Source organism: Solanum pennellii, chromosome 10 (assembly GCF_001406875.1).
Source record: "Solanum pennellii chromosome 10, SPENNV200".
Lineage (NCBI taxonomy): Eukaryota > Viridiplantae > Streptophyta > Magnoliopsida > Solanales > Solanaceae > Solanum > Solanum pennellii.
The window spans coordinates 78,157,409-78,217,823 of NC_028646.1; the positions used below are offsets into that span (position 1 = coordinate 78,157,409).

Genomic DNA, 60,415 nt, shown 5'->3' on the forward strand with positions numbered 1-60,415 from the left:
TCACCAACACAAGTACCATATAACTTTGTGGTAGTCTGAATTTTTTTACTTCTTTTTTGATAATTACAGTGTCCCTTCAATTTGCGCAAACCTCAACTAATTTCATACGATACGTATCACCTCCCACCAGCAACGAATATCAGGTATGTTGTGATTTAGAAATATTTGTTTTTGAAGATTTATGAGCCCATTATGAACCTTTGTTTTTATACCAATGGAATACCCCTTACCCCACCCCCCACTCTCACCATAACAAGTACCACATATAACTTTGTGGTAGTCTGCATTTTTTAACTTGATTTTGATAATTATAGTGTTTGGACAACTTGCGCACATCTCAACTAATTTCACATGATATGTGTCACCTCTCACCAGCAACAAATATCAGATAATCTATGTTTTAATTTAGAAATATTGGTTTTTGAAAATATCTAAGCCCATTATTAACCTTTGCTTTAATACCAATAAAGTACCTCGTACCACACATCCACACTACCCACCCCCACTCTCATCAACACAAGTACCATATAACTTTGTGGTTGTCTGAATTTTTAGCTTCTTTTTTTATAATCATAGTGTCCCGCCAACCTGCGTACATCTCAACTAATTTCACACGATATGTATCACCTCCCACAAACAATAAATACCAGTTAATCTATGTTTTAGTTTTAGAAATATTTATTTTTGAAGATTCGTAAGCCCATTATTAATCTTTGCTTTGATACCAATAGAGTACCCCCTACCTCCACCCCCACTCTCACCAGCACAAGTACCATATAACTTTGTGGTAGTCTGCATTTTTTAACTTCATTTTTTATAATCATAGTGTCGCCAACTTGTGCACACCTTAACTTATTCACACGATATGTGTCACCTTCCACCAGCAACAAGTATTTGGTAGTCTATGTTTAGTTTTAGAAATATTGATTTTAGAAGATTTTTAAGCTCATTATTAACATTTGCTTTAATACCAACAAAGTAACCCCCCCTACCACCACTACCACACCCCCACACCAACACCCCACTCTCACCAGCAAAAGTACTATATAATTTTGTAGTAATCTATATTTTTTAACTTCTTTTTTGATAATCACAGTGTCCACCTAGCTTATGCACACCTCAACCAATTCCACATGATATGTGTCACCTCCTAGCAACAACAAATACCAGGTGTCTACGTTTTAATTTTAGAAATATTGGTCTTTGAAGATTCTTGAACCCATTATTAACCTTTGCTTTGATACCAATAAAGTACCCCTTCCTCCACCCCACCCCACCCCACGCCACCCCACTCTCACCAACACAAATATCATGTAACTTTGTGGTAGTCTGCATTTTTTAACTTTTTTTATAATCATAGTGTCCAGGCCAGCTTGTAACCACCTCAATTAACTCCTCATGATATGTTTCATCTCGCACCAACAACAAATACCTGAGAACCTATGTTTTAATTATAGAAATATTTGATTTTAAAGATTCCTGAGCCCATTAATAACCTATTTGCATTGATACCAAAAGAGTAACCCCACCACCACCCCACTCCAGGAGTGCGTCGATCTAGATATCATAAACACGAGACACCATTGTGTATAGAAATTGTACATTTGAAAAATCAATGATAATTCCCACATGATAATTAAAAATCAACCAAATTTACACATGATTAACTACTTCTACAACATACACATTTGCAAATATTGATTAATAAATGACAAAAAAGTAAAAAAACTTCAAATTTTCTAGAATCATCACATCAAAATTGGATATACCATCTAAATTTTTTTTCTTGTTCTTTTGTTGTAGAATTAAAAGGGTTACACAAAGTTTTTGATTCAAACATGAATAGATTATAAAAATCTTGAATTTTTAGTTTAATTCTAAGAAAAGTAAAATTAAACAAAATGTACCTAAAAAAGCTCTTGAAATTCCTTTGAATTGTTGAAGAAAATGATGAATCAATTTAGGGTTTTGAAAACCCTAGAAAAATTTCCAGTATAATTTGCTAAAAAAATAATTAAAATGGTGATTTTCATTTGCTAAGACAAGAGTGATAGGGGTTAAAGTGTAATAATTGGAATTTGAAGGATTGATTAATGTAAATAAGAAGAATATTCTCTTTTGTCTAGAGCTATCAAAATAAGCTTGACTCGCGAGGCCGGCCCAATTCTTGAATTAAGTGGGGTTGGGCCTACTTTTTTTGGCTCATTTAGGACAGATTTTTTAGCCCAACCTCACTTGGTTCGCTAGCCTCTTAGGCTCAACCTGCAAGCCTAAGAGGCCAGCCCGTGGGCTATGAATATTTTAAAAAGAAAAATTGTATATAATGACAAACTAATAAATCAACTTAATTGTTATAACAGCCCTTTGATTTAATTGTGTCCCTTAGCAAACGGTTTGTCAGTTATCTCTCTTCCTCAAACTCTCACTCACCACTCTCCTCTCTAGCTCCATCTCTCGCTCACTTCCTCTCTCTTTTATACAAACACAAGTGTGTAGAATCTATTTCTATTTGTATAAAGCAGAAGAAATTGTTCGTATATTTTTGTTCCACTCTCTCCCCTCTTCCAAATCTCGCTCGCTACTCTCCCTAATCTCGCTCTCCACCCTCGCCTCTCTCGCTTATACAAACAGAAACGAAATGTATAAATTGTGTTTCTGATTGTATAAAGCGAGAGAAAATTGTATATACACATGCAAATACATATATTTTCATCCTATACACTTATACAATAAAAATACTCCCATGCACAGTTTCTTTTGTCTTTCTCTCTTTCTCGTTTTATACAAATTCAAATTCTATATAATTTCTCTCTTTCTCATTTTATACAATTCGATTCAATTCTATATTCCCTGCCAAAGTCTCTTTTGCCTTTCTCTCTTTCTCATTTTATACAAATTCAAATTGTATATAATCATTCTATACACTTATAATTATACAATTCGTTTTACACACTTTGTTTTTATACAATTGTCTGCCCAAGTCTCAACTCTTTCTCGTTTTATACACTTCGTTTTATACAATTCGCTTCAATTATATATGTAAAGCGAATTATACATTTATATGTTTGTTATGGAGTGCAATTATACAAACTCTGCTATAGCATACAAATATGAATTTTATGTTTGTTATATGTGAAAGTTGCTCTATTTAAAAATATTATAAATAATATATATATAGTAGTGTTTTATTTGTAAAGTTTTATCAATAAATATGTTAAATACATAAAAAATCAAGTCTTTTATTCTAGCTTGTTTTTTGTGGAAGGAATGGTTGAATGATCAATATTTTTCCACTAAATTTTACGTTGACTATTATGTAATTTGGTAAGCGTTCACCAAAGTGTGAAATTCATAAATGTATTTATGTAAGTATTCACTAAAGTGTGTGATTTATAAATGAAAATTTGTATGTATTGATGTCGTGTTCATAGACTTCAACATTCAATACTCTTAGATACTCATTCTAAGAGAGTAATATTGTTCTTTTTATGGTTGAAGGTAGGGGTGTGCAAAAACCGAACCGACCAATAAACCGAACCGATAAAATGTTATTGGGTTATTGTTATTGGGTTATTGGGTTTTTAATGGGTTTAGAAAAAATGATTATTGGGTTATTGGGTCGGTTTCGGTTTTTCCTATTGGGTTATTGGGTAAATCGATAACCCAGTAAGACGATAGTTATTTACTACTTTACCCTTCCTCAATATTAAATATACATAATTTAATACATAAATAGATTCAATATTAGCTTTTCAGGCTATGTGATTTTTTGGTTAGGAAATTGGTGAGAACTTTGTTGATTATCTGGTGGATCAAGCAACTGTTCAAGATTGTATCATTGAAATATTTTATTTTAGTTTTAGTTCTAGTTCGTAATTGTAGGAGATAGCTTTTGCAAGTTTGTGAATGTTAGTAATTTGAACAACATTCAAAGTTTTCTATTATGTTTTGGCGGTAAGTTGGTAACATGTAATTATAACATACGTACTATTATATATTATTTGATCGACATTTTCTTATTGGGTTAACCGAAACCGAACCGATAACATCAAAAATCGATAAAAAATTTCTTATTGGTTTGTTATTGGGTTAGCATATTTTAAAACCGAAAACCGATAAACCGAACCGATTATATGTAAAATTGAACCGAACCGACGATGCACACCCCTAGTTGAAGGGTCAACCCGTCCCAACCCGTGGCCTGCTTAGGGATGGGTTGGACCACTATTTTATCGACCCTTTAATTAAAAGGGTCAGCTTACTCCAACTCATTTAACTCTCTAGCCCATTAAGGTTGATTTGGGTCAGCCCATTTTAACAACTCTACTTTACTTTTATCTTACGTGGAAGAAGATTCAGGGCACATTAACCTGGTTCATTTCTAAATGGACATGGACCGGAGATTTGCATAAAAAGACACCTTTTAACTTTGTGACCATTATTTAAATTTTGTCCACATTTAAAGAATTGGTGCAGAAATGACCTTATTGTTAAAGACACGTATTTCGTCAATTTGATAAGACTTGTGAATAATTTAATAAAATAACAAAATAAAGATTGTATTAAAATTGTGATGTGTTTGTCATGACGGGTGATAATAAGGTTACTTAGCAAATAATCACTGGATTATAGACTTGTGAACAATTGAATAAAATAAGAAAATAAAGATTTATTAAAATTATGACATGCTTGTTACTTTGTAAATAACCACTTAGCTCGATTTTTTTTTAAGCATTCAAAACATATTTGAAATAAATTATCATTTCACAAAAGAAAAACTATTGTAAGGTCCAATTAAAGACAAGTATCTTAGTAGCGAGAAACAGGTTGCAAATATTCTTAACTAAAAGATTAAGAAAAAAAAGGGTGATTCGGTTTGACAAAAACCATTTCATGTTAGTATGGTTCATGGAAGGATCAGACTTCAAGGGTAGGTTGTGTTGTCAACGAGACATACGTAAGTCGACACAGCTCATGCAAGTATTAATGATTTGCTTTCGAAATTCGAATTTATGACCTAGAAAACTTTATCTTTGCTCTAAAACTCCGGAGTTAATGTTCAAGTTGGATTGGGAAAACAAACTATGATTGGAATTTGGAGCTAGTGATAGATATGGTAGGAGTTGGCACTTTGATTTTATTCATTGAGGAATTGTACATTTTTAGACAAGAGGCTAGAGTGTAAGTGGGAGTAATTAAAATTTATTATCATGGTACTTGACAAATACTCTCTCCGTTCATTATTGTTTGTCATGATTTCTATTTTTAGAGTTAAATTATAAGAATTTTGACTAATATTTTAAGATGTATTTTTTGATCATATTGATATACAAAAAATTGCAATTTATAGTACTTTTCAAATAGTTTATGAATATCTAAAAATTTTGTTCAAAATATTGAATTAATGTACTCTAATTTAACTTTGAAAATTAGTCAAATTGACTTTCGAAAAACGCAACATGACAAATAAAAATAAACAGAGGGAGTACATATATAAATCAACACAATTTTTACATGTGGAAAATAGTGAGTGTGTATGTATTTTTTTTTTTGAAAAAAAATTTTACTCAGAGTCCAATACAAACACTACATATGTCCATATCGCCTTTGTAGTCCTCTTCATGACGAGAACTTTATCTAACAATATCTTAACTAAAAAGTTTTATCTGAGAGTAAAACGCTTTCAACAAAAATTACCTCAAATCAAGAATTCAAATCCAAAACAGCTTTAATTAACGACTAAATGATATTTACCATCCCATCGCAATTAAATACTAATAAAAAGACATTTTTTTCCCCTCTTCACTTTCTTTTTCAAGCCTCTTTCATAGCTAAAGGACCTAGCTATAGATTAATTAAGAACTTTTTACTGGTGAGCTTCTAATAGCTCATGCAATATGTATTCTGAATTTCATTTCAACATAATTTTAGTAACTAAAAGTTAAATATATCATCAAATTGAATACTTACCTAACTAATTCATGCCAACTTAGATTCATAAAGTTTGTTAAGAAGTATCAAAATTTTCATAGCATCAAATGTTTTCCTTAACATAACACATGCATGCAGTAATTAGTTTGGTAACTTTTTTCTATCTAAAAGTTAGGGTCACTATCTTCTGGTGAGTTAGGCAATTCTTTATTGCTATCAGTCAATTACAAAATAAAGATGATTTTAGATCAAAAGCACATCATGAAAAAATTATTTTTTTCACGAATTTCATACTTTAACTATTCATTATTTCTTATGACTATCTAAATCATTACTTCCTTGGTATTAAAAAATGATACCTTGATTGGTGAGTTGATCAAATATTCTTCTCAATTGATAACAAGCATATATATATATATATATATATATATATATATATATATATATATATNTGTCTAACAAAGAGAGTGCTAGCTTAAGTAAGTAAATAAAACAATGAATAGTCAAGATATGAAATTCTACGAAAAATATAATAATTAGATAGATAAATGGAACAAATACATAATTATGGGACAGAACTCATTAAAAAAAAAAGGATAATTGATGTATTCTTTTTACCATATACTATAAATATAATAAGCTCAAACATTTCAATAGATATGAGCAAACTTCTACAAATGAAAAAAATAAGAAAACAAAATTCATAAAAATTACTAACAAATCATAATGTTTGAATACTAAGCTATTATCAAAACTCTCTATTGATAAATTTATCTCCCTATATTGCCTTCGATCAGTAAAAACGTAACATGACATGTGAGTTAGATGCACATCATAAAAACAAATTAACATGACATTTAAACAAATAAATATATAACAATCCATTATCCATCGAAATTCGAATCATACACCACTAATCCTTTCTCCATTAAAAAAAACTACCATCTCCAAATTTTTAAACAAATAAATATATAATAATCCATTATCCATCGAAATTCGAATCATACACCACTAATCCTTTCTCCATTAAAAAAAACTACTATCTCCAAATTTTGTAATTGCATGATCCAACAAACATTCAGTTCAATAACATGGAAGTTCACCACAGAAAATATGTGAATCACCACACTATATATTAAAATTTTAAAATTAAACTATTTTTTTTTCTTTCACCTTCAAAAATTATACATTTAAAAAAGGGTCGAAAAAATTGGATCACCCTATATTTCAACTTTAATTAGAACTTCTCTTTATCTTAAATATCTAAATACATTGAACTTTTTTTTCTCTATATATACAAGTTCACAAAAATTAGAGATAATCTCCAACATTTGGGTCTTGTGGGGAAGAAAAAGGAAGAAGAGAGGCACACAAATAACACAATTGCTTCTCTTTCTTCCACTTTCATACATTCCCCACAAAAAAGTTCCCAAAAACACACACACACACTGAAAATCAATTTTTTTTTCAAGAAATAAATCTTGAAAATCTGTTGAGTAAAGGGTGGATTGATCAATTTCTGAGTTTTTTCTTGTAGTTTCAACAAAAGGGTACCTTAAAAATCGAATCTTTTTGCCATTTTTGACAAAATCAAGAATCAAAAAAAAAAATGTTGTCTGGACAATTAGAAAAGAAGGGTTTTTTCATAGCTACACTTATAACATTTTGGTATTCCTCAAATATTGGAGTTCTTCTTTTGAACAAATTATTGCTGTCAAATTATGGATTTAGATTCCCAATTTTTCTTACAATGTGTCATATGACAGCTTGTGCTGTTCTTAGCTATGTTTCTATTGTTTTCTTAAAGATTGCACCTTTTCAGAGGATTAAATCAAGGTCTCAATTTTTAAGAATTTCTACACTTAGTGTTGTCTTTTGTGGGTCTGTTGTTGGTGGGAACATTTCTTTAAGGTACTTGCCTGTGTCGTTTAATCAGGCTGTGGGTGCAACAACACCCTTTTTTACTGCATTGTTTGCTTATTTGATGACAAGGAAGCAAGAAGCTTGGGCTACTTATGGTTGCCTTGTTCCTGTTGTTACTGGGGTTGTTATTGCAAGTGGGGTATGTTTGCAAACTTTCTAACTTGTTCTTTTTCTTGAATGAATAGTTAATTGCTTGTTTTTTTTTGGTTTCCGTGTATTCATATTCATTTTGGAGCTCGACTAATTTGAATTCAATTTCACTTTGGGATAAAACGCTCTAGAGTTTGAAATCGAGACCTTTGGTTAAAAATAAAGAAGTATTTACAGCTCCACCACGACCTTTCGTGGTGAATAGTTAATTGCTTTTTTTTGGTTTCCGTGTTCTCGACCCATTCTCTGGGGGGATAAAACGTACCTAAGGCTTGAACTCAAGATCTTTGGTTAAAGATTGAGGAATACTTTTTAGGCTACCTTTGGTGGTGAATAGTTAATTGCTTGTTGTTGTTTTTTTTTGGTTGTCTTGTCCCATTTTGGGGTTCGACCAATCTAAATTTAGGAGGTTCCACTTTGAGGATAAAACATGCCTAGGGGTTGAACCCGAGCTCGTTGGTTAAAGATGGAGGAATACTTACAACTTCACCAAGGCCTTTGGTAATGAAAAGTAAATTGCTTTTTTTTGGTTTTCGTATTTTGTACTCATTATGGGCTCGGCTCTAGATTTAGGAGGTCCCACTTTGGGGATAAAACATACATAGGGCTCGAATCGAAGACCTTTGGTTAAAAATGAAGTAGTACTTGCAACTCATCATGACTTTTGGTGGTGAACATTTAATTGCTTGTCTTTTTTTTTGGGTTTCCGTGTTTTATACCCTATTTTGGCGCTTGACTATTTTGGATTCAGGAGGTCCACTTTGGAGGTAATATGCACCTAGGATTCAAACCTGAGACTTTTGGTTAAAGATGGAGGAGTGCTTATAGCTCCACCATGACCTTTATTGTTGAATATTTAATTGCTTGTTACTTGGTATTATATTTTGTTGATCAGGTTGTAGTATGTTTCGTGTAGAAAAACTGGATCTTTTTCTCTTAAAATTTCTAACCTTTTTGGGCTGTTTAATTCATTCCTATTAAAGTTGATCTATAATTTTTTTAACAATGGCAGTAGTTCTGTTAGAAGTCTAGATTAACTGATTGAGATCAGATATGAGAATTTTTATGGATGCTCATATCGATACATTATAACGCCTCGACAATTTGTTTCCAGGCAGATCTAGAATTTAAATTTAATGTGTTCAACACATCATAAGTTTTTATCGAGCCCATTATTCATTCAACTTCGAATCTTTCTAGTAATCTTCCACCTGTATATTGATGGCCCCTGTCAAAAATACTTTCCTTTGTGGACAATTCTTACCATTTCTGTGTTTTGCAGTAGTTTGCTTTTCTTTTCGATGGAAATTATGTTACTTTCACATTCTATTTCAATTTTCATAAAGATCACTGCTTTTTTCAAATGATAGTGTCTTCCTTGACGACGTTTCCACTGGAGATATTCATTAAAGTGACGTTTGCTCGGTAGAATGTGTTTTTTTCTTATGATTATCGTGATGTCCAAGACCCTTCGGGGTGGCCTAGTGGTTTGGGCTTGGACTTTCATGTTGGAGGTCTCAAGTTCGAAACCCCTTGCCAGCGAAAGCAAGGGATTTGTCTTATGAGTCGAGAGCTCGTCACACCAGATTTGCCTAGTGATGGTTATCTCTTCTATGTGGTTTGCGAGCTATTGCATAGGAGGGGGGCTTTACCATGTGCGCACCCAAAGGGTAGCGGCTACGGGTTTCCCTTGTCATCCAAAAAAAAATAAAAAAATCGTGATGTCCAAGCTAGTTTATTGAGCAACTCTGTCTACCAAAACTTGGAAATATAGGCATAGATTTCCTTGTATCTTTGCCTCTCAAGTCTCAATTGAGTGTGTTTTGATGACATATATGCAGAATCAAACACTAGATGATATATATACTTTGAGCAATTCAGAGATTCTCAATGTCTCATGGTATTAATTTAAGATTTTATTCAGTAAGAAATTGATAGTTAAATTACTTACCTTGTCTTTTGTTGTGTTATATTTGAAGTTTATTAAGCCATGACAAGTATCCATCTATTGTTGTTGTTGTTTATTGACTATTAAGTTTCTTGATTTGATGATAGGGTGAGCCAAGCTTCCACCTTTATGGATTTATCATGTGTATTGGTGCAACTGCTGCTAGAGCCTTTAAGTCTGTTCTTCAAGGAGTTCTTCTTTCTTCTGAAGGGTAAGTACTTTGCTTCTTCTAGCCATCTGTGTAAACGCAAAATACTTTTACTATCACGTCATCTAAAAGATAACTAACTACGGGTTACGAGTTTCTGATCTTCTAGGTTCCTCATTTGATTTACATCTAATAGAGATTGGGGTTCCTTTCAAATTCATGACCCTTCATTCGATTTATTTGTCGTTCGTTTGTTTTGCTGTTACATTTTAAATAGAAGTTTTCTCCTTAACCTGATGTTATCTTTCAGGGAAAAGCTGAACTCCATGAATCTCCTGCTCTACATGTCACCAATTGCTGTCGCAGTATTATTGCCTGCTGCACTCATTATGGAGCCCAATGTTATCGATGTCACTGCAACACTCGCGACTGAACACAGATACCTTGGCCTGCTTATTGTGGTTAATTCCGCAATGGCCTATGGTGCCAATTTATTGAACTTTTTGGTGACTAAGCATACCAGTGCATTGACACTCCAGGTTTGCTCCTCTCCTACCCCTCTTTTTTCCCCTTTAAGTGTAGTGTTATGTGGCAAAAGAAAGATGAAAGCAGAATGATAACCGAGGGATGTGGTGGAGTGATTGGAAATAGATTATCCTTAATCAAAAGTCTCGAGTTTAAGTCTGAACCTAGGAATAAAGAACCTTATCGTAGATAGCATTGGCCACTATAGACCACTCCTGGATTAGCATATGTTTTTGTTCTCTTAACTCGACATATTTCTTTAGACTTAAACACGAATGATCACGCCTAGTCTCTGGCCAAGAAAGGTTAATTTTTTAAATACATTGTTTAAACACGACTTCCAAATACCCTTTCAACTTCAACCAAATACTATATTGCTCAGACTCTTCAAAAATGCAACCAAGTATGTATCAGATCCTTTCTCCAAAAGTAATGCGTCTTTAGAAGATCTGTCAAGATGCAACAACATTCTTTGGTGAGTCTGTGAAACATCAACCAAATACTGTCTAAACACCTACTATTGCCCTTTAGGGTGGCCCAGTGGTTTGGGCTTGGGACTTTCATGTTGGAGGTCTCAAGTTCAAAAGCAAGGGTTTGTCTTCTGGGTCGAGCTCGTCGCACCAGACTTGCCTAGTGCAGGTTACCTCTATATGTGGTTTGCGAATTATTGCATAAGATCGGGGGTTTTACCGTGTACGCGCCCAAGTATAGCGGTATCGGGTTTCCCTTGTCATACCCCCCCCCCCCAAAAAAAAAAAACACCTACTATATTTTTCAAGAATGGTTACTAAATTCTCATAGTAGCTGCAAATGTAACATATTTTTCACTTGTTTGAAATAACTTAACTCTCTATGGACTGGTGCAGGTCCTAGGCAATGCAAAAGGTGCAGTTGCTGTTGTTATCTCCATACTTATTTTCCAAAATCCAGTAACATTCATCGGAATCGCGGGCTACACAATGACTGTGATGGGAGTTGTTGCTTATGGAGAATCCAAAAGAAGGCACAAATAAGTTTGACATCAAAACCCCTTTTTCTTGTTTTCATAAAGTACCAGACATTTGTGTTTCTTCAAAAGGTGTTAGCTGTGTTGTGGTAGAGTTAGGAAGAAATAGATTCCATTGCAATTTTGTAGCCCATAGACAGATGAAATGGTTAAAAGGGGTTGATTTCTTTTACCATTCTTCTGTTGTGTTCTTTCTATTAAGAGGGGATCTTTACATTTGTAACTATTTTTTTGTCTTGTTACAATAAAGTCAAATAAATGTCTTCTTCCTTCTCTATTTTCCCTTCTATTTGTTTCCTTTTTGCCTACAAACATTCTTCGAAACTAATACATTACTTATCAGATTAGAATCCAGGATTTGAAATTGATAGATTCTGAATGGTCCTTTTATTATATATTAACATTTAAAATCTATTTTTATTTATATATACACATAGTTCGAGACAAAAGCAATGAGTTCGAAGCATGTGGTATGACCAACTCTTTCATATTCCCTTTATAATCTCCATATCCACACTAGGAAAAAAGGAACCAAATATGTCTGCTTTATAAGTACTTTAAACATATATAGAATGTTTTTTTAGAAACTCTAAAGAGATACGATTCTGAACTATTATATATTCAAAATTCATCAAAATAACTTCATAAATTTTCCCTGACTTTATTCGTTCGACTACTTTTAGCAAAATTTCAATATAATCTTTCTCCAAGATTATTTTTACACCTTAAACTCGTAACATTCAATATACTGATAGACTCTTACCGCTGTGCTAAGGCTCTTCCCTTTAAAAGTTGACCAACAACCTTAATTGAAGGGGAAAAAAAAAGAACTTTTAGTTGTCAATACAGTCTATAATGCTTCAAAAAAGTGTTTTCTTTTTTCTTGTCATCCAAAACTATGTACAATAACCTTTTTGGTTCGACTCTTCTCTAAATCTCGCGCATAGCAAAAACTTTAGTGGATCATATAGTACTTTTTATCGAAAAAAAAAGAGAACACTTTCAATTTTTTTACTTAGAAAATTGTTTGCATTATTTGATATTGTTTAGCTAGTCACTAGAATTTGTTAATTCAAACTATTAAGATTCGAGTTAACAGAATTTGCAAGTGACTTGAGTAAAACTTCAGTGTCATTTTGTCTCCAATTTTACCTTCTTAATTTTTTTATATAACCATGATGTCCAAACCGACGCACCTCGACAACTAATTTCACAAGGTATCTGCTAGCTCTCACCAGGGGTAATAGGCTAATCAAGCCCCCCAAAAGAAGAAGATTAACAAAGACAGCTTTTTTCCTACAATAACTTCAATATATATAAGCAAGTCAATTTCAAAATTGTGTGTTCATACCAATTACAAACAACTGAACTGTTGAATTAGGATTTTAAAAAAAAATTAAAATGTCTAAATGTCCTAAGATGATTTAGTAGCCTAAATGTCTTCTTCATAAGCAGTTCCTTCATCAGAAATTTTGGATAGAAGCAAGTATTGATGTATGCAAATCATTTATTTGAAGGAAGCTCGCGATTTTGTCCTCTTAACTTCTGAAGTTCCGGGAAATGCAGAAACACAAAAGGGGCTGAAATAACTACACTTTAATAGTGAAAGTATCTTCGTTTGTCTATTACTACGGAAACTTATCTCATTCTACTCATGTCAAATGTTTCAAGTAAACAACTTGGAATCAGAAACCTAACCAATTGATGACGATCCTTCGTGAGATTACACAAAAGCTCCATACCTCGTCTGAGCTATGCATGCTTAAAGATCTTCATGCTGAGCCAGTGGAAATATATAGCAACAACAAGGATGGGAAGCGTTAATGGAACCAGAAAGCAATAGTATCTGAAACAGAAATACAAAATAACTCAAACGCAGGCTAAAAGCGCTATTTATACCAACACAAACGTGATAATTTGGGATAAGGGGAAGAAGAATATTTGTAAACTATTGAACATGAGATAGTCCAGCTACAAAACCCATCAAGCATTTAGTAAGATTTTGATTATAGCACGGTGATTACACTAGACTAACAACCATCACAAAATCAGAAAGACATCTCATAGAATCCTCCTTTCCAAATAACAATTCCACTCATGCCATAACCGCTTTTTATTGACGAAGTCGAATTCAGTTAATGAAGACACTTGTATAACTAAAGCATTAAGATAAGATAATCGAATCAACTATTACCAAATCATCATACCAGTACGTGATATTATGCTGCAAACTGGCTAATGCCTTAACAATGAATGTAAGCATCTAGAATTGAGAATTACTGGTCTGATACTACCAAATCAACGCTTCCGCTAAATGTGATGGTAATAAATAAGTAAGAAAATGGAAGTGTTTCTATTCAAAATTGATCTTTCAGGACGAAGAGTATATCTATGAGTATGCATAGCTGGTTGGAAGAGACCTATGTAGTTGTAAACCTCTTATGCATATTAACTTTTTTATTGAAACTAAAAGATGTTAGATGTTCGAATTGTAACTTACTGAAGAGATACAGGTCGTATGGAAAGCATAATACATTTCGACCAGCAGCATTGGCTTCTTAGTAATCTTCTTTCTATATCCATGATGATTAAAAGCAGAATCCCAAAAAGTACCTTTCCAATGAACTAGATAAAATCTCTTTATTTTTCAAAAAGGGGAGACGAGAAAATTCTTAAACAGACAGAAGTGTCACAAATATGAATGCAAGTTTCCTGGAGACGAGATCCTAGTAAAATAAGTTTAAATGGGAGTGCGATCAACAGCCCTGCAGTTAAAGCATAAATGATCCCAAACCGGTAAGTTACGATCTATACATTTTGTGAACAACTATTACCAACAGTCAATCATACAATTTGTCAAGAGTAACAAACACAGTGAACAGCAAAAGAACATTCATAGAGAGTAAGTGAACAAACCCATTTATTATCCGAAAACACTAAATCTCGATACCTCAATTCAGTTTATGATCTACACGACAATGTCACAGTGTCAAGTTCCTTACAAATTCCTAAATTTAGAGATAATTTTATCTAAACAATCAGTTTCTAAAGTGAAACAGCGACAAATAATCCGGAAAAGGCTCAATAACAGTTTGCATTTCACTAAGCACAACATTGTAATAATTCCCAATAGCTATCAATACAGCCAGGCATAAGCAAATTTGACTAAATAACAGAAACTGGATAAAATTGAACAAAGGGAAAGTCACCTGTCATTCTGAATGGCTGCAAGGATCGGATTATCGAATGGCGGAAGCAACTTGGAGACAATAGCAACATAAACAAATACCAAAAAGGAAATGGACCCAAATGCAAGAAACGCCAACCCTTGAGCTTTTGAACCATACTTGTAAATAGAACACAGAGCCATTTGATACTTGAAAATTCACAGACTGGAAAAAGAAAGCACAATAATACATCAAACAATTGCAGAAAAAGAGACTGCTGATTTTGGGTAATTTCATAATCAAAAAAGCAACAAAAGATCCAATCTTTCATGAGATTTCCACTGATACAAGCAAATTGAGAAACAAAATCGAAAAGGGTTCAACACAAACCGTGAAAATTTAGACACTATATTGCTGTCTCAGCAAACCCATATCAGAAAAAGCAGCAAAAATAGATTTTGCTAATTTGGGTGATTTCATAATCGACAAAGCAACAAAAAGATCCAATCTTTCATGGGAATTTTCACTGATACAAGCAAATTGAGCAAGAGAATCGAAAAGGGTTTAGCACAAACCGTGAAAATTTGGTCACCAAAACTGCTATCTGAGCATACCCATATCTATTTCCTTCTCTATTCTTCAAAAAACCTTCGAGTTTTCTGAATCAAACTCACCAAAAGAAACACTGAGAAGAACAAACTGAAGAAATCCAAATACGTTTAGAGAGCACTGTAATTAGGCGTAATTTCTTGTTAGTGTTTGTTCGTATTTGGAAACCAAACTCGCTTCGCTGCCTGCCATGGAAATTTCCTGAAAGGGTGTGCAATATTACAAAAAAAAAAAAAACATATTACTTTTATTACAATTTTTAGCATATAAAACATTTTTTTTAAAAAAAATAATTACATATTTGAATATTATAGTATTTTCTTAAAGTGAACGGATAAAAATATTAAAAGAAAATAATGTATGGAAATATAACTTTTGAATCGTGTGACAAGATTAGAAATTAAAATTCACTTTGAAATTTTAAGCGCTCAAATACATATCTTGAACTCTAAATTTGATTTCAAATTTAATTTTGACTTTCAACTTTCATAATGCACAAACAAGCATTTTAACTATTCAACTTTTAAATAAATAAACACATGAGTACTGCATGACACAATACACGTAAGACACCACATAGGACAAAAAGTGACATGTAAAATGACACGTTGGATATGTGTATTAATTTGTTTAACTTTTTATAAGTTAAGTGTCTGCTTGTACACATTCAAAGTTGAAGGACATAAATGTGATTCGAAGCCAAGTTAAAGGACATATTTATATATTATGCCGCTCAAAAATATAGGTTTGTTCAAAGCTGATTAAATTGTGGTCTAACATGATACTTGTATTTATTTTCTACGTTGTCATATATCAATTAATTATCAATATTACACAACGCGTAAAACATTAAAACACCTTAACTTTGAGTCGAATTATAGTAACACACTAAACTTCATCAATAGCCACTTCAAGTTGGCACAACAAAATCGATAAAACCATTTAAAATGAATAAAACTTAGTTAAAACGGTCTCTTATTATCTTGTAATATGGGCAATGAAAGAAGCCATCTCTCTGCCACTGCCACCACCATCCAGCACTGATTTACTCAACTCCATAACCCTCTGTCTCATCTCATCTCCTTCTGCAGAATCCATCAATCTCTTAACACATTCTGCAACTGCAACTGAACTCACCAACTCATCTCTCTTTGCCCAATCCCTCAATTCTACTCCAATTTTCAACACATCAGTTACCAAAACTGCATTTCTTGGTTGATCTGAATGCATTGGCCAAGCTAATATTGGTACTGCCATAGATATACTCTCCATACATGAATTCCATCCGCAATGACTCATGAATCCACCCGTCGACTCGTGTCCTAATATCTCCAATTGTGGTGCCCAATCTCTCACTATAACCCCTCTTTTCCCCACTCTCTCTTCATACCCTTCTGGTAACTCAACTTCTCTACTTTCCCCTGTAAAAATGTCACCTTTATCAGCTTCCCTCAATACCCATATAAATCTCTGCTCACTTTTCTCCAACCCAATTGCTAATTCCTTAATTTGTTCATCAGAAAACGTAGTCGTCGTCCCGAAAGACACGAATATTACAGAATTTGGTTCTTGCTCATCAAGCCAATTCATACATTTATGCGAAATTAATGAATTTTTTTTATCAAACCGTTTCACAGGGTTTAATGGACCAATAGCCCATTGTTTATTACGCGCACTTTTCTCTTTTGCTAGAAAATCAAGATACGATCCTTCAATTTCATAGCAAGAATTGTATAAATTACCATAATTAACAATTTCTCTGAACTCAAATTGTACTCTGCTATACTCTGTAAACTCCGGCGTTACAGTGGATTTATCCCAAGAGTAAATCGAAAAAGCTGAAATGCTACGAAAGCTGTAACACTCAACATTTGGTATAGAAGGAGTATCTTGAAGAACCCAAGCTATTAAAGAATCGTAAATAACAATTACTCTTCTGTAATTTCTGGAAAGTTCTTGTAAAAGGGAAGTAATCGGGTGACGAAGATGAATCGTGGCGTGGAAAGAGGGCATCAATTGGGAAGGGAATTTGGTGGTGGAATTTGGATTAGGAAGAGGGGTTTCGTAATTTGGGATTGGGAGTTCGTGGAATTTGACGGTGGAGGAGGTGGAGAGTGGGTTCCAGCCATGAATGCGATTTTTTGCTTGACGGAGGTGTACGGCTGCTCCGGCGAAGTGGAGTGGGAGGCGATAGGCGGAGATGAGGCGGGAGAGGTGGAGGAGTTGATTTAAATGGCCTTGTGCTGGTAGTGGAATCATTACTATGGCAACTTCATGATTGGTGAGTTTCGCCATGGAAGAACAAAGTTTTTTTTGCTGAGTTGTTAGAAATATTTGTTGCTTACAATTGGCTGTATTTAAAGGTGGAATTGGTCCGTACTGAATCTCGATTAAATTTGGATTATATAAAAAAAAATTTAAACATGGTTTATAACGAAACAATCTTTCAAAAATAGCCTTTGGATCCGATTGTGGCTACTTATTATATAAAGATGCTATCAAAATACGAAAGTTAGCTAAGTTTTCCTATCTAGAGCCTGTTTGGTTCAGCTTAAAAGCTGGTCAAACTGACTTAAAAGCTGGTTTTTGACTTATTTAGCTGTTTGGCAATACTCAAAATAACTTATTTTAAGTTAAAAAAAAACTTATTTTAAGCCAAAAGTTAAAAGCTGGGGTAGGAGTGCTTTTCTTTTTTAGCTTATAAGCTGTTTTAAGTTGACCACATTTTTTTCTTTTTGCCCTTAATATTTTTATACAATCTCCAAATTACCCACATATCTCTAACATCTCTTTCTTCCATTTTTTCCCTTTTCACGTTTGGCATAACAACTTCAGCACTTTATCCAAACGCATAACTGCTTATTTTAAAAATAAGTTTCAGCACTTTCAAAAGTGCTTTTTTAAAGCTGCTTTTATTAAGCCCATCCAAACGGGCCCCTAGTTTTGATAAAGCATCTTTATCGTTTTACGATAATTAGGACACAATCTAATTCTATTTCAAAAATAGCAAATTTTATAAACAGTTATAAGATCTGTATATACTATTTATCTTCTTTAAAGTCACTAACACTATGTTTGAATCATTGTTATCCATTGTATTGTATTTTATCGTTACTATACCCACAACGTGTTTTGGTTGTTAAAATGATTGTTAAATTTCGTTATTACGTAACAATAGAAACCCCTATTTTATGGAACAACCAATTTGGTGTGTTTCCATTTTTACTTAATTTCTTTTTTCAATTATATCTTTACATAACATTTCAAAATACTATTTTATCCTTTACCTTAATTATTTAAATCTAGTCAAACCTCCTACTCTAGAATAATTAAGGATATTTAAATAAATTTATAAATTACAATATAGTACGATACAATCAAACCAAACAATTAAAATGTAACTAAACAATAACAAACAATAAAATCTAACCAAACATTACATCTATCATATAATACAATACAATAGAGTACAATAAAGTATAATACAATATAATACATTATGAAATAATGAGTAACAATGATCCAAACAAAGTATAAATGAAAATATGAAATTTCACTAAATATATTATTATAAATAATAAAGATAATTTCATATTTATGACTTAAATACAATATCTCGAGGCTCTTTGGTTTGGAAATACCTATCCTTCTTCTTTCGCTCGTCGCTTTGGTAGGCGGTTGCAGTAGCTTTCAAATGGAGGATAGTAGTAATTATCATTATATTATCACAATACACAATATAATTTATGAAGCTTTAAAAAAAATTACTTATAAAGACGTGATAACTAACTTAAAAAATGGGTAATATAGAAGGTAATGACAAGTAATAATAAACAATTAAGATGGAACACTAATTAAGGTAACACCTTTTTTTTTATTTAGTATGACATATGTAACATCTTTTTTTGATTGAATAAATGACAGACATAGATGACTAAATTTTAAAAAATTTAGATTTAAAAAAAAACTACTGGAAATATTATAATAGTAGAAAAAAGGGACAACAAAAAGTTGTAGGATGAATTATGTCGTTTTGCAAAGTCAGTCAATATTGTGTAGCTAACCAATTTTTCCACTAAATGATTTGCACTTTTGAACTCTGTGACTTTTGTACCTGTTTTCCGTTTGTTATATTTATATCGAGATTTGATTAAATTTATATATTACATAATTTATTTTTGAAAAATATAATACTTCTCTGACAAAAAAATTTTTATTTATAAAAGTTCGAATATGAGAACTTTTATAAGGATGGAAGATTTTAGTGGTCTCATCATAACTTCTTTTGCTCTAATATTTATATTCTTATTGAAAACTAAGGGGTCTTAGAATAACAAGTTTTTTTCAAATGTGATTTATAAGTTTAACTAAGTTTTTTTATGTGATTTATAGGTTTAATTAAATTTGTTTTTTATGTGATTTATAAGTTACGAAGTTAAACGGTAAAACAGGTTATTATATTATTACTTATCAAAATGCTTTTTTATTTTTTTTGAATCATGATGCAAATGAATAAGACTATTTCTCTCTTGACTAGAAGTATTGATAAGAAGTAGTTTTCTCTGAATAGAGTCATATATAGAACTAAAATAATTGAGTTTTTATGTAGATATTAAATATCGAGTGAGAAAATATACGGATAAAAAAAGGGCTAAGAAAGACCAAGTCAAGTGGAATAATACTTTAACGTGATGATAAATTTAGGAAACTTCAATGAAGCTATAGTCTAGAAGGTTGAAAGACTTTGCAAGATGAGTAATTGTTATCACATGTGTATTGTTCATGTAGTAAGCTTATGTCACTACTTACGTTTGTCCCAAAAAAAAAATATCTATTCATAATGTTTGAATAGAATTATTTTTTTACTAATTAAAGGTTTCAAAATCGAGTTTTAAGTATACATAAAAATCTTGGAGGGCGGCGATTTATCTCTTTAGTAGCCTTTATATAATATAAATTTGGATTAATTCGGATCTCGACGAAGATTAGCAATGTAATAAGGATTTTTACTAAAAATAAGATACAAAAGAAAGTTAACAAAAATCTTATACCCCTCTGTTTCATTTAATGTGACAATATTTGATTGGGCACGAACTTTAAAAAATAATGAATACTTTGAAATGTTTATCAAATTGCCCGGTAAAAAAAATAAATTTACTTTTCTCTCTCGTCATAAATATATTAGAGTACTACTCCCTCCGTCCGGAATTATTTGTCATGTTGCGCTTTTCGGAAGTCAATTTGACTAATTTTCAAAGTTAAATTAGATCACATTAATTCGATATTTTTTTTAAAAAAAAATAGATATTCTAAAACAATATGAAAAGTACTATAAATTGCAATTTTTTTACATATTAATATGATGAAAAATTACATCTTAAAATGTTAGTCAAAGTTTTTATAGTTTGACTCTAAAAATAGAAACCATGACAAACAATTCAGGACGGAAAGAGTATTAAAATTAAGTGGGATCAATAAGGATAAAAGAGGAATTGTACCTTTATGTACTTTCCATATAAGGAAATGCGACATTCTTTTTGGCACTGACCAAAAAGAAAATGATATCACATAAAATGGAACGAAGGGAGTATCTATTATTTAAGTAATAAAGTGGAACCTTCCTTCACGAGGAAAGTCGTTCAAAGATACTTGTGTAAATTCAATTCGTGAAGATAAAATAAATACAACAAATCTAAGGAAGCAAATTCCAAACTTTATAAAAAGCATAAAATAGAAATGTTTGATTGAAAGTTATATGTTCCACGTATCTATCATTAACAAATTGACATGGACAAATTCAATTGAAGGTCTAATTCAACTTCTTTGGAAGAAGCTTCAAAAAAGACTTGACTTCGTGTAAACTTCCTGCTACTAAACACCACGTAAAATGTATTAAAAGAGAGTGATCTGTCTACCAAAACAAAAAGGACTTGACGCAACCTCTATTGCTACAATCAAACACGAAAAATGAGAAAATCAATTATTGAATCTGAATTAAACTATGACGGTAAATCTATTTTGATATTACGAGGTTTACTATAAATTCAATTCGGAAAAGTGGATTTTTGATTTATATTTACCACGCAATAATTCATGGTATAATTAAAATTGTTATGTACACTGTTGATGAGCCCCATTACACCCATAGCTCGATATAGGACAAACAAGTGATACCCTTAACCTTAACCTTTCCGCTAGCAATTTTTTTTTATTTCACTTCACTTCGTTCTAGAAATCTGATCTCATCGATGAGACGAAGTGGAAGGAAGAGATGGGTAAAAAAAGAAAACATTGTTATGTTCCTAGGAAAATTCATATACATGTATACAACTTGTGAATAATAGCCAACAATTTAGAACCATTAAATACCCCAATACTACATACTCATAGTTCACCAAAAAATAAATAAATTATAATATGGTCAAACTTAGCAATGTTGAGGTGGCTGTAGTGATGATTCCACTACCAGCACAAGGCCATTTAAACCAACTCCTCCACCTCTCCCGCCTCATCTCCGCCTATCACCTGCCACTCCACTTCACCGGAACCACCACCCACCTCCGCCAAGCGAAAAATCGGGTTCAAGGAAGGGACTTACTTTCCACATCCAACGTCAAATTCCACGAATTCTCAATCCCAAATTATGAAACTCCACCTCCAAATCCAAATTCAACCACCAAATTTCCCTCCCATTTGATGCCCTCTCTTCTCGCCACGTGTCATCTCCGCCACCCGATTTCTTCTCTTTTACAAGAACTTTCTAGAAATTATAAAAGAGTAATTGTTATTTACGACTCTTTTATAGCTTGGGTTCTTCAAGATGCTCCTTCTATACCGAATGTTGAGTGCTATAGCTTTCGTAGCATTTCAGGTCAGTCGCCACTCAAGCAAATTAGTGGCCTAAAGTCAAATTCAAATAACAGACTCGCATTATTAAACTTCTAACAATTCTTTCGTTTTACTATTTACTCATTCATCTGTGATGCTGCTGGAAGATTACCTGCTGATGCTGAAAATGAATTTCTGGAAAAAGTTTCATCAATGGAAGGCTGCTTCACATCAGAATTTGCAGAATTCAGCAGAGTACAAACAGAGTTTAGGGAAATGGTTAATTCTGGTGATTTATACAATTCTTGTTATGAAATTGAAGGATTTTATCTTGATTTGTTAGCAAAAGAGAAAAGTGCAGGTAATAAACAATGGGCTGTTGGTCCATTAAACCCGCCGAAACTGTTTGATAAAAGAGATTCAAGAAACCCCCATAAATGTATCAAATGGCTGGATGAACAAGAACCAAACTCCGTCATATTCGAGTGTTTTGGAACAACGACTACACTTTCCGATGAGGAAAGCAACACATTGGCAATTGGGTTGGAGAAAAGTGAGCAAAAATTCATATGGGTATTGAGTAAAGGTGACATTTTTACAGGGAAAAGTAGAGAAGTTGAGTTACCAGAAGGGTATGAAGAAAGAGTGGAGAAAAGAGGGCTAATAGTGAGAGATTGGGTACCACAACTGGAAATATTGGGACAGAGTGGATTTATGAGTCATTGCGGGTGGAATTCATGTATGGAGAGTATTTCAATGGGAGTGCCAATGGTCGCTTGGCCAATGCATCCAGATCAACCAAGAAATGCAATTTTAGTAACAGAGGTGTTGAAAATTGGACTAGAATTGAAGGATTTGGCGATGAGAGATGAGTTGGTGAGCTCAGACGCAGTAGCAGAATGCGTTAAGAGATTGATGGCTTCTGCAGAAGGAGATAAGATGAGAAAGAGGGCTACGGAGTTGAGCAAATCAGTGGTGAATCGTGGTGGTGGTGGCAAAGAGATGGACTCTTTCATTTCCCATATTACAAGATAAAAAGTTATAGTTTTGTACTAGTTGAGCTTGTTTCATGTTTTGTTCTATTAGAATCTAAAGCAGTTTATATTATAAACAGACAACATATTTTTATACCATCGAAACAGTTTAATCGATTATAACAGATCATTACTCAAATGTTTAATAACATAACATATGTTTAAAACGATAGATTTATTATTATAGATCAACCTAACCTGAGAAATGCGAACTTATCTGGTAATATGAGCAACAAAGGAATCCATCTCCTTGCGACTGGCGCCATTCATCACTGACTTCTTCACAGAACTGCTCAACTCTGTCACTCTCCGCCGCAGCTCCTCTCCTTCTGCAGAATCCATCAAAAATCTCACCGCATTTTTAACTTTCGCAGCACTTACCAATTCATATCGATTTTCCCAATCTCTCACAATGATCCCGATCTTCAGTACTTTTGTTATCAGCACAGTGTTCCTCGGCTGATCTGAATGGATCGGCCAAGCTGCCATTGGAACTCCCATTGAAATGCTCTCGATACATGAATTCCATCCACAATGACTCATGAATCCCCCGATTGACCCGTGTGCCAAGATTTCCAATTGGGGTGCCCAATTTTTCTCTATAAACCCAACCCCCTTTTCTTTGATTCTCTCTTCAAACCCGTCTGGCAAATCATAATTACTTCCTCTTTCGACATTTTCGATATTATCCCCACCTTTTTTGTCAGCTCCTCGAAGAACCCAGATGAATTTTTGCTCACTTTGTTCTAATCCAAATGCCAGCTCGTTAATTTGTTCTTTCGATAACGTAGTTGTCGATCCAAATGAAACATAAATCACTGAATTTAGATCTTGTTTATCAAGCCATGAAAAACATTCATGAGTTAGTTCAGAGCTTTTTCTCTTTGAAATTTCCACTGGATATACTGGACCAATTGCCCATTGCTTGTTTTCACGTTGTTCTTCCAGCAATTCAATAAAAACACCTTCAATTTCTTTGCAAGAATTGTGTAGACCAACTGAGTAAAAATCTCTCGATTCTTGCTGCATCATTATGTATTCTATAGTTTCGGAATCAAATGTGTTTTCCTTTGGAGGAAGCTCTGCAATTATCTCAGCCACGGGAGACGGAAGTGGCTTTTTTGTAGCTTCACAGGCGAATGACAGAGCAGTGAACGCAGAAATAGTGTGGAAGCAGTAGCATTCTGTATTGGGCATTGACACTGCATCTTGAACTACCCATGACATGCCTGCAACAATTTGGTTTTTGAACACATAATTTCAGAAGTACAACTACAACTGATAGCTAAATGGTTTAACTCCAATCACTCCCTCGCGAATAGCCTGCAATGAGGTCTTCTTGAACACCTCAAAATAAGAAAGACTTGTAGAGAAATCCGAGTTCATTTCTCATATGGTCACTCAACTAACAACTATTATCTCAGAAAGTTACCTTTGTTCAATGAAAAGTTGAAACGAAGAAGAAATAATACTCTTCAGTTGAGTAACCATATGAAAATGATTGTACCCAAAATAGCTTTGATACCTCGTAAAGCAAAATAGACACGTGAACGAGTAAAATAGCTGTCATTCGTGAGATACTAATCGTCTTTCTCCTAGTGCTGTTGCCATGACGAACTGGTTGTAATAGTTATTTTACTAGATCTTTTTTTGGTTGTCATTTCTAAATTGTTCCTCGTCTACTAATCTATCTCCTTAAATATTTAACATTCTTGATCCTTCCTTTTACTAATATTCTCTTACTGAAATCATAAATAGGCTGTCTTCCTAAAAGAAGTAATTAAAGAGAAGCTCAAAATCAAAGCCAAATCCATCAAATTTAAATTTTGAATCCGTCTTTACATACCTGTGTCATTAATAACCACTGTCCTTCTATATGTACTCGAAACTTCCTGCAAAAACTCCCGAATTGGTTCACGAAGCAGCAAAATGGATGTGAAGAATGAGCCTAGTTTCTCCATTACTGATGCAGAAACTGAGGAACAAGAACCAGGTACAAGGTCATGAAATCGAATAGTCGGAAAATCAAGAATGTTCCAACCAGATAGGCGGAATTTAGCCTGACGATTACTAGTACTAGTACCTAGGAAAAATACAGGAAGGTTGTACGATGAAATTATACGAGAGAGATTGAGAAGGGGATTCAGATGACCTTGTTCTAAATATGGAACAATTACTATAGCTATTTGAGATGTTTCTTCATTGTTCATTTGGTTGTGTTTTTTCAGATCAAAGAGGTCAGCCATGGAAGAGTTTTGAGGTTTATGGTACTCTGTGTAATGACTATAAAAATGACCATATGTGGACACAAGTAATTGTTATATTATATTATATGTAGCACATGATGTTGGAAGTATGTGTGAATTTAATTGACTGAAATACCCTCTCACTTGATCATCATCTCTCTTTTGATCGTTTTCAAGAAGTACACACATACGAGATCACATCTGGTAATAATACTACATGATATCAAGAACGTCAAATCAAGCACTGTCACATCCAATTAAGGATAACAATCCACTCAAGAATTTCCTATTCTCGATCAAATATCAAATCTTTTCAAAAAATTGGACACAACCTTTAAAAGAACTTTAATTAAATGTGTACCTAACTAACTTTACTAATAATGCTTTACTTAATGCTAAAGGAGAAATGGAAAAATATACTTCTACCCATCCATTTTTACTTGTTCATTTTTAATATATCAAAAGATTTCACATTAATTACTTACTTTGCACCACCTTACATTTACGTGCAAAGTCCAAAATAGACCACAAAGTAAAAAGTGAACACATGAAGTGACGAAGTAATAAAATTTCTTTTGATATCGCAAATTGGACAAATAAATTGAACAACTATTTTTAATATAGAACCAAGTAATATAAAACGAAACCAAAATGAAAATTATATTCCCTTCATTACATCTTACTTGGCTTCTATGCCAAAAATAATTGTTTCATTTTATTCCCCTATTTTTTAAAAATATCAAGAGAGTTTTATTGCTTCTATCCATACTACACTCAAAATTTAAATAACCAAAAATAGTAGTCAAATGTAAAGTTCCAAAACATCAATAATAAAATTAATTTAGTAAAATACACCTCTTATTAACATTATCTTTTCAACATGGGTCTCATAATATGAAAGGGAGTAGTTATTCAAGTTTTTCATCTTTAATCGACGATTTCGAGTTTGAACCCAAATATAAAGTCGATGTGAAATTTTCCATCCAAATTCAACCCCGATACAAAACCGGACATTGAATGAGAAAAGGATAAAAACAAGTACTTCCTTCATTTCATATTATTTGATCCGTGTTGATTTAACATAACCTTTAAGAAAAGGTTAATTAGAGACGTATTTTATTCAATTAATATTACTAATGATATTTTGAAAGCTTAAATTTGACCATGATTACTTTATTATAGTTATTTAATACTTAGAATATGAACAGAAATAACTCCAATTCGCTAAAATACAACATACCCAGTAAAATCACACGAGTAAAGACTATTGGTTTTACCTACCAGTTATCTTGACACCAACATATGCTTGATAATTGAAAACTATAATTTAACTTCACAAGTAGATGTAGAGAAAACAGATGGTTACATCAATTCTGATTCACTAACTTTGCCTTGAATTTTTATTAGAATATTACTATGTTAGGTCCTAATTTTGCTTGGACTCGAGTGCGGATGTCCGATATGAATGCGGATTTAGAAATCAGATCCTCTACGATCTAAATTTTTAGATTCGGTGTTATGGATCCATATGGTTACGGGTGCGAAAATTGGGCTAAAAATAATTCAAATAACTAAAATAGAGTTATATAACCTACGTTACGAGATCATATGAAGAAAACTTGAGGAGAATTCTGGAAGGAGATAAAAGGAAAGGGAGTTACAGAAGAAATTTACACATATGACGTATTTCATTTTCTCCAATTTCACCTCAATTTCTTGTTTTTCGCACACAAATCATTGAATCTGTCCAAAAATTTCTCCCTCGAATTTGGTCAGAGTACCAAGACTAATTTTACCAGATCAGACACGGATTCCCCCCCCCCCCCACACCCCGTTGTGTCGACAAGGATGCAACACTAAAGTGAAGAGTCCGAGTAACTTAGGTTAGGTCAATACTAGAGATCACTTGATATAAAGAAGGGATTTATATATAGTCACAACTTCTGGCTTGAACAGAAAATCATTTGTTTTGAACAAAGAAATAAGAGGGGGACAACATGTCTATAGACTAAATTTCATGGGTACATATTGTATGATGCATTTTCTTCAGATACTTCCTAAAATTTGACGCGTTTTCTTCAAATACTTCCTAAACTATCAGTAGTCTTAATTACCCCCGAACTTTGCTATTTGGTAGCGTTTACCACGATGACTACTGATAGTAAAGGGGATCTGAAGAAAACACTCAAGTTTAGGATGGTCGTTAGGTATTGTGCATTCGAAACAGTTCCTTTATTCCCTGGCTGCCATCGGAACTAGGAAACAGTTTTATTCGCCGGCTGCCATCGGAACTAGGATAGTAAATAATTATTCGGTGGCATCAGCTATAACAACATACCCAGTGAAATCCCACAAGTAAGATTTGGATAGGGTAGAATGTATGCAAACCTTATGACTACCTCGTGGAGGTAGAGAGGCGTGGCATCAGCTACATAAAAGCAAATAAGAAATTGATCTTTCCCATCCCTGAGTAGTATTTTTACAATATCAGAAGTGCAGCATCTTTACAAGCAGACAATATCAAAAAGAAGTTCCTTGTTCAAAATAACCAAACTGAAACTTTTAAAGCAGCATGTTAACAACAACCTAACAACTATGAAATCTTCACTAAGAGGCATCTTGTTTGTCCGACTATTATGATACCACCAAAGTGGTTACTCATCAAGGAACTAAGGAATCATTTGGTAGCTGTGTTGGAGGTGAGTTACACTTGTATTAAATCCTGTACAAGTAATACTTACCACGTTCTGTAGGTGTAGCTGGTAAAGAGACAAGTTATTCATATATAAACTTTATATAGTATTTGGTTAGCAATTTAGAAACCCTCATGACACATACATGTATAGGTTATGAGGGAATTTACGAATTATTTTACGCGGGATAGAAGGTAGAATAACTAATAGAATTATACGTAGATTTCCTCATAACTATTCCCCTGCATTATTAATACGTGCGTAACTCTAACCAGCTATCAAACGGCCCCTAAGAGAATATGAGTTCTATCTTCTCATCGACCTGCCATGCACATACATTTACAGCCAGAGCAAACAATATGAAAATTTGAGCATCCATGGGAAGAGAGACTGACCATAACAGTAGGCTTTTCTGAAAAAGGTTTCCAAAAGCAGTTCCCATGACTTCAACAAAGTCATATTCTTCAACAAAATAATCCAATTGCCAGCAAGGTACTTCTCTGTGAAGGCAACCATACCTTGGCACAGGGATTCCAAACATCGCAAGACACCCATATACTTTCCTCCGATCATGAAGAAGGTACTGTGGCTCCAATTCATTCACAAGGAAAGGCCTAAGACAGAGGAGATAATATAGCATCATAAGTTGTCCACGATGGCAAAGGTTTATATAATTGTGTTGGATATTTCTTTCCAACATTTCAGGGGGAATCAAATAGAGATATTTAACCTTGGAGCTTCACCACTCAACAGCATTAGATCTTCTTGGTCTTGGGACCTTGTCTAGACAAAAGTAATATGATCAGACAGTAGGCATTATTACGAAAACCAAAACTTCATCTGAGAAGAAAAGATTGCCAAACAGATCAATATAGTAATTTCTGGAAGATCCAGATTTGAAGGAGATATTGAGGAAGAATAAAAGAAAAAACACAGTTAAAGCAAAACGACCGTTACTTCCATTTTTTCTAATTTCATTTAAGTCTATCCTGCATTGTTTACTATCCTTGAACTCCTAACAAATGCTTCAGATCTGCCAGCCAATTATTTATCACTTGCCAAAAGAATAAATCACAAACAATAGAGTTTACCCTGACGCATTTTATATGTTGCAATCAAATTTGAGAAGCCAAAAGATAAAAAAAAGAAAGAGATTGACGATCAGTGACATCAAAAACTTTAAGCTTGTTGTTTATACATGTTCAGACAGACAATCTTGTGATTTTATAAGTCTATAGACATTGGCTGGATTATAGCATCGATGTTGCAAGCATGCTAACGAAATCCTAAAATTTACCAAAATCTTGCATAAGCAAATAAAATTTTCAGGACTCTTACAGTCTCTAGCGCTAGCAATTACTTTGGCGATGTCAATCAAAAGATCATTTATGCATGTCAAAGTAGATATTCAGAGGACAGAGAATGCCGCAAAAGAGAAAGCGAGCATGCCTGACATTGAAACTACATAGTGCAAAGGATGGATGGAACTTACTTTCTTAATGAAGCATATGCTTCTGCCTTCTTCAAAGGATATTCACTAAAATAGAAGACAATCAAGCAGTTGCACAACGAATATGAAAGTGATACACTAAAATATAGTGACATACAAGTGTATGTTGTGTGAATGTAAAGTGTATTGTGGTATGTGTGACATTTTTGGGATGATTATAAAGAGTATTAAAGTGTATTTAAGTTGATCTTGAATCCGCATGATTTTCAGTTAGGCAGAGATATTGTAAGTGCGCAGATACAGTGTATTTCACTTGCGTGCAGATACAAGATATCCGCTACATTTGAAACAAATTGTTGCTACGTTTTGTAAAGACACAAACTATCGCTATGTTTCCTAATTAGGGACAAAACTATCGCTATCTATGATTTTTTCTCAACTTATAACCAAGAACTAACCTCAGAGCCTCATTTGTACAATGTGAACATATTGGTAGAAGAGAACATGACAACAAAAAGTGTAAAAAGAAACTCAACTGAAAATCATGAAAAGCAGCAAACAAAAGGTATGTGGAGGTATCCGTTAGAAGCAACGGCTACATGCAGGCAAAACAATCATTGCCAGAGAGTTCACAATAGATAGGACTACACAGAAGAACAACAATGTTTTTAAAACTAAACGTTTGTAAGTTTATACATTGAAGTGCTACCATGAACCTGTCCTCTAATTCATGGTGGCACTTCAATGTATAAACTTCCAAACGTTTAGTTTTAAAAACATTGTTGTTCTTCTTTGCGTCCTATCTATTATGAACTACATGGCAATGACTGTTTTCCCTGCATGTAGCCATTGCTTCTAATGGATAGCTCCACATACCTTTTTCATGTCTATAGACATAAAGGGGGGATGACGAAAATAAAAACAAAACAAGAAAGAAGAAACAATTGATTACTTTGAGATCAAAATGGCAGCGTTGAGAAAAAATTCTCTCATTTAATCTCGATAGGAATTATGATACTTAGTAGCATTTATAGCATGAACATAATCCTCATTGTTGCTGGAAGATGATACAAAATACTACAGAATTCAAATTGAGCTGGGTGGATACATTCAGAAAATGTATAAGAAGGTAAAGGAGGTTATAGCCGTTGTCAGCAATATTGATACGAGGTTCACTGCATTATTATCAAGGACAGTAAGACCAGATATTCTCTTCACAGTTGGTCCTGGCTTCCCAACCACCTGCAAGGTAAGATATCATGAAGCATGAACCATCAATAACCTACATGGAAGAAGAATATCAAGTGTCCAAACTCTAAATCGTTGTTTTCTTTTTGTTACTCATTTGCTCGTTTGCACAATGAACTCAATATCCTTTTTTTCTCTATATCTTTTCTGCAGGTATGTCTTTGCTTTAAATATAACATACCATGTAAACTCAACAGAAACAGCTTCAATAATTGAAGTCAACCAAAGAGAAACAGCTGTGTACACAAAATTTTAGAAAAATGATAGGTTCCTGAACATACAAGTAGACTGGCTTTATCTCTTCTTTTGGTTAAGTAAGTTATAAAGACCTTTAGTTTAGGTATGCAAAAGAAACTGCTTGTATTTTACCAAATCCTTTCAATTGCTAAAAGAATAGTTTGATTGGATATCAGAGCACAAAGAATATTTACATAACTTCAAGAGCTTCTCAAATACCTATAAAATTATAGCCATGGAAACTCAGATCTGGAAGAGAACCATCTTACACAAACATGGCATGGATTGCTTTTATGGTTTTAGGAAACATATTGACAGTCGTCTTCTACTTTTTCAGTTTTCTTTTACAGAGAAGGGGGGGTGGGGTGATCAGTTACTTTGTACTATTTCTTGTGTAAAAAAATCAACTTAGTTCTTTTAAGAGATAAACTATGGCTGACCTTCTTCCGAACAGAACAGAATCCACTGAATTGTAGTGTTGCTCCCAACAAAGAATCAATAACACTTCCACATACTCCAGCCAATGCAGAAAGTGGTATGACAAAAAGCTGCTTTACAGTCACATCAGATGTGCACTTTGTAGTGAAAAATCCCAGGACTACAAATGTCAATCCAATGACAGTGCCTGCTGCTGCTGCAGCCAAGAGTCCTGCTTTTGTCACTCCACCATTTGTACCCCTTCGAACTGGCTGATTTTAAGTACAAAGGAGAAATGAGAAACATAATCTCTTAATCTTGAACCGCCCGATAATAGTTCAAAAAGGGTCGAGATAAAGAATAATAAATTGATTATCATGAAATCTTAAGGTAGTTATCATGTTTCCAAGCTTAAGTAGAGAAGAACTCGGCTTATTATGAGATTAGCTCATACTTGACTCTCAATAAACTAATTGAAATTCGTAAGGATGAAATAGATAAAGGGAAAGTTTTATCAGTTTATTTGATTCCTAACAAACATTAATGATAAAAGACATTCTACAGTGTTTTCTTCTATGTATGAGGTGTCAGAATAAATGAAAAACTAAGGATTTAGCGGATGTCAAAGCTATGAATTCACACCTTGAAGTTTGTAATTAGTCGAGGCTCCTCATTACTAAGTATCCCAAGCTCTGAAGACCATGTGTCCCCATTGCAGCAGCAGTATTGACCAATGATACCACCAATTAAAGATGTTATCATGCGTGACTCTTTTGAATCCAGACATTTGTCCTCTGATCCAGTCACTGTCCATACAGTCAGAACCAAAAGGGTTGCGATGCCACCATTGAAAAGGACTTGAATCCTGTAAACACAAATCAAAATACTAATAAGGAAAGCTAAGACCTCTCTCACATTACTTGTGGCATTTCTACAAGGTTACTATGGTGTCCAATCACAACTTACAAAATACGTTCTGCGGAAATTACAACCATCTTGAATAAAGCGTCACAATGGTAAGACAAACATATCCAACACATGTCGTACCTCCAGAAAAAATTCTTTGCCTCTATTCATATCCATAATGACTGGGTGAAGTTGTAAATTTATGATGTCAGGATAAAATCACTTTTTGACAAATATAAGGGCTACAAAGAGCCATTCTGGAAAGTTTGCAACAAATGCCGAAATTGGTAGAAAGTATTGGTTTTATCGAAAGTTTGCAACAAATGATGAAATTGGTAGAAAATATTGGTTTTAATCACAGATCACATAATGTCCTAATGTGAAAAAATTCTAAAAATGACTTAATATTCACATTCAAATAACTGTCCTCATGGCTCATCAGCACTCGAAATTTTTGAAGATGAGGTTTATGATTAAGTACCCTGTCATCAAAATGAAACAAAAAGCAAAAATTCTAATAGCCAACAAAAAAAGGGATAGGAGAAAAGGGCTAACTTGAATTCACATGGAACATTGAAAATTAAGATTTTGATTTCACATAATTTCAAGATATAGCCCTTAACTTTAGAAAACAGGATTTCAAAATTGTCATCAAATTTACGGAGATGCAAAGAGAGCATAATAGCAACAGATCAGCATGTAGAATTAAAGCAAGTTGATTCTGATGCACAGGTTCACCATCTTAATCTCCCAATTATCCTTCATCAGGTAATTCTTTAAAGAGTTAATATCCAGATCTATTGATCTTTCACTACCACAAACAGAGAACTTATGTTCTGCTACAGTCATTTGATCATTTAGCATCTTAAACAGGATAATGAACAGAACAGAATCAAAATCTTTCATGCGTTTTTTTTACATGAAACTGTATGGGAAAAAAGAGAACAGATATATACGTGTATCACATACAACAAATTCATGTGAAGTGCTACTTGCATCACATAGAACACATTCATTTGAAGTGAAATATCATTTCCTTGGGTCTTAAAAAGCAAAAACTAAAATATAAAAAGAAGAAAGGATAAGCAATCTTCATAGAATAAATCGAAAACTCATATGGAGGTTTTGATCCAGAAACGAGATACCATCAAGAAAACTTTTCTCTAAGTGCAGAGGTTTAAGTTGCTGAATTTCTTAACATTGTGGACACCTTCCAAGGTGTATTCATACTTAACAAGCTTAAAACATAAAAGATAAACCAAGCCATCATAATCCAAATTGGCCATTGAAGCAAACTTGAAAAATAGGATACCTTACAAAGTATCTTGTTTCATATGGTTATTGGCCCAGGATGCAGCTTTGACTCAGGACAATGTGATGAAGAGAGGGATAACTTATGCGCTGGATGTTTCTTTGTAAGGAAATATCTGAGACAGTGAACCATAGGGATGGGAAATGGGGCGGGGCGGGTACGGGGCAAACCCACATAAACCCGCAAAGATTTCGCCCCGCCCTGTGCCACAAAACCCGCCCGCATAATTTATTATTTTTTTTATTAAAAATATACCAGTTATCAATCTACTGCGTAGAAAAACAAATGCAACTTCATAGAGAAACAAATTCAGAATTGGAATTGGACAAGCAAAATTCAAATTTCCATTTTGAATCAGGTTGTGCAAAATTCAACTGCGTAAAGTACTGTCAACTACTTATAAATCCTTGATACATTAGTTATATCACCAAACGATCCCAACTTTTTGCACAAACTACAACCTCAAAAAAGAAAAATGTCAATCTCTATTAACATTTGATGTAGTTTTGTTGTAGTATTTTAGGTTTTACTCTTTCCTTTAATTAAGTTCAAAAGAAAAATTCACAACCCGTATACCCCTGCCCAGCGTGAATTTTAAAATATATATTTTGTACCCACACCGCATGAATTTAAAAAAAATATATTTTGTACCCGCCCTGCCCCCACAAAACTTCTTCTACCCCGTCCCACAACCGCTCCACCCCATTGCCATCCCTAGTGAACCATATGTTTCTACCCTGCAATTACACTCGGAAACTACGAAGAATGTTTCCAAGTCTCAAAGGCATCTCCTCCCAGAGAATCATAGAGGTTCTGAAGAGCTGGGAGGAAGCAAGAGTACATGCTAAAAACAGAGATACATGGAGAATAATCTACTGATTGTGACATGATACAAAGCAAAAAAAAAAAAAGTGGAGAACAAACAACAACAAACCCAATGTGTTTTCACAAGTGGGGTCTGAGACCAGGTAGAATGTACATAAACCTTACCCTACCTTTAAGAAGGCAGAGAGGTTTTCGAAAGACCCTTGGCGGAGCAAAGGGGGAAAAAAGTGACAATAGCAACAAACGCAGAAACCAACAAGATAATAAGACACACAAACAACAGGTAGTGATAGTATGAAAAATGAATAATAGTCCGGAGGGAAATCCGATACACTAAAGCTCTTGCTATGTCCAGAGCCCAAGGATCTATTGGACCACACGGATCTACTGTACACAACATTATCCTGCATTTCTACAAGAGGCAAAGATCTATTATCCGCAGCATTATCGTGCATTTCTACAAGAGGCTATTCCTACGGCATAAACCTTAACAAGGAGGTCACATAGAGGCATCTTTACCGGTTACTCCAAAGATCCCCTTCAAAAGGGAACATTTACTACAACAAAATAATATTATGACCTAAAGTACAAAAAACACCATATAAATTGATTTTCATGATAGAGCTATATTCGAAGAGTCAAAATCAGAGAAATACCAATCGCGTTGACCGCCCTCTTTGAATTCAGCATCAATTTTCCTTTTCCTATCTTCTCCAAACTTGGTAAACTTTGAAGAAGTGAAAAAGAACACCAGCAGCATCGCTCCAAACCTAATGAAATCAATCACATGAATCAGAAATCACAAAAACGAAATCAATAAAAAAAAATAAGAATAAAGTATCTAAGCGAATGCAGCAGACCTGTAGTTAACAGCGAGGTGAATGAACATGACAAACACCCCAGCAATGGCTCCGGACAAGTTGAGAGACTTGCGCTTGTAAGATCTAAACGCGATCGCCGATGAGAGAACCGCAGCCACCGCCGGTTGAATCAAATGCTTCTCCATTTTTCACCTGAAATGTTCACCGGCCGGCAACTACCACTTTTTCCGACTGATATGGAGAGTTTTGTGGGGGTTTAAAGTGTGTGTTTGAGAATTTATATTTGTTGTTGAGTGAGCTTATTTTGACTCAAGTTTTTTATTATTATTTTAATTTGGGGTTTGAAAGTCACAATTTAGTAAGATTTCTTTATTTTGATTCGATTTTTAAAAAAAATAATAATTTTAACTTGCAGTTTTGGAAAATGGAAAATGTGATTATAATCCATTGAGTTATTAATATTATTTTATTTTGACATGATTTTTTTTAATAATTATTTTATATTGAAGTCACGAAAAATGAGAGAGGGGATTAGAAAGCAATCAAAGTAATATGATTGCTCTACTTTGATTAAGTTCTTTTTTATTAATTGGAAATTGAAAGGCGGAAAATGAGGAACAATTATAAGTGATCGAGATTACTTTACTTTGACTGAATTTACCCTAATTGCACTGCGGAATCAAATATTTATGACTAATTTCTCATATATTCATCATTTCTTGCCATTAAATCTTCTATTACTTCCTCGTTTAAATGCATTTGTCATGCTTATTTTAGTGCGTCAAAAGTAATGTTTCTTATTAATTCGAATCATTCACGTGATATGTGAAAAAATACAAAAATAAAAAATATTTTAGTATTTTTTATATCCTTAGTTTAATATTACAAATATTTAATCTTTTTTATTTATCACAATTATGTATAAAACTAAAATAAGACAAATAAATTAAAACAAAGAAAACATCTGATCACAATTGTTTGTGTGCCTCTTTTGATTTTACTAGTTTTCAAACACGTGCGTTGCACGTGTATTTCAGGCTAACTAATAGTTTATTAAATAATATTAGAATTAATGTGTGATGAATTGTATGAACTTTTGAAAGGGGTAGGTTACCTTTTACCTGAATTAAACTTCAAAGTCCTTTCATACTCGAATTTTTAATAGAAATAATTAATTAAAAAGTATCTATAATATCAAATTTAACATTACAGACTATTAAGATCAGTCACATAAAATTAGACAAATAACTTCAAACAGTGAATTAATTCTCTAAAATACAAGTTCATCTACAATATAGTAAAAATTATCTATACTAATTCATGCAATTACACATTCAAGTGTAACCCGAATTAAAGCTTAATAGCATAAAGAAATAACAACTTTACTAATCAACATCACCTAGGGGTAAACTATCACGAAAATACCAAAAGAAGGAATTTGATTGAAGAGTAAAAATATGTATTTAAACTTTATGTGGGCATTCCATTTGATAGGATTTATTTAGTTATTAATTACTTCAGGGGCGGCTCTACGGCTTTGCAAAAAAAGCAATCGCCTTAGGCCCCAAATTTGAGGGGCCTCATTTTTTAAAAAAAAAAACAATACGTTATAAGTCTACTTTGACTAAGTTCTTTTTTATTAATTGGGGATTGAAAGGCAGAAAATGAGAGAACGGTTATAAGTGATCGAGATTACTTTACTTTGCCTGAATTTACCTTAATTGCACTGCGGAATCAAATATTTATGACTAATTTCTATACATTCATCATTTCTTGCCATTAAATCTTCTATTACTTCCTCGTTTAAATGCATTTGTCATACTTATTTTAGCGCGTCAAAAGTAATGTTTCTCATTAATTCAAACCTTTCACGTGATATGTGAAAAAATACAAAATTAAAAAATATTTTAATATTTTTATATCCTTAGTTTAAAATTACAAATATTTGAACATTTTTATTTTTCACAATTTTACATAAAATTAAAATATGACAAATAAATTAAAACAAAGAGAACATCCTGTTACTTTCTTTGTGGATCAAGCAATTGAGTTGTGATTACAAGCAATTCAGTTACTAATATTATTTTACTTTGACGTGATTCTTTTTAATAATTATTTTAAATTGGAGTCACGACAAATGAAAGAAGGGATTAGAAAGCAATCAAAGTAATATGATTGCTCTACTTTGACTAAGTTCTTTTTTATATATAATTAAAATATGACAAATAAATTAAAACAAAGAAAACATTCTATTACTTTCTTTGTGGGTCAAGCAATTGAGTTGTGATTACAAGCAATTCAGTTATTAATATTATTTACTTTGACGTGATTCTTTTAAATAATTATTTTAAATTGGAGTCACGAAAAATGAGAGAAGGGATTAGAAAGCAATCAAAGTAATATGATTGTTCTACTTTGACTAAGTTCTTTTTCATAAATGGGGGATTGAAAGGCGGAATACGAGGGAACGGTTATAAGTGATCGAGATTACTTTACTTTGACCGAATTTATCTTAATTGCACTGCGGAATCAAATATTTATGACTAATTTCCTATATATTTATCATTTCTTGTCATCAAATCTTCTATTACTTCCTTCCTTTAAATGCATTTGTCATACTTTTTTTAGTGCGTCAAAATTAATGTTTCTTATCAATTCGAACCTTTCAAGTGATATGTGTAAAATTATAAAATTAAAAAATGTTTTAGTATTTTTTATATCCTTAGTTTAATATTACAAATATTTAAACTTTTTTATTTATCACAATTATGTATAAAACTAAAATATGACAAATAAATTAAAACAAAGAAAACATCTGATTACTTTCTTTTTGGGTCAACATTTCTTCTATTATCTTGTTGTGTTGCAATTTTTGTCATGTTTTTGGTCTTTGTTTGTGTGCCTCTTTTAATTTTACTAGTTTTCAAACACGTGCGTTGCACGTGTATTTCAGGCTAACTAATAGTTTATTAAATAATATTAGAATTAATGTGTGACGAATTGTAAGAACTTTTAAAAGGGGTAAGTTACCTTTTGCTTGAATTAAACTTCAGAGTCCTTTCATACTCGAATTTAATAGAAATAATTAATTAAAATGTATATATAATATCAAATTTAACATTACAGACTATTAAGACCAGTCACATAAAATTAGACAAATAACTTCAAACAATGAATTTATTCTCTAAAATACAAGTTCTTCTACAATATAGTAAAAATTACCTATAGTAATTCATGCAATTACACATTCAAGTGTAACCCGAATTAAAGCTTAATAGCATAAAGAAATAATAACTTTACTAATCAACATCACCTAGGGGTAAATTATCACAAAAATACCAAAAGAAGGAATTTGATTGAAGAGTAAAAATATGTCTTTAAACTTTATGTGGGCATTCAATTTGATAGGATTTATTTAGTTATTAATTACTTTAAGGGCGGCTCTACGGCTTTGCAAAAAAAGCAATCGCCTTAGGCCCCAAATTTGAGGGGCCTCATTTAAAAAAAAAAAATACGTTATAAGTCTACTTTGACTAAGTTCTTTTTTATTAATTGGGGATTGAAAGGCGGAAAATGAGAGAACGGTTATAAGTGATCGAGATTACTTTACTTTGACTGAATTTACCTTAATTGCACTGCGGAATCAAATATTTATGACTAATTTCCCATACATTCATCATTTCTTGCCATTAAATCTTCTATTACTTCCTCGTTTAAATGCATTTGTCATACTTATTTTAGTGCGTCAAAAGTAATGTTTCTCATTAATTCGAACCTTTCACTTGATATATGAAAAATTACAAAATTAAAAAATATTTTAGTATTTTTTATATCCTTAGTTTAAAATTACAAATATTTAAACTTTTTTATTTATCACAATTTTGTATAAAATTAAAATATGACAAATAAATTAAAACAAAAAAAACATCCTATTACTTTCTTTGTGGGTCAACATTTCTTCTATTATCTTGTTGTGTTGCAATTTTTGTCATGTTTTCTTACATATAGGAAAAAAGTATCTATAGTAATTCATGCAATTACACATTCAAGTGTAACCCGAATTAGAGCTTAATAACATAAAGAAATAACAACTTTACTAATCAACATCACCTAGGGGTAAACTATCACAAAAATACCAAAAGAAGGAATTTGATTGAAGAGTAAAAATATGTCTTTAAACTTTATGTGGGCATTCAATTTGATAGGATTTATTTAGTTATGAATTATTTCAGGGGCGGCTCTACAGCTTTACAAAAAAAGCAATCGCCTTAGGCACCAAATTTGAGGGGCCTCATTTTTTTAAAAAAATAATACGTTATAAGTCTTTTTTAAAAAAATAGTATTGAGTATTATTTGCAAAAAATAATTTTTTAATATAAAAGAGCAAAGAAGTAATAGAAGTTTGACAAATTATGAATGCTATGTCTCAAGAAAGATTAAATTATTGACTATAGTAAACTTTATAAAAATATATATTCAAATTTAAGGCTTTCATTTAATTTGGCTTTAGACCACCGATTTATTAAAGCCGCTCTTGAATTACTTTAATTTAAGATATTCTATTTATCAAATAGTATAACTAGATAGATACATATTAAAACCTTGAATATGCTTTTTTCCTTTAAAGCTCTCCAAACATGCAATCACTTCATTCATAAATTTAAGTTATTATTGTATTTCTAAAGAATAACATAAAATATGGACACGAAAGGTAATTCATAGATACAAGAGAATTTTCATTCGAAGTTATAGAACATATCAAAATAAAATGATACGATGTAAAAATGTATATATAGTGTGCATCTTTTGTTTGCCTATTCACCACAAAGTAAGCAACCATCAAAAAGAAAAAAAAAACATTAGAGTTTTCTAGTTTTTCAACTATAATAATAATCATATGACGGGTATAGTAGTATTCCATGCAATATATATTGGGGACTTGGAGTGAAAAGGATAAAACAAACAACAAAAAAGTAAATCTATAAAGCAGAAAAAAAATTAGACCAAATTAATATAAATATATAATAGAATCTATAAACAGAACATAATGTACGTGTGCATATGTAGAGTTTCTTTCATTCCACATCACTTAGACCTTGAAAAAATTATAACAGATATCAAATGATACAAGAAGCAAAAGAGAAGTAATATCGAAATTAAACAATCAAGAGATACAATAATGAAATGTGACTAATTTTTTTAAAAAAAAAAACTGTTATTTTTCATTATTCCTCACACCTGATAATAAAGTTGGTGAAAATTCTTTCGTATCATCAGCATTTCCATGGTTCATTATCTTAACAAAACAACCAAAATAAAAAAATAACTAAAATTACTTCATGACAGAAAAATACCTTCTCATGAAGCACACAAATGTATTTATAAGTTAATAAATATATAATGTTATATAGAAACTCAAAAATCATGTTGAAAAAAAAAGTCATACAAATAACTCTTAGATTCTTCACCATATATGGACTTGCAATTAATTTGTGATTGGATTCTTCACCATAAATGCACTTGTGTTTAATTTGTAATTATTTTGGCTAATTCATTATACAATATAATTAATAATTATTTAATTTTCATGCTAATAAATAACTCATAACCTAAAAATAATTGAAATATTATTACTTAATATTTAATTAATTAAGACTTCGAATAATTGATATATTTTTTTTCTTACATAAAGTTTAAAGATATAATAATGTATTTATCTAATCTAATTTAAAAGTTCCATTCAATAAAGTATAAAAAAAGTGGATTATTCGATACATTGTATAATAGTAAGATAATAAAATATTTAAATGAGACACATAAAAACAAACTTACTATACTAAAATCATCTAACATATAGAATGAATGAATTTATATCTAAGACATTATATACGAATCAACCAGCAAAACTAATGTTTACTTAATTGTATGTATCTTTGAAAAATCCTTATAGTATTGTTGATAAAAGTCATTAAATATATATTTTAAAATATTTCAGGCGATACAAAGTGGGTCACAGATTTAAAAAATAAATCTTTTAAGATTGTAAATTTACATATTTTTTTTCCAGTTTGCAGCTTTTGGACACTGGCTACTCATACACGGGCGGACACATGCATTCGATAACTTTTTTTAAAAATTATATATATATATATATATATATTTGTATAGATAATTGATAAAATGAATATATATTTAATTATGCACCCTAACAACTAAAAATTATTGTGTATGCACTGGTCGAAGTCACCTATTTGCAGCACGAATGCCCGAGATTGAATCCCACCAAAGATAGGTAACTTTTTTAAAAAATTAAAATTCAGCTTTTTCTCTTTAAAAAAAAACCTTTTCTTCTATTATCGATACCTGCCGAAGGTAACTTTTTTTTTACTTACGTTCAGTTTTTTCTCTTAATTTTTTTTTTTATCCCATTCCTTTCTTAATTGAATTTAAAAACAAATAAAAGTCTTAACACAATTCTAAACAAAATATAAGACAAACTTTTTCTAGAACAATTCTAAATAAATATAAGACTTCTAAGAAGTCTACAAATATTCTTCACTGCATAATTAAAGTCCTACTTTTTCTTTATAAACGTACTTTTTCTAAGAATTTGTTGTTAATTCTTGTGATTTGAAATGGATAGATTTTTGACAAAACATTTTCTTCTCAATCAAGTTATAGTTTTAGAGGCAATTCTTCGCGTTTTATAACTTAAACCGGATCGTGAAGAAAGAATATCCATTGATAAATATAGCCCTAAAATACGAGATGATGTGAGAAGATACCATATTCAACAAGGTCCTTGTCAATCGGATATTAAGGATAATGAAATAACCTCAAACTAGATTCGGAACGTAAATGTATCAGATTTTGTAAGGCATGATTATGGGTTCATATTCTAGATGGTTGGAGTATAGTATGAAGAAAGATGTTGATTTTGCTTATGTTGCTATTTTAAAATGACTATGCAAAGGGAAATGCAAGTGATTTTTTCACAAAAAATAAGATGCTTAAGTTTTCATTTTTTAATTATAATGTTCAATATCAACTAAAGTGAAATAAAATGATAATATTCACTATTAAAATTTATTGGAGCCTCAAGTCAAAATTTTCCGAGACTTAAGAAAGATGCTCCGCTAACCTTATCCTTGAGCAATTCTCAGTGATGCCCCCCTATCTTCAAGTTCTGAGTTGGCCTCTGCATATATATGATGAGTCATGTCACTACTTGCATAAGTTGCATTAATCATTATGTTAAAAATTTACTTTCATAAACATTTAAGTTAAATACGGACTGTTTCAATTGTTTTTCTTTTACAAATTATGTGGGATGGAGTGGAGCGAATTTATAACAATAGATTATGCTAAGGAGGGTGGGTTGAAATCTTAACGATGTCGCATGGATTTGCCTTGCAACCACCCGCCTCACCCCATTTTCATTCCTATTTATGTACACATCCTTGTGAAGTTTTCATTTGAAATACTAGTTTTTTTAGTATTTGGGTCAAATCACATTATCTGGATCTTTTGAAAGTTATTATTTTTTTAATTACAAAACACCCTCTATAGTAGTTGTTTGCGTTATATTATATAATATTTTTACGTGAACACCAAAGTAGTGATAAATAATCAGTGAATATGAAAGTGTTGATATGGTGATTGACGAAAATGATGAACAATCGGCTCAAGGTAACAAAGTCATGTGCTTTGTCTACTTCACGATATATATGGAATGATGCTTGTTGCACACACTTCAAACTACCACATTGCGCTAGTGTCATGGGCATTACTTGTTATTTGTTGCGCAGAACCAATTGACTTGTAATACATACTTATGGTTAGTTTTGATAGTTTTTAAAATTTATGGGTATAAATTATATTTTTCTAAAAAGTAAAATATATTTCCAAAATACTATAACATGTGGTGAAACTTCATCCAAATTTTCACCAAAAATATATTTATCAAAAATATTTGAAAATCTATGACCTAGTCTCCTGATGCAAATTAGCCGTAACATATCAAATGTTATTTAGTCCTTATAAAGAAGAATATGTGTTTTATATATTTATTTTTAATAAAAAAATTTAAATTTGAATCTTAAATATAAAGTTTTTCTTTATATATAATAATAAAATCTTATAATTTGAATTTAAATTAATTAATCCGAGTCTAATACAATATAGAAAAGAAAAAAAAAGTAAAAACAAGTTATTAAAAAATGATCAATTAAGGCTAGTGGATGGGATGGCCTCACATCACCATATTTAATAATTGACAAATTTCATTTAATTTCACATGTGGTTGTACGGATTGAACATATGGGACATTTGGTTACATGTGTATTATATTGCTCCTTCCATTCGGATTTATTTGTTATGGTTTCTATTTTAAGAGTTAAATTATAAAAAATTTAACTAACATTTTAAGATATATTTTTCATCATATTAATATGTAAAAAATTGTAATTTATAGCACTTTTCATGTAATTTTAGAATATCTATTTTTTTGTTTAAAATATCAAATTAATGTGATATAATTTACCTTTGAAAATTAGTCAAATTAACTTCGATAAGCGCAACATGAAAAACAATTCCGGACGGAGGAAGTAATATTTAGGTCGTACGCTTTTAAAATTTTAAAATTCAAATAATTCTATTTTTATTGTAAAATTTTTCTTATATTTGTTAGATATATTAAACTGTCAATTATGATGACTTATAATATTTTTTACATAGTTTAAAAATATATAAATTTAACTTTAATTTTTTTTGAAGATTTCGTATGTAAATATACAATAAACTTAACCTGTTTAATTTTCGAAAAATGACCTATGTTACATAAATTGAAAAAAACGGAATATTAATTATTAGTGGTAGTGTTCCTTACGTCTCAAAGATATATCACACATCCATTAACTTTGCTTTTTTAAAACTTTAATTAAAATATTAATATGCAAATTAGCTCATTATAGATTACTTAGCTTAGCATAAAGAAAGTTTAAATGATTTAATAATGTCAGAGAAAATTCCATATATTTTGAACAAAGAAATAAGAGAGCGATAGAGCCCCTTTACCCTCTATTAGGCTTGTGTGCTAATAATAGGTGAGCAATGAGCTGGATATGATATTGAAAAGTTTGATTTGATAATTTTAATTTATGGTTTTTAAAAATATTATTTTATTTTTATATTAAATAATTTGGTATAATTCAATATCATGTCGTACGATAAATTGGTTTTTATAAATTGATCAGCTATAACTTATATATATATTCGTATTATAAAACATCATGATTTTGACTTTTCAAAAAGTATCTCAATATTAATGCCTTAGATTTATGATAATATTAAAAATAAATTAATATTAAAAATAATATATTTATTTGATTTGATTCTTTATTTAGATTGAATTTTCACCAAATTGTAAACGCAAATAAATGTAAGAGAATTTATCTCTTGAGATGTGTTCGATTGTCAGGGGAAGAAATTCGATTGGTTAAATTTTTTTAGAAAATACTCTGTCTAGAAAAATAACTTTCGTAAAAATGAGAAAAATAACTTTTTACTATGGAAAAAAATTTCGCTAATGACATTTAATATTAATTGTGTCTAGCTCCACCTTCCAGCACACGTGCTATTCACTGCGCCTTCATAACCTCCTTTTCATCCTTCAACACACCTCACATTTACCCCGCCCTCGTAATCCCTTATCCATCTTCCAGCACACCTGCTCTTCACCCGTTCACCGCGCCCTCATAGCCTCCTTCCTCACCCTTTAACCCCCCCCCCCTTCCTTGTAGTCCCTCTTCCCATCCTTCAGCTCACCTCATTTTCACCCCGCCCTCGTAGTCTCCATCTCTACCCTCTAACGTACTTCATTTATACTCGGTCCTTCTAATTATTATTCTCATCCTCAAACATCTTTTGTAAGATTTCTATTTTTCTAGTTCTTTCAAGTTTCAACATGTGATTTGTGTTGTAATTCAAATTTTATATTTTTAAATTTTTAAATTTGACCGTATAGTTAAATACTTACGTGTGGCTGGCTAGGAATTCTTCTTTATGAGTCATATAAAGTTTATTGACTGACAAGACTATATTAGATATATGTACAATTGGATTTGAATTGATTGACACACATTTTACCAACAGATAATAATTTCTCACACATTATGTAGTACAACTTTTATCATGGCTTGATGTCACATAACATACTTAAATAAATCGTTCGATTAATTTATCGGGACAACTACTACAAGTTTCCGGTTAAAAGATTATAATTTAAATTATAGTATCACGAGTTTAAATTTTAATAATAGAATTAGATGTATATTTATTGTCTTAGTCTCAAATTATCTGTCATGTTTCTCTTTTACACACATTTTTAAAAACATGAAATATGAGGAGGTTTTAGTTATTTTATCTTTTAATGATATTTAAACAATTATAACATCGCATAATTGAGATATATGTAGACTGTAATTTTTAAAATAATGACTATAAAGAAAAAAATGAGATAACTTTGTCTTGATTACACTTTTCAAACTATATATAATTTAAAATAATTAATTTTAAAACTTACGATAAATAATTTAAGACGTTTGAAATATATTCCATAAGCAAGCATATTAATAACTAACCAACCCTGTCCTATACATTGAGAACTTTTAGCCTACTTACATTATTGAAATGTGACTCATCCTATTGCAATATAAGCAAATAATCTGTCACATCAGTTTGTTTTTCTCAATCCAAACTAATCTCTTCGTATATTTTTTGGTTTCCGTTTGGTATTCGAAGTCTATATTGAAACTTTGATTAAATTTAAATTGCGTATTATAAAATTTATTTAAGGATGACGCTGTCAACAAAATTTTCTTCATATCCAGAGCTCGAATTATCTAAATATGTTCGCTATAGTAATTTGGGCTTAAACAAGGTTTTATTACTTGAATTATCTTGATGCTGTATTTCAATATCTACAAGATAGTTACATCCACTAACTATATTTATTTTATTAGTGGAACTTTATGCAAAGACGTGTTTACCAACTGAACTACCTTAATAATACACTTCGATAGCTACAAGCTAACTATATTCACTATAGTACTTCGAATTTTGGTAAAATTTTATCACCAACTTAATGTCACAGTTTAACAAACTAGTAATATCCCCTACCTATGTTCACTTTATTATACTTGAATTATCTTAACGCAACATTTTAATAACTACGAACTAGTAATATCCCCTGTCTACGTTCATTTTATTAAGGGCAACTTTCATATATAGCAAATAAAAAATTCATATTTGTATGCTATAGCAAAGTTTGTATAATTGCGCTCCATAGCAAACATAAAAATTGTATAATTCGCTATACATATACAGTTGAAGCGAATTGTATAAAACGAAGTGTATAAAACGAGAAAGAGAAAGACACTTGGGCAGAGAATTGTATAAACGAAGTGTATAAAAAGAATTGTATGATTATAAGTGTATCGAACGATTATATACAATTTGAATTTGTATAAAATGAGAAGAAGAAAGATAAAAGAGACTTGGACAGGGAATATACAATTATATCAAATTGTATAAAACGAGAAAGAGAGAAATTAGATACAATTTGAATTTGTATAAAACGAGAAAGAGAGAAAGGCAAAAGAAACTGGGCAGGGGAGTATTTTTATTGTATAATTATAAGTGTATAGGACGAAAATATATGTACTTGCATGTGTATATACAATTTTCTCACGCTTTATACAAACAGAAATGCATTTCGCTTCTGTTAGTATAAGTGAGAAAGGCGAGGGTTGCGAGCGAGATCTGGAAGAGGGGAGAAAGGGAAACAAAAATATATGTATTTATACAATTTTCTCTGCTTTATACAAATAGAAATAGTTTTTATACACTTGTGTTTGTATAAAAAGTGAGGAAGCGAGCGAGAGATTGGAGCGAGAACGGGAGAGTGGCGAGCGAGATTTTTTAGAGAGAGGCGACTGGCAAATTTTGGCAAATATTTGCTATGGAGTACAATTAAATCAAACCCTAGCTACTTCATTTATTTTAAGTTATTAGTTTGCTATTATATATAATTATCTCTTTTATTAATAGCCAACACTTATAATAGAAGATCAGTTTACCAACTGAACCACTTAATACTACACTTCAATAACTACAAGCTAGTTACAACAACTTTTATATTCAATATAATAATTCAAGCTTAATCATAAATCATCTTAATATGCTACACTTTAACAACCACTATCTACTTGCGTTCACTTATTAGTCAAAATTTATATAAAATAAATTGATATGTCCAAGTAAATAATCTATTTTCTCTTTGTCCTTACTACTAACATGAAACAATGTTAATTATTATTTATATATATATATAATTACAATTTGCATATATACCACTAATAATTTAACTAGACCTAAAATACTATCCTAATTATAACCTTTTATATCTATCAGTTTCATTTAAACAGTTTGCTTGAAGTTTGTAGCACTGCTGTCACCAGCCAGATATTACACCAAACTCTCTTTTTTTATGCAAGTACATTCATTATATGATAACTACTTCTAATTAAAAAAATGTCATATAATTATAAGAACTTTATGTCTACCTATGTCCTACCATAAGAACTTCATGTCTATTTGAAATGAAGTAAATTTAGAATTTTGAGTTTATATTTTTTTTTAATTGAGTTAATTATTAAAAATATATTTAAGCTATCAGTTTTTGCGATTTTAATTATTAGTTTTTTTTTTCTATTAGAAGTTCTGAATCTTTTTTCAACCTAAACTGTTGTCATCTGTATTAAAACGCACCTAACTAAGTAGATAATGATAGTTCGAAGGTTGGCCTAATCGGCATTGATGTATTGACTTTAACAGTTTACATAGAAAAAGAAAATGACAGATAACTGAGTATGAAACTGATGAATATGATAGTTCATGTTTTTTTTTATCATTATTTCTTTTTAAAGACAAAAACTAACAAAAAGAATTTTTGATAAAAATATAAAATTTTCCTTTTTTATCGAACTCGTAATTAAAACTCTTAACTTAAACATAGTACTTTTATTGCCATGTGACTCAATTTTCACATGTTCTCACCCTCTACAAATTAAATAAATAGGGGGTAGAGTTATGAGAAAGTCTGTACCAAAAATTTTAGCCAAGAAAAAAAAAGTAGGTTCATATTTTCTCATACAAAGTTTAGAAATATTTCATTGGGAAATTATTTCTTCAATGGCTTCCAATCTTCATATTTGCAAAAATAACCAAAAAGGTCAAAAAATTGTTGTAGTAATAGTCCCTTTTCTAGCACAAGGTCATCTTAATCAACTTCTACAACTCTCTTGCCTTATAGCATCTTATAACAACATAAAAGTTCATTATGTTAGTACAAAAACACATAATCTTCAAGCAAAAGTTAGAGTTGTAAATAGTTTTGACTCTTTTTCCAAAATTCATTTCCATGAATTTCCTATTCCTAATTTCATCTCACCAAATCCAAATCCGAATTCGCGAATTAAATTTCCATCTCATCTTCAATCTTCATTTGAATCATCTTCTTATCTGAGGAATCCTGTGAAAAGGTTAATCCAAACTCTTTCATCCAAGTATCAGAGAGTCGTTATCATAAACGACTCTTTGATGGGATCAGTTGTTCAAGATTATGTGTCAGTACCAAATGCTGAGGCATACACTTTCCATAGTGTGTCAGCTTTTGCTCTGCTCCTATTTATATGGGAGCGGAAAAAGAGACCGTTTCTTATAGACTCTGAAATGTTGATTGACCTTCCTTCCCTCGAAGATTGTTTTAGTCCAGAATTCGAGAATCTTATGAGAAAAGAATATGAATGCATGAACTTTAACTCGGGAAAGATTTATAACACTTGTAAAGTCATAGAAAGTCCTTTTCTTGATTTGTTGTCGAAAGAAGTGACCAATAACAACGAAAAACAATGGGCCCTCGGCCCGTTTAACCCGGTCACATTTCCCAAGAACGGGCCCAATACCAAAAGTCACACGTGTTTGTTATGGCTCGACAAACAAGAACCAAACTCGGTGATATTAGTATCATTTGGTACCACGACTTCATTTTCTGATGAACAGATAAAGGAAATGGCAATTGGACTAGAGCAGAGCGAACAAAAGTTCATTTGGGTGTTGAGAGACGCGGATAAAGGGAATGTTTTTACTAAAGACTCAACAAGAAAGATTGAATTGCCAAAGGGGTTTGAGGAGAGAGTTAAAGAAAGGGGGATTTTGGTAAGAGATTGGGCACCTCAATTGGAGATCTTGTCACATTGTTCGATTGGTGGATTCTTGAGTCACTGTGGGTGGAATTCATGCATGGAAAGTGTCTCGATGGGCGTGCCAATAGCTGCATGGCCAATGCATTCTGATCAACCAAGAAATACTGTATTAATTACCAAGATTCTTAAAATTGGAATTGTTGTTAGAGATTGGGCTAATAGGAATGAATTGGTAAAATCAAATGTGGTGAAAAGTTGTGTGGAAAAATTAATGGCATCAAAAGAAGGAGATGAAATGAGGAACAAAGCAAAAATTTTGAGTGTAGAAATTAGAAAATCAGTGGCAGAGGGTGGAATTAAACGTATAGAATTGGATTCATTCATATCTCATATAACAAGATAACAAGTTCTGACGATGTTGTTCGGACTCTCTAAAAATATTATCGCACAGATAACAACATGGAGTATCGAATGAAATCAAGAATATTCAAGCATGATGTATTTGAAGTCAATGAATCAAAATTCCATTTAGATTTAACTTTTATATGTTGGAGAGTGTTAAAAAAAGTACAATTATTGCTTGATATATTTTCAGATAACTACTTTCCTTTATTATGAATAGTAACATATTGTTATTTTTCGTTTATTTGTATGTGTCATTTTTTTTTATATAAGCAATTTTATCAAGATTAATTAAAGGTTTTAAATTTTTGGATATATACTTGCATTAACTTCAAGATCATGTTACAATAATAACTGAATTCACGTGCATCAATAAACAACTCTCTAGCTTCGTGTTGAGGCATGATAATCCTTTTTCATACCATTTTGATTATATCGAATGTGTGAACGATTTGCTCTATTTGTAACTTGAAGTAATTATTTATTTATATCAAGAATTGTTTTACCAAATTATATCAATCCACCAAATATAAGTATTATATACAAACAAACGTCATGCATTATAAACTTGATCTAAGCATCGAGTACGACTAAATTCTTATTTTCACTAATTTAAGTTCATAGAATAAACTTTTAATTTGAAGGGTAAATAACTCCAACTTAAAATAACTTTAGTCTCTAACTAAAACTTTTAATAAAAAATAACATATTATCTGTTATTCCACTGTAATCTTTAGTAATCTATTTTTTGACAAAAATAATGTAATCTCACAAATAAAATTTAAAAAGATAATAGGGTATATGGCCTTATCTCATCATTGGTGACAGTGGGTATAAATGTGTAGTCCATTAATATGTTCGACAACATAAAAAAAAGAGAATGAAAGGATCAGGTCCACAGACAAAAATCCATAGGTGATGGAAAAAAAAAGTGTTTTCAATAGTGTCGACAACTAAGCTCAAAATGAATAGTTGAAAAGATGGAAAATATAATTTAATAACAAGAAAAAGTGTTGAAGAACATGTAATATAGTTAATAACGAGAAAAAGTATGAAAAACATCTTAAAATTTGATATAAATTACCAAATTTCACTTTTAAATTATTGATCACTTTAAAAATATCAATTTATTTAGTCATATTTGTAATGTCATCGATAATATGGAAATGAAATTGGTAATTTACATTGAATTTAAAGATAAAAATTAAACAACTGAAATTTTTATTTTTTTTTAATGTTTGGATAATGGTTTACAGAGAAGAAAGTCATTGATAAGAAATCAATAGTATTTGGTATTGATTGCTCCTGACATTTTTATATTATGATACTCATCTCATACCATGAAATTATTCTAACGTATATAAATATTTTAGTTGAAAAGCATAAGCTTTTTTGTTTGTTTATTTATTATTTGAAGATATTCTAATGTACATAAATATTTTAGTTGAAAAGCATAATTATTTTTTTGTGTTTATTTATTATTTAAAGGTATTCCCATTTAAACAGCTCTTAGCTTATTTGGACAGTGGCAACAAGACTTTGATGCAGGGTTCGACGTGGGTCTACATGAGTTTACAACTCTACCATGTCCAAATATTTCGAGTTGTTTGGAAATAATTTTTTACTAGGGATAGAAGCATGTAATTAAGATCGATACAAGTATTCTGAAAACATTTTTTTTTTGCTAGGGATAGGAACATGTATTGAGATCGATTTAATATACTTGCTTTTGAATTGGTAAGTTTCCCTTTAAATGAAAAAGAATCTGATTACTAATGGGATCAACATATTATACTACACAACCCTAATAACTTCAATACATCTATCTAATTGTCTCTATTCTGGGCACTCTCTTGAAGATTTAGGCCTTATAACAGGAGATTCTATACTACATTAACCGACATATGTCGTTATACCTAACATAGAAATCACACTTTCCCCAAAGGGTAGACGATTAGCGAGAGCAGCAGGTGTTGTAGAAATCGAACCTCTATGCCTTGGGACTGCTTAGGCTCTTAATGTCCTTATCCTTGAGGTACCATTGAGGTATAATTTTGGAAGCATGTGGATAGAGATCCTTATATGCATTCTTTATAGTCCCTTCTGCAACTGTGGTTGCAATTGAGATATCTGCATGTACAGCCTATCAGTCAAGCTACATAAAGTATCTTCAGTATATCCAGATACAGCACTATTCTTTACGCAACCAATAGTCGACTTGGAAACAATAAAACTATAGTATTGGAAGCCTTAAATGTATAGCGCGGTAAAATATAGTATATTGCCCAGGTTTACAAAAAAGAAGGTAATGCCCAAACCTCGCAGGGGTTTCTTTGAATCTGTAAGCTGTGTTAGCATGTATATTATTGCTGCAGCAATTGAAATAGGACTCCTCCTGCAAAATCAGGAATAAACATTTATGTTATTCGACCAATGAGATAAGTCGCATACAAATCTGTGGCGAAACCCATTTTCCCTCGCTCTAATCTTTTTCATATCCACAATCGACTTGATTACTAGACTAATATTACTTTTGGTTTAAGGCACAATAATTAACATTTGATAACTTGATTAGACGATAACTACGACCAAAAACACTTCTGTACCTTATATCAAACTCTTCCGACTTCTTGACAGTTTCCTGGACAGCCTTAATCTCTTCATGGTTCATTCCAATGTTAGAACAGAAACGTCTCTGACATTCATGCATGGTCCGCATCAGATAATACACAAAAATTCATATTGTACTGAATGCACTCACAAAGAGTTGCAGACCACAACACTTGCTCTCACTCACCAGATAGTCTCCAGCATGTATAGTCCCCATCTCCATTGAGTCTCCCATTTCAACCTTCAATTGTTTCACAATGAACTCTTTTGCTCGGCCAATTTCCTTCTTTGTAGCTCCATTGGCGATTGAGCATATTTCTAGTTAACACCCAAACGTTCAGAGAAGTTCATACAGAGGACTGAACCATTAATCTACATAATAAGATGTCATGGTAGTACCTTTTACAGTGCGTGCTTTGCCTTCTTGCCGACAAGCAATGTAAATACAAGCAGCTACCAAGGCATCCAGATTCCTTCCTCTCGTACACTTCTGGTCTTCTAGCCTTTTGTATATCTCACTTGCTCGGTCCTGCAGAAGATTAAGGGAAATATGCATATAAAAGACATGGGTAAGACTTGTTCTTACGTAATGAAGGACCAAATTTGTCCCAATACCACAGGGTTTGATAAGGATAAAGTTAAAGGTTGATTTCCATAGAATGGATTAAAAGAGTACCTCCTTGATCATTAATCTGATGCTGATGGTTGTTGCCAAGGAAAGATAGCTGGCAACGGTGGCTACATAGGCTGTGTAGCCTTTGCATTATGATTTCAAGCTATTATATGAAAGATAATAGCACGCATGGGCAGAGATCAAAACAATGTGATGCGAAAGTCATATTCTTCAAACAAGAAGATAACTCTAGACCAGAGAGAATAGCAGTATGGCATCCAGAATTTCAGTAAAAAAATTTGAAAGACTTGGATTTACCAGAATAAGAATTACTGACACCTTAGACAGTATCGTGTTCAAGGCGAAGCTCGTCTAGTAAATTGAAGATGATGTATTCTTAGCAAACTAGGAAAAAACAGAGATTTAAAACAAGCAAGCAACAGCAATTCAAAAATTTGCTCCACTTGTATGCCAAAAAAGAAGAATAAGAGAAACAAGAAAAATCTAACATAACAGGAGGACACACCTTTATGGTAGAAACAAGGCTCAACCTGCAAAGAAGGAAAAGGACAATTAATTTAATTAATGCACACAACAATGGGGGACACACTTGACTAATCCAACAAAAATAACTGATCTTAAACTTCTCAAGACAAAACACAACTGTCTAAGATCATTAATAATGGTGTCATAGAAATCACAACAATATGTATCTGAAACCAATACAATTACTTAGCTAGCCGTTCAAAAACAGTAAGAACATAAGGCATACATAATCATTGTCTCAATTCATCAACAACCAAGGATAAATAAATAACAATTGTTATGATAACATCTCAAAAAGGACTTCTCTCCAAAACCTAAAAAGCAGAAAAAAAAGTTAGCTGCTCCTCTGTTACGTATTGCTATAGTGTTCTGGTTAGAACTGGAAGAAAAAAGCAGCAACGTTAGAATAATTTATAAATAATAAAAAAAAGGTGCCACGAAGGTTGTCCGTTTAACTTGGATTGCTATGCAAAGATCATGTCTTACTGTTGCAGCTTATGTACATCTGTGAAAAGCTTTGCTCTGTATCCTAGCAGATTCGGTGTATGTTTTACAATTTTTTTTGGAGTAAATGGATAACGCCAAGTAACTAAAAAGGAGCAATCAGTAGCTGGAGAGGACAAAGGATGAATCCATAGCTCAAAGTTCTGTGGAGCACCATCCCAATGTGCGTACTTCGTAGACAGGAAGGAAGTCTAAAAGTTTTGAGGGAAGAGCGGCAGCACTTCATTAAACATGGATGCCTACATCCCTTGGTGTTTTGGTATGCAATATGATAAATGCAAACCACTGTGATACCTTGTTAGACTTTATTAACTCCTTGCAAAATAGCAGGCTTCAATCACACAACTGGCTTTGGCAACAAAAAATACTTAAGGAAAAAATAAGACACACGTGTCGAAAACAAACCGAAATTATTCCATTTTTATAATTTCAGACCTAATCTATTGACAGTGTGAGTTTCAAACCAAAACTCACACTACTATTTCCGTTACATACTTTAAACCACCTTCCAAGTAACATTCAAATTCATTATCAGTCCTCCTGGGCTAATCCATATTTCGTCTAAATAGTCAATATCACACAACACTGAACTCAAGATAAACCACCATATTACTCCCTCCATTTCAATTTATTTGTCTTACTTTCATTTTTAATCCGTTTCAGAAAGATCTCTTTCCTTTTTTGGCGACTTCTAATTCTAACCATCCATGTGACATGTTTATAATCACGCCTTTTGCTACATTTTATATATCTTTGGTTTAACACCACGAAATTCAAAAGTCTATTTGACTTTCCTAAACTCCGTGTCAAGTAAAAAATAATGAACTACACAAACAAATTGAAACCGAGAGTAATATTTTATTAACTGAAAGTACTCCCTCACTCCCAGTTTTTCAGGACTAGCTCAAAATTCAAAAATCCCAAACTAAATACTAGTAAAAAAGGGAACTTTTGAAAACGTTGGTTGAAGTTCGATAAGTTTTACCTATCAGCCATATTAGCAATAGCCTTAAAAGCCATAACTAGGGCACGTTCAGGATCACCACCTCGATTCTGCAACCTAGCTAGAGATGAATCTCCATTACTTCCATTAGGACCTTTAGAAATGACAGTAGATAGACCAACATCACCAAGCAACGGGTTAACGGGTCCTCCAACACGGTTCGGGTCATGATCGCCGGATTCATCAGCAAACGTACGCCACTCAGACGTCTCATCTATTGACCTCGATTCCAGTACAAGTCCACACTCCGAACAAACTGTATCACCGGCGGCATGGTCAAATACCACCTCCGTGTTCCGTTTGCAGTCCGAACAGTATAAGTCACCCATCCCACCTGACCTGACCCGACCCGAATTATGTGAAGCCGAAATAGAGAAAATTGACTTGAGGTTCTTCTTCAGAAGCAGTGAACTGAGCTGGAGAGAGAAGGATAATGTGTTGTTAATGGAGTTTTTCTCTATCTAGAAAATCTTTGTTGATAACTATGGAGAATCGAAATGTGGTCAACCGGGTATTTATAAACCGATAAAGCTGAAGCGGGTCGGTCGTAAAAGGTTTGAGAGTAGGGACCATATTTTATTCACGCACAAAAACGTGGAAATATTTAGACCCGATGAATGATGATCATCAACGATAAAGCTAGAATTTTAAATTTATTGAGTATGATTAAATTTGTGCATGAGTTATTATCTTCGTGCCTTAGGATGACAAACTACACAATGCGTGTAATTTTACAAGTGAGATTTATTCAATTGTTGTTTCCTTTGCTACTGCTTCGTAAGGTTAATGTTAGGAACTTTGTTGACGTTTTTTCTGACTATAGTTACAAGTTTTTCTATTTTAAATATATAAAGATATTATTTTTGTTAAATCTATACTCCAGTGAATAACTCACTTATTTGAAAGAGAAATAGCTTAACGTATCATAACAATTCATGTAAATTATTTTCTCCTACTACGTTATATTCAATATCCATTACGCTATGGACAATAAATATTTTTCCTTCTATTGATGTTAGTATTACTTTTTATAAACTATTGAATTTGACACACAATTTACAAAGAAAACATAAGTTTTTAAATATAACATATTAATTTTGACATGTTTTCCCCCTCAAATTAATTGATTAGATCATCCAAATTAGTGTTCAAAGCTTGGGCCCATTAAGCCCCCCAGCCTTATCAAAGTTGGGCTTACAGAAGATCTTATATTAGTTGGGCTGGATTGGTACAAATCCGAGATAACTCTCAAATTTTCAATTAGCCAAAAAGCCAGTCCTCGTTACGGTGCTCTATTTAAAAACTCTCTCTTTATTTTAATTTATGTGATATTGTTTGAATTTCAAGAGTTAAATAATTTACTTTGATTGTGAATTCAAACATGCTACCTTTAAGTTTTTGAAATAAAAATTTACAAAATTATGTAAAAAGTACTATATGACCTATTATCATAATTTGATATATATAAAAAAAATTGGTAGAAAAATATTTATTTGAACTTTGAGACTCAAAAATTGTCATATAAATTGAAGGGAAGATAGTATTTATCGTGTATTATGTTTTGGCAAACTTGAGAAAAGATGTGATATTTCCTCATCATCTTCACTTTGAAGTATTGAATGAGTTACCATATAATAAAGTACCATGAATAAAGTGAAAGAAATTTAAGGTGAAATGAATAAATATCATTTTTCAAAAGAGCGTACGTGAGTGAAATATAATGCATATATAATAACAAATATAATATTAGTAAAATGAAAATAATAAATCATCAAAGAGAATTGAGATATTTGTTCAAGCTTGATAAATTTAAATTATCTCAACATAGTTAAAACTTTAAACTTTTATAAATTTGAGTTTAAAAAGATGATTCAAAATTGAGTATCTATGCATTTGTCGCTATCAAGCTTGTTATAGTTCAACACTATCATTTGAATTTCTAAATTTCTTGATTGTCGATATATAGTTTGAGCTACTCGTGCTATAAAAAGGCTAGGCGTTGGCATGTTGCAGTCAATCGAGAGATGGAATAAGAATTATTCTTATAGAAGCCTTCTTTGGACGTTAAACAGACATTTCGGAATTAAAATAAACATAAACAATATAATTGTTTAATTAAAACAAATAGTTATAAATTCAAATTATAATATACAATGGCAGAGTCAGAACTTTTGTTGAGGGGTTAAAGTAACATATAAATAGTATTTGACAAATTAACATTACTTTCAAGTTAAAATATTGAAAAATATTTCTAGCCAATTTTGAAATTGTGCGTCTACTAGTTTTTAAACCCCCATAGCCGTTGAATCAAGCCCCTTATAGTGTTAACGGATTAAAAATAAATATAAAGAAATAAAATACAAATTTTCTTTATATGTTACATATTTTTCAATTTAATAAATTTAAATAAACTCTAAACTCCACATAATTTATCGCTAATTATATATATATATCACTTTTAATATTTTTCATTGTAATAGAAATAGATAACATTACATAGTCAAACTTTGGTCCAATAGGATTAAACTTCTTCTATGCTAACACAATTTTCAAACTTTGGTCATAGATTTCGATTTGCGCCGAACTTATATTTAATAAAGCTAAGCTAATTAATCTAAACTTTTAATTATTTTTTTTTATTTGACACTTAGTATTCAAAATAAATATATTTAATTTCAATAAACTTCCAGAGGGCAAGACATTTCTAATTAACTAAAACAAAATATAAGATAACTCCCTACCTAACTAAGCTTAAACCCCAAATCAATAATTAAATAAAAATAAATATTTATTACTCTACCTCAATACTAAGACTTTTTATAGGGTCCTCTACCCTAATAAAATTACACAACAGATTGAACAACAAAAAAAGAAACACTAGATCTAATTATGCAATTTATAATCCATTAATCCCTTTTATGACTCCCTTTTTTTAAACATGATTAATTTTTTTATTTTAATTTTATTTTTAAAAAGTTAACTCAAAGTAACAAAAGGTGCCCTCCCAAAAATAATTGTCGTTGAAAATGTAGGAGAAAAGGTTAATAATCTTAATCCGTGAGCGTATAAATCAATATTAATTAAAGCCGTAATCCAGGGGTTATCTTAATTCCATCAAAATTGTATGTTTCCGGCGATATTTAAGGATGTTTTTTTCCTCAAAATTCTACTGAAACTATTTTTTCTGTCTCAAAATAATTTAATTATTCGAAATTAATAATAAAATTATATAAATTTTAATCATATTTTTTAATTCTACTTTCAAAAAGTAAGATGTGATAAATATTTTAGGAGGAGACTGCACTTTTGGTTTCTCTTTCAACCTTTTTTTTTCTTTAAAAATAATAATATATAATATATAATCCAACTTTATAAATAGGGTTTCATTATTATTTTTCTATTTGATACACAACAAATATAATAATATTTTATAAAATGTAAACATACACTATAAAGATTGACAAAAATTACAAGTTTAGGGGATTGATGGGGTGTGGGGTGGGGTGGGGATAACAAATAAACTTTGAAATATTAGTTTTGAAATTTATTTTTTCTAATTTTATTAGAAAATTATTTTTCTTAAGAAAAAATATCTTTTATAATATTTTAATCAATCAAGTGTAACAAAAATAAAAACTTTTATTTAACGCACCCCATTATTATACAAAACTAGAGCCTAAACTAGAACCGTTTTATATAGGCATAATATATATATTGGGCCCTAAACTTGACTTCAAATTTTAACTTTGACCTCCAGCTTTCATAATGCACAAACAGATACTTTAACTGTCCAACTTTTAAATAAATAAATACATAAATCCCACATGACACAATACACATAGGACACTACGTAGGATAAAAAATGACATGTAGGATGACATGTAGGACACGTGTGTTTATTTGTTCAACTTTATACAAGTTTAAGTGTCTACTTGTGCACACAAAAATTAAAGAGCATAAATGTGATTCGAAGCTAGGTTAAAGGACACAATTATATATTATGCCTTTTATATACTACTCTAGTACCTAGGTTAACATAAATAAAATAAATAAATATTATGGGGTGGCTGGAAAAGCAAACTACTTTAGCTGAAAGAGCAAAATAACTAATTATAGACTTTTTTTTCAGTAAAAAGAAACAATATAATACAGCAGTATCTTGAAATATTATCAAAATTATTCATAATTTTAGATAAGATTAATATGATTTGAAAAGGAAGTAATCAAAGACTCTGAAAAATTTCGTTGGCTTATAAAATTACTAGCAATTTATTCCTTCATAATCGAATATCAGATATTTCAAATTTTAATTTTAAATATAAATATAAAACTTTTTTCTTTAAATAGATTTAATATAATATAAATTCAAATTTAATCGAATTTTTTTTTTTCGTAATGTGCCCCATATGGAATGTGCAGCAGTACCATAGCCCATAACTTTTGTCTGTCCCAATCACTTTTGTATTAGAAAGTGTTTAAATTTAGTTATTTTAATTATAGGAGCAGACTATATTCTCGTGATATCTAGCAAAGTATATATATTATTTGATTAAATAAAAAAAATATGAACTTTTATCATTACATAGAATGGTATGTTAAATTAATTATACAATGTAAAAGTATACATTCGTTGACAAAGTAAATATTCATATAAGTAATTAATTGAGTTACTGAAATTCTCGAAATGCTTTTTAATCTCTTTATGTAAGACATAATATATTTTAATTATTTTTCGAACTATATTTTTTTTGTCAAATATGAAGCAGAAGTATTAACATATGAGTCCTTAATTAAATGATGGAAACTATTAATCACAATAATTATGATAAATTTATGAATATTCACTACCAAAAGGCTCAAAAGTAAATGCTTCAATTATTTTATATAAATAAGGTTTAATTTTTTGAGATCTTTTAAAAATAGAAAGTCAAATTAAGTTGTGTAACGACCTGTTTAGTCGTTTTGAGCAGCAGATTTTATTTCTGGAAAAACTGTGTGAGTCGACGGAACCCACGACGGACCGTCATGGACACGACGGGCCGTCGAGGG

The 60,415-nt window shown here is 31.7% G+C and overlaps 7 protein-coding genes and 1 pseudogene across 11 annotated transcripts; 3 read left to right on the forward strand and 5 right to left on the reverse strand.

Annotated features, from left to right (window-relative positions):
• Nucleotides 1-7,214: 7,214 nt before the first annotated feature.
• Nucleotides 7,215-11,908, forward strand: LOC107031928 (UDP-URONIC ACID TRANSPORTER 1-like). Its single transcript, XM_015233439.2, has 4 exons — nucleotides 7,215-7,993; nucleotides 10,060-10,163; nucleotides 10,411-10,639; nucleotides 11,492-11,908. The coding sequence occupies exons 1-4, from the start codon at nucleotides 7,541-7,543 to the stop codon at nucleotides 11,636-11,638; spliced, it is 933 nt and encodes a 310-aa protein (XP_015088925.1). The 5' UTR covers nucleotides 7,215-7,540; the 3' UTR covers nucleotides 11,639-11,908.
• A 998-nt stretch (nucleotides 11,909-12,906) lies between these two features.
• Nucleotides 12,907-16,031, reverse strand: LOC107031929. The gene is made up of 3 exons (XM_027912259.1): nucleotides 15,374-16,031; nucleotides 14,841-15,023; nucleotides 12,907-13,477 (listed from the first exon to the last, which is right to left on the reverse strand). Exons 2-3 carry the CDS (start codon nucleotides 14,999-15,001, stop codon nucleotides 13,384-13,386), a joined length of 255 nt encoding a protein of 84 aa, XP_027768060.1. The 5' UTR covers nucleotides 15,002-15,023; nucleotides 15,374-16,031; the 3' UTR covers nucleotides 12,907-13,383.
• A 158-nt stretch (nucleotides 16,032-16,189) lies between these two features.
• On the reverse strand, nucleotides 16,190-17,754 carry LOC107032138 (zeatin O-glucosyltransferase-like). Its single transcript, XM_015233715.2, has one exon. It carries the CDS (start codon nucleotides 17,700-17,702, stop codon nucleotides 16,386-16,388), a length of 1,317 nt encoding a protein of 438 aa, XP_015089201.1. The 5' UTR covers nucleotides 17,703-17,754; the 3' UTR covers nucleotides 16,190-16,385.
• A 4,064-nt stretch (nucleotides 17,755-21,818) lies between these two features.
• LOC107002437 lies at nucleotides 21,819-23,389 on the forward strand (annotated as a pseudogene).
• On the reverse strand, nucleotides 22,174-30,741 carry LOC107002435 (zeatin O-xylosyltransferase-like). 5 transcript variants are annotated; one of them, XM_027912191.1, is made up of 5 exons: nucleotides 30,611-30,741; nucleotides 28,939-28,991; nucleotides 28,604-28,822; nucleotides 25,116-25,244; nucleotides 23,338-24,498 (listed from the first exon to the last, which is right to left on the reverse strand). In XM_027912191.1, exons 3-5 carry the CDS (start codon nucleotides 28,806-28,808, stop codon nucleotides 23,483-23,485), a joined length of 1,350 nt encoding a protein of 449 aa, XP_027767992.1. In that variant the 5' UTR covers nucleotides 28,809-28,822; nucleotides 28,939-28,991; nucleotides 30,611-30,741; the 3' UTR covers nucleotides 23,338-23,482. The 5 variants fall into 5 exon arrangements, 4 of the variants coding, with proteins under 4 accessions (XP_027767992.1, XP_015055955.1, XP_015055954.1 ...); XM_015200469.2 differs by lacking the exon at nucleotides 30,611-30,741 and adding an exon at nucleotides 29,701-30,451; XR_003574687.1 differs by lacking the exons at nucleotides 28,604-28,822; nucleotides 28,939-28,991; nucleotides 30,611-30,741 and adding exons at nucleotides 22,174-22,307; nucleotides 22,408-22,456 and having other exon boundaries at nucleotides 23,468-24,498; nucleotides 25,116-27,894.
• Nucleotides 30,624-35,709, reverse strand: LOC107002436 (protein PGR). The gene is made up of 5 exons (XM_015200471.2): nucleotides 35,464-35,709; nucleotides 35,260-35,373; nucleotides 32,203-32,425; nucleotides 31,584-31,832; nucleotides 30,624-30,900 (listed from the first exon to the last, which is right to left on the reverse strand). The coding sequence occupies exons 1-5, from the start codon at nucleotides 35,607-35,609 to the stop codon at nucleotides 30,769-30,771; spliced, it is 864 nt and encodes a 287-aa protein (XP_015055957.1). The 5' UTR covers nucleotides 35,610-35,709; the 3' UTR covers nucleotides 30,624-30,768.
• A 12,862-nt stretch (nucleotides 35,710-48,571) lies between these two features.
• On the forward strand, nucleotides 48,572-50,403 carry LOC107032581 (zeatin O-glucosyltransferase-like). The gene has a single exon (XM_015234180.2). It carries the CDS (start codon nucleotides 48,574-48,576, stop codon nucleotides 50,089-50,091), a length of 1,518 nt encoding a protein of 505 aa, XP_015089666.2. The 5' UTR covers nucleotides 48,572-48,573; the 3' UTR covers nucleotides 50,092-50,403.
• A 1,390-nt stretch (nucleotides 50,404-51,793) lies between these two features.
• LOC107031939 (transcription initiation factor IIB-2) lies at nucleotides 51,794-55,866 on the reverse strand. The gene is made up of 7 exons (XM_015233453.2): nucleotides 55,349-55,866; nucleotides 53,840-53,864; nucleotides 53,100-53,229; nucleotides 52,888-53,018; nucleotides 52,697-52,785; nucleotides 52,409-52,485; nucleotides 51,794-52,220 (listed from the first exon to the last, which is right to left on the reverse strand). Exons 1-7 carry the CDS (start codon nucleotides 55,693-55,695, stop codon nucleotides 52,081-52,083), a joined length of 939 nt encoding a protein of 312 aa, XP_015088939.1. The 5' UTR covers nucleotides 55,696-55,866; the 3' UTR covers nucleotides 51,794-52,080.
• Between the last annotated feature and the right edge of the window lie 4,549 nt (nucleotides 55,867-60,415).

Coding starts and splice junctions, on each gene's coding strand:
- LOC107031928 (XM_015233439.2), top strand. CDS start 7,541: ATGTTGTCTGGACAATTAGAAAAGAAGGGTTTTTTCATAGCTACACTT. Junction 7,994..10,059: donor GGGTTGTTATTGCAAGTGGG/GTATGTTTGCAA, acceptor ATTTGATGATAG/GGTGAGCCAAGCTTCCACCT. Junction 10,640..11,491: donor CCAGTGCATTGACACTCCAG/GTTTGCTCCTCT, acceptor GGACTGGTGCAG/GTCCTAGGCAATGCAAAAGG.
- LOC107031929 (XM_027912259.1), bottom strand. CDS start 15,001: ATGGCTCTGTGTTCTATTTACAAGTATGGTTCAAAAGCTCAAGGGTTG. Junction 13,478..14,840: donor GCAGCCATTCAGAATGACAG/GTGACTTTCCCT, acceptor TTTCTGTTTCAG/ATACTATTGCTTTCTGGTTC.
- LOC107032138 (XM_015233715.2), bottom strand. CDS start 17,702: ATGGCGAAACTCACCAATCATGAAGTTGCCATAGTAATGATTCCACTA.
- LOC107002435 (XM_015200467.2), bottom strand. CDS start 25,515: ATGGCTGACCTCTTTGATCTGAAAAAACACAACCAAATGAACAATGAA. Junction 24,499..25,115: donor AGTGGTTATTAATGACACAG/GTATGTAAAGAC, acceptor AAATTGTTGCAG/GCATGTCATGGGTAGTTCAA.
- LOC107002436 (XM_015200471.2), bottom strand. CDS start 35,609: ATGGAGAAGCATTTGATTCAACCGGCGGTGGCTGCGGTTCTCTCATCG. Junction 35,374..35,463: donor CACCTCGCTGTTAACTACAG/GTCTGCTGCATT, acceptor TGATTTCATTAG/GTTTGGAGCGATGCTGCTGG. Junction 32,426..35,259: donor GAGGGCGGTCAACGCGATTG/GTATTTCTCTGA, acceptor TTGTGTTTACAG/GATTCAAGTCCTTTTCAATG.
- LOC107032581 (XM_015234180.2), top strand. CDS start 48,574: ATGAGAAAGTCTGTACCAAAAATTTTAGCCAAGAAAAAAAAAGTAGGT.
- LOC107031939 (XM_015233453.2), bottom strand. CDS start 55,695: ATGGGTGACTTATACTGTTCGGACTGCAAACGGAACACGGAGGTGGTA. Junction 53,230..53,839: donor GCCTTGTTTCTACCATAAAG/GTGTGTCCTCCT, acceptor AATCTTCTGCAG/GACCGAGCAAGTGAGATATA. Junction 52,786..52,887: donor TACATGCTGGAGACTATCTG/GTGAGTGAGAGC, acceptor CATGAATGTCAG/AGACGTTTCTGTTCTAACAT.